Here is a 72089-nt window from a genome sequence, read left to right as displayed (position 1 = left end):
GCTAAAGGGACACAAGACTCAGCCGGAGAAGCTCTTACTAGCCAAGGTTGGTGCAGGTTGAACAACAAAATCAAGTGTTAGATTATGACCCAAAGAATAAAGTAAGTACACATTGGTCCTTACTGATGTAAGTGATTATAGAATACATACATAAATGAGGGAGAAGAGACAAATCTCCCATGCAGAAGAAGTCCACTTAAGTTTTGTAAATATCCCTCCCTTGAACAGGGAGCATGTCACTCACGATTCCTTCCTTTCTGGGCTGCACGCAGTTACTTCCTCCTGATTAGAACTGTATGAACAGTGGGAGAAAACTAATGAGCTTACGGTGGAGAAACCTGACAGACACCACCTCAGACAGGTAGTCAAGGTCAACATCAACAGTGGTAAGTATGGTATGCCCTTGATAGGATGTGATAAAAATGGCACCCATTTCACACAGAACTCCAGTTTAATCACAGCGAAACACCAGAGAGATTCTGGTAGAGACACATGCTGCAAAATATCTGACAAGTTCTACTGAAAACTGTCCAGGCCATCAAAAACAAGAAGAGTCTGATAAACCATCACAGCCAAGAGGAGCCTCAAGAGACATGATAATAATGCAATGATTCCCTAGATGGGACCTTGGAACAGAAAAAGGGACAGTACTCAATATTAAGGAAATCTGAATAAAGGGTAAACTCATTCATAACAATGTATCAGTATTGGTTCATTGATTTTAACAAATATATCAAAGTAATGCAAGATGTTAAAAATAGGAGAAACTTGTTGAGAAGTATATGGTACTAATCCTGTATGATGTTTTGAACTAACTTTTCTATAAATTTAAAACTGTTCTAATATATAAAGTCTGTTTAAATGATATTTGTTCAGGATTCTTGGGTCGCCCTGACTCTCCCTATTATCTGAGGCTTCTGTGTTGCCATAAACCTCGCACAGGAGCACTCAGTACTTTTCAGTTCCTTCTCTGTCATATGCTGCCTGACCCCCTTCAGTGGAGAGAACTGCCTTCTCTGATCATCGATTTTCTTTACATTTTGTAACTTTCCTTCTAATACACTTTGAAATATTTTGCCTTCAAGGATTGTAAAATTATTTTTATCATATTAATAGCCATGGCTCTGCATTCCAGATAGAAGAGGCCAGGACAAAAATCATTAATAGCTTCCAAAATAAGGGAAATGCCCCCAGTGATTCTGACCAGACTTGACTTCATGTTTTCTTGCTTGCAAATGTGAAGCTTGTGGACAGTGCTCGTTCTTTAACCAGAGAAGTACACATGGGCTGTGCTTGACAAGCTGAAAGGCAGCCACATGTGAGGCAGAGGGGCCAGGAGGCTGGAGCTCTGGTCCAGGCTTGGCCACCAGCAGGGAGGAGGACATTCAGTGAACAGCTTTAATCTCTGGGCCCATGATTTCCACCTTTGTCTTCTGAGAGGGTAGGTTTAGATGAACCCTATGCTTTTCACTCTTTTCTACAATTCTGTGAATTTTATGGATTGACAAATAATAGTAGTGATGTTTTTAAAAGTTCAAGAAAAGAGAAAGGAGAGAGATTAACAGAAGAGATTCTAATCACTGGTTTTGACTGTTTGTGTTTTGTACCCACTCCCAACTATTGTCATGGAAAAACAAAACAGAACAAAATTCTATATTTATAACCTTTCAGTGATTTAACACAGAATTTATAAAAGAGGTCAAGTCACTGAAGAATACTACAACGCCCTGCATGATCTCCTCCGGCATCGCTCTGGTCCACCGATGCCCTCCCGTGTCAGCCTCCTGTTAATCCTGCTACACACGGGCCTTCCTCTGCTACGTGCTCCTTCCTGGCTCAGAGTTTTTTTATTACTATTTTTATTTTCAAGAGAGAGATAGCGCAAGTTTGGGAGAGGGGAAGAGGGAGGGAGAGAGATTCTAAGCAGGTTTGATGTTCAGTGCAGAGCCCAGTGCAGGGCTCAGTCCCACGACCCAAGGATCATGAACGGAGCCGAAGTCAAGAGTCAGATGCTTTACTGATTGAGTCACCCAGGAGGACTTCTCTGTTTTAGATTTTACACACGTTATTGGACAACTATTTTCCAACTCTCTGTTCTTCTAATTCCTGCTCATAATTCAGGATTGTTAATAAATTTTCTTCTCTGAAATGAGAAGTCTAAACTAGGCCTCACTGTTGCGCTGATTCACTGCACCTTTCACGCGTCCTCCAGTGCACTTATCACATTTTTAATTAGTGCATATGAAGCAGTTTTACAATGCTTCCAAAATCTTGGGCACTCCCCCTATTGAGAAGCGGGTCTTCCATTCCTTTCCCTTGAATTCAAATCAGCGCGAAGGATTCACTTGTAAGCAATAAAACAGATCTGACATGAAGCAGGGTTAAATTTGAAGCCAGAAAAGCCTGTTGACAGTAATGCAGATTCCATTGGACTCTACGTGGCTGCTCGCCCCATATCAGGCTCTGTGCTGACATCTAGCTCAGAGCCTGGAGCCTGCTTCAGATTCTATGTCTCCCTCTCTCTCTGACCCTCCCCTGCTCACACTGTCTCTCTCTCTCTCAGAAATAAATAAAACATTAAAAAAGAGAAAGAGAGAATATCCTGCTTACAGAGGCCTCCTATAGGAACTCTAGTCAACAGCTGAGATTAGTTCCCAGCTGCCAGCCATGTGGATGTATCATCTTGGAAGTCCAGCCCTGAAGAAACATGGATGACTGCAGCCCAGGCCAACATCTGAGCATAACTGCCTATGAGAAACCAAGAAAGAATTGCTCATTCACACTCTCCCTAAAACCATGGCCCACAAGATAAAACGGTTATGCTAAGGTTGGGGGTAGTGTGTTATGCATCAAGAGAGTAATGAAAATAACGGGCACATAGTGACTCCGTGTTTGCTATTTTGTCCTGTACGCTGCAGTTTCCATATGTGGAGAGACACTGTGCCTTCTTATTCATCGCCGTGTCCCCAGTGCATAGGGTGGCGCACTTCATATGTTAATGTTAAAAGAATGATGCTGACATGTAATAGCTTTACAAAACATTTAAAATGTTTATTATTATAATATTTTATATAATATACTCTGCTACTCTGTTCATAGCAGAATCATTCATAATAGCAAGAAGCAGACATAGACTACAAGCCCATCAACTTCTGAATGGATGAACAATCGTGGTATATCCATACAATGGAAAAATATTTGGAAGGGGAGAAAAGGAATTAAATACTGATGTATATTTTAATGTGGATGAATTCCAAAACATCCTACTAAATGAAAGGACCCAGAGACAAAGACTACATATTATTTGCTTCCGTGTATACAAAGTATCCACACAAGGCAAATCTATGAGGACAGAAGGTACACTTATGGTTGCCTACAGCTTGGGTTGTCTTTGTCGTGTCATAAACACATTTTAAAATTTGCAGCGATGCTTGTACAACTCTTTGTCTTTACAAAAAAAAAAATCATTGAATTTCAATCAAAATGAATGAATTTTCTGGTGTATAAATCATCCCTTAGAGCAAAGAAAATGTAGCATATTACAGCACCAGACCAGTGTCTTGTTTTTGAACACAACATCACAAAGGTTAGGTGCTCCTAGTTTCGATGAAGAGGAGTGGTTAGAATTATCTGAGAATTTTCAGGAACATATTTCTGAATGTGATTTACCACAAGAACAAATTCAAAAACTCATGGGCTTTTTTTGGTAAATATACATAATGTTGTAAAAGAGCAAAGTAAGTATAAAAGAAAGAACTAAACAAAGGGAGAAAGACAAAATTGAATGAGTTAACAGAAAAATGGAAGCAATTTGTAGCCAATGGGGAGGAAAGGAAACTTAGAAAAATCAATATTTCAAATGGTGCACCACCTACAGGAATAGCATGAGTTTACTGTTCTATCAACTCTCTTTCAACATATTTTCAACAATCCTATGGTGAAAAACACATTAAGAAAGTGTGATTCACCAACATAGGAAAAAAGACACCTGAGCACATCTTGAAACAAGAGAAAACAAGAAGATTGATCAGGGAATGAGGCCTTGTCTATGTTATAAATCAGACTGATATCTCTCTCCAATAACCACTGAAAATTAAAATAAATACATTAGTGAATAGAACTGACGAAGTTACTTCCCTGTTGTAAAACATGACGTCCCTCTCAGACACATGTTGTGGAACTGAACAGCAAGATAAATGTAGAAGGTAGTAATAAAATAGCCATAACTAGACATTTAATTTTAAAATTCTAAAAAATTTAATTTTGAATATAACCTAACTCATAACCTAACTTATAAGAATATAAACCTAATTTATAACAAATAAATTTTATTTATTTTTAATAGTTTATTATCAAGTTGGTTTACATATAACACCCAGTGCTCATCCCAACAAGTTTAAACACCTACCATAAAGACTGCTACGTTCACACTAAAAATTATGACTTAAACAGAGATTTTTTTTAAAAAAGAAAAAAAAAGAACAGATTTCCTGAGCTGTTTTCGTTGTGTAATACTACAAGACTGGTCACAGTAAAAAAAAAAAAAAAAAAAAAAAAAAATGAAATGAAATAATGAAACACCTCTTTGGGAGAGAACATCATTGAGCAGTGACCTTTCCTGAATAGTGATCTTTCCATGTGTGGTGAGAGCTTTAAAAACTGAACCTCATTTGGATGAAAATAGGACACTTCTTTATTAAACTTTATATTGGTCTGGAAGTGATGCCCCTTGATTTCTCTGGATCACCACTAAATGGTATATAATATTTCAGGGACACAAGGATATACTCATGGGTGTTGATTTTTTGAGTACACTAAATGGACTAATATTTGAATTTCCAGAAATTGCTGAATAATTCTTCCTTCAATATTGATGGGTACTTATCGTCTCTGTCATGTGGTTTATTTGAAGACAACCACTCACTTCCTGCTTCTAAACTACCTTGTAGTGAGATGTAGAGCTAAACAGAATAACAGAAGGACAAACAGACATTTTTGTAATTAAATGCAATTTATCATATGGCATGAAACCGGGGGGCCCAGACCAAAGTTTTCAGAGTCCACTCCACTTACAAATGGATTAAAATACATAGGAATTGAACCCAGTAATCAGACATTTTTTATTGACCTACTTTTATAATTAATTTATGTTTCATAAGTCGAGTTTGGTAGTCTGAGTACTAGATAAGTATAATGGTGATCTATGTCTGTGTCAGGCCCGGGGCTGGATTTGGGAGTCTCTCCCTACTTTCCGGGATGATGGGGAGGACACTGAGGAGCCTGGGAATGGAGGCCTTGCAAGGGAGGAGTCCGCATCCCTGCAGAGTCAGTCACAGGGCTGCTCAACCAGAACACCTGCACTGCGCTGTGACATGAATGACTAACAGGCTGTCACTCTGCAAAGCCGTTGGTAAATCAAGATGTATTTATAGCAGCAATGATAACTAATAGGCAAAGGAGATTTTTAGATTAGGGCATAGCCGTGAAACACCACACAATGTTGGACATTGGTTAAGGAATGGGCTTGCAGCAATGAGGTAGCAGGCAGAGAAGGTAGAGAGCCACATCATAAAGTGAAAAATATTCAGTAGAATGTCATCTGCAGTCACCTGCAAGGCAGTACATGGACCTCTGGGGCAGGTGGTCCGGGACAGTGTAGGAAAAAGTAAGCGTGTTTGTGCGTTTTTGACTCTGGTGACTGCCTTCCACAAGGTATACGATAAAGAAATGAGCTCAGGCAGAAACTGAATTTCAAAGCAAGGTTAGAGAGAACATAGACTGGAGAGCAAGATCTTTTAACAAATAGAAAATTGTTTTCACATTCCCCTACTCATGCTAACATTCTCCCTCTACTCCATAGCTATTTACGTGCTTCTATTTACACAACATTCTTCAATTTGCAATTGAAATTGCAATCCCAAAATGCAATATTAACATTACATGTGTATTAAAAATGAGTTAATAGACGCCAGGATCTGGCACATAGTAACTCCTTAACTAGAGAGCAAGCATATTGTTTGTATTATTTTTTGAAGTGTTGCCAAGCACACAGAAGCCTGTCCAGTGTATAATAGACACTCAGGTAATTTTTGTGGAAAAGATAGTCTTTCCAATAAGTTATGTGGTGGAAAACGAGACAGCCACGTGCAGAAGAATGAAACTCAACTATTTTTCTTATAGGACACACAAAAATAAATTCAGAATGGATTAAAGACCTAAATATGAGGCCTGAAACCATAAACATAGACAGTAATCTCTTGAACATCAGTCCTATCCCCATATTTGTGGCCATGTCTCATCAGGCAAGGGAAATAAAAGCGAAAAACAAACTATTGGGACTGCATCAAAATAAGCTTCTGCACAGTGAAGGAAACAATGAACAAAATAAAAAGACAACCTACTGAATGGGAAAAGATATTGCAAATGGCATATCCGATTAAAGATTAGATAAGTATCCAATATAGAGAACTTACACAACTCAATGTCCTAAAACAAATAATCCAGTTAAAAAATAGGCAGAAGACAGACAGATGGCCAACAGCATGCTGAAAAGACATTCAGCTTCCCTCATCATCAGGGAAATGCAAATCAAAACCGCAGTGAGATACCACCTCACACCTGTCAGAGTGGCTAAAATCAACAAAACAAGAAACGAAAAGTGTTAGCGAGGATGTGGAGAAAAGGGAACTCTCGTGCACTGTTGGTGGGAATGCAAACTGGTACAGCCACTGTGGAAAAATGTGTGGAGGTTCCTTAATAAATTAAAAAATACAACTGCTCTATAATTCAGGAATTCCACTATTTACCCAAAGAATATAAAAATACTAATTCAGGAAGATACATGCACCTCTATATTTCAGTGTTATAATAGCAAAGATAGAGAAGCAACCCAGTTGTCCATCAACAGATGAATGGCAAGGAAGAGGAGATAGATACACAATGGAATATCACTCGGCTGTAAAATAGAATGAAATCTTGCCATGTGTGGCAACATGGAGGGACCTAGAGGGTATTATGCTAAGTGGAGTAAGTCAGACAGAGGAAGATGGATACCAAATGATTTCACTTAACTGTGGAATATAAAAAACAAAATAAAAAACACAAGGGGACTCACAAATACAGAGGACAAACTAGTGGTTGCCAGAGGGGAGGGAGTGGGGGATGGGTAAAATAGATAAAGGAGATAAAGAGGCATAAACTTTCAATTATAAAATAAGTCACAGAGGTAGAGAGGTCAGCATAGGGCATGTAGTCAGTAATACTGTAATAACGTTGTGTAGTGACAGATGGTGACCGTGCTTTCGGTGAGCACTGAGTAATGAACAGAACTGTTTGATCAGTACCTTGTACACCTGAAACTAATAAACACTGTAAGTCAATTATACTTCAGTAGTTTAAAAACTAAAAGATAAATGTTGAATATGATTACGTGCTTAACGTATTACATTTAAACCAGGATAATTAAGGACAAATCAAAGCTTAAGTTTATATCCTAATAGTGTCGTGTACTGTACACTTCTGTAAGAAGAAAGAGAGGTCATCCGTACAGGTAAGTCATGGAAAAGTGAAGAAATGATGTATATTTACACAGGTTCACATATGTACAGTTTCATATGTGTGAAAAATGACTGCTGTGTAGTCACGTACTGACCTTTAGCCGGAGATCATCAGGGACATATATGTAGGAAATAAGAGAAAGTTTATCAGGTCCTTGCATCAGGGAAGACAGCCCACGGTGAGAAATAGGGACTCCTCAGGACACGGTGTTAGGAGGAGGTTGTCATATGATGTGGGCAGCCGCTGGGTGATTTAGGAGAGGGTTAGGTGGCCATGTTTTGCTCTGCCTTGAGTGCTGTGGGACAGCAACGGTTGTTCTGTAATCCAGCATCTCAACAATGTTTTGTGTAGATGGTGGGGAAATGGAGCAGGTTGAAAGCTGTAACTGGTAAAGAAGCATCAGTCAGTCACACTGTAATGAAAAGGCGAATGCTGGGGGGCGCCTGGGTGGCTTAGTCGGTTAAGCGTCCAACTTTCGCTTAGGTCATGTTCTCACAGTTCGTGGGTTCGAGCCCCGCGTCGGGCTCTGTGCTGACTGCCAGCTCGGAGCCTGGAGCCTGTTTCAGAGTCTGTGACTCCCTCTCTCTCTGACCCTCCCCTGCTCATGCTGTCTCTCTCTCTCTCTCTCCTAGAAATAAATAAAACATTTAAAAAAAAAAAAAAGAAATTAAAATAAAAAAAAAAAGAAAAGGCGAATGCTGGGTCATTTTGGGGTCTGGACAGACCTACTTGTTGTCTGTGCTCACATATGATTAATAGACATGGTCTTGCTCTCGTCCATGAGAACATCCATGTCCATTGTGATTTAGAGGGACTGTGGCTGATGGTTGTGATCTTTGAACTTGTTTATGTGCAACAGGACAACCACGGCTTACCTCTTAGGGTCTGGCTCGCTGTGAGGGAGCCCTGATTCCCTTTTTGGTCATGTGATTGTAGTGAGGCATAATGATTGGGTAGGAAAATGGCAAACATAAAACATACACACAAATGTATTTTTATATATGATTTAAATATAATACTTTAAAAATACCAACAAAAATCATAAAACCGTTGTAATTGTCCAAGAAGGTGGGAAAACATACATTTGTTGCCCTCAGGAGTGGAGCTAGGTATTCTAATACCAGAAAGTTTGGATCTCAATATATTCTAGCTCACCTTTTACTCCAAAACAATTCTGTATGGTCAGCATGACTTTTTTTTTTTTCTTTTCTCTTTTTTTTCTCAGAATAAGTTAACAAAGCCAGTGGAAATTCCCTGAAGACAAATATATTTCTCTTCTTATTTTTAAGAACAAAATAGCCGAAGTTTGATATTGATAAGCATACTTGCCTTCCCTTTCCTTACAATTTAAAATAATGCTTCTAACTTAAAAAAAAAAAGGTAAATACTGACTCCTATGTGTGAAGATAGATATATTTAAAATTAGCAAGCCAAAATTTCATTAAAATCTAACACATATTAAGCAGATTTTTCAAATCAGTGGTGCGTTTCAGCTTGGGTTAGCATCACAGTGAAAGATAATACCTTAGTGACTTTGTGAGGAATTAGATCCTCTTGCTGGGCATATACTGATACACACTACACGATGAGTTCTAAAGGATAATACAGATCGTCTCAGGGAGGCCAAGAATGAAATTCAAAATTAGATCATGATACATGATCTACGATTTCACTGCATATCCTAAATCCACAAAAGTAATATAGCCTCTCTGAAATCATATATAAATACAGTAGAAAAGGATGCCTTGCCGTGTCTATTTTGATAGCAGATTTGCTAGATTATCAGATCTAGGTTTTGTAATCTCTTCTTCCAGAGGAATCTGAATGCCTTAGGAGCAATTTCTATAGAAAATCAGGATCAGTGTGGGTGATCCTTATGATGACAGTGAATTCTGGGATGTGAGCAGTTGAATGTGTGGCTACAGAGTGCTATAATTCTTCATCTCCTTTCCTCTGAATAACAAACAAAAATGAAAAAAAGATAAAGTTATTTCTTTGTCTGAAAAAAGATATTCATTCTTTTCCAAGCACGTATTCCTTTGGTAAAATATGAAATTTTCCATAGTTTTGTTTTGTTTTGTTTTATTTTAATTAGAATTGTTAGGGACCATTTGACCATGTACACAGAGTGCCTTTTTTATTTATTTATATTTGACATTTGGTATTTACCCCTGGATTTCTGAGAAGAACAGATAGTAGTAGAAACTATAGATGAGAAACTTCCTAGTGCATTGAAATTTGGGACTTTTGTGCCTACTCATTCAAGTTTGAATAGGCTTGCAGATGGTATCACTAGGTAACAATTATAATTCAAGGCAAGTAATATATTTATTTTTAAAATATTGACTTACAGGTGTCATAAGTCAAATTTATATTTAGCTTGTCAGGAGTAATTTAAGGTAAGTTATATCTAAGACTTTAGTTCACAACAGTTTTACTTTTGGAAAAGCAAAATCTTAATTATTAAGATCTGCATGGATTACAAATTGTACTTAATGTTCTCCACTGGTGAAAGTGAGGTCTTATTAAATAAGACGTTGTAGCAAATTGTAGCTCATAAGAGTTTTTTAAGGACTGTGGAACTAAGAGCCCATATAATTTGACTGAAGATTAAGTTTGCTTTAAGAGATTATCCTCCATTCTTTCTGAGTAAATTGCAAATAGGCAGATATCTTAGGTGAAGTAGCAGGAGAGGTAAGCCGGCTAACAGAAATTGTGACACCAAATTTCTTAAGAGCCTGAGAAGCCAGAGGCAGAGATGGAGTTATACTGGAAAGGATTTTGATTTTAATGAAATTTCCCTTAGCTCGTTGTAGATTCTGTTTGAGATGGATTGAAAGAAGATGTCTAATTTTCATAGCTGGTGTGTGTGTGTCCTCAAAATTAGATTTTCTTTTTAAATGTCACATACATTAATTTATACCCAGTTTAAGAATACATGAATATAAATGTGCACTAAACTAACATTACGGTATTACAGTCATTTCCCAGCATCCTAGTGATACCTGCACCGAAGGAAATAGGCTCGTGATAGCTAGGTCACCATGTATATTCAGAAATGTGAGAAAACAAGTACATAATATATGGCAGTTTTGATTTTTGAAACCAGTGATGTTTGACTCAGTAGAAAATAAGCTTTCAATTAGAAATCATTAGTACTTCTCTATCTTTCTGGAATTTATGGATTTATAACTGTTTAGGGAGAATGGAAATGGAAGTCTTGAGCCTAAGTAAGTCCCCTTGCATATAGTGTTCTACACTGACTTCACTCATTGGAATTCAAAGATGGAAGCAGGAATAATTCCATAGGATTATTGCTTAGACATTCACTTTGGAATTCCATGGCAAGTTAAGATTTGATAAAGATACAGGAAACTTAGACATTCTAAAGTTTGTTTATACTTTTTATTCTTTGTCAAATAATTATGGTATGTTATCTCATCTACAGAGCAGAACTTCTAATCTTTAATATATGCTAATCTAGAGGTGCTGGGTGGCTCAGTCAGTTGAGCATCTGACTTTACCTCAAGTCATGATGTCATGGTTTGTGGTCGAGCCCTGCATTTGGCTTTGTTTTGTTAGCAAAGAGCCTGCTTTTGATCCTCTGTCCCCTTCTCCCTCCGCCCCCCCGTCTCATTCTCTCTCTTATTCTCTCTCTAAATAAATAAACTAAATTAAAAAGCTACTTTAGTTCCCTGACAATTATGTTCCATTTTATTATTTACAAAACTTTTGATAAAAAGAGACTTACAGCAGTTGAATTCAAGGTCTTTAAAAAGAAGTCCAGGCAGGTTCATTGAGCAGTTATTTATGGGAAGACTTCATCTACAAGCAACAAATGTTAACATCAACATCAGATCTGAATTCATAAAACGGAAATATTTTTCCTTTGAATATGGATCATTAATACCTCTAAAAGTTGAATTTATTTGTAGGCAATGAGAATGGTAAGAATGGCCACCTAGAATAACTCAAACAGATTTTGCCTATTGTCAGATTTCCTTAGCACACTAGTCTTAAGAATATTTTACTAGTGATCACATGGAAGGACTAAAAGTTAAAGTGAGTTTATAGTGCCACTAAAAGTTATTCTACGTATAATTGTATATCCCAAGTTAGGATTTTGGCATCTACCATCATATTCACTTGATTTGATGGAAGTTCATGCTGAAATGACAAGCTTACTAAGTTCTAATACTACATCTTTATAAGAGAAGGTCCTACATTCCTAAAGTTTAAAGCTGAGAAAATTATCAAAAACTCTAAATGAGGATAGTCTTATGAAGCCTTATGTATATAATCCTAATTACTTATGAATCCATCAACAAAATTAAAACATCTATACTATTTTTTGCAGACTATATGTAAAATAAAATTTTGTTTTGTTATATCTCCACATTGAGTTAAACCATATACCCTGAAGTTATGGTCTATCTGTGCTTTGTAGAGTCAGGGTAGGTTTCCATTTTAAAGTATTTAGTACAAAATAAGTTTCTGCATATAGATGTCTCAAATGGACTATTTTCAAGGGCAGTTGCCTTAGTAAATTTAATGAATAATTTTGGACCACAGGAGGAGGATTCCATGTAGGATCCAGTGTTCCCAACTTTTACTTTGGTTCTTTCTTCCTATTCTCTCACCATCTGTTTACCATCTTTTCCACTGTGGCTGTTGCCCAGAAGCCCCAAAGCCTCCCATCCTTGTAGTGAAGATAAGCTCTTGAGACAAATTGATAACCAGTCTAAAGGCCTCGGATATCCTCTCTAGAACATAGTGTTCCTTAATTAAAATTTTTCTCTCTCACTGACTTCTAGTAGAAGGTGTTACTGCTGTAATTTTACTAATATAACATTTATTTGACTATCTGATGTATTATATGTATACAATAGTATATTTTTATTACTTGCATCAGCCCTCTATGATCATGGTCTACTTTTAATTTAAAAACTACAGGCTTAAACATTTTATCAGAATACGTACACGTGTAATGTATATTATATATAATTATGTATTACATGTATCATATTGCATATAATTATATATTATACAACATATAATACATAGAGTGCATTGTATACATTATTTCGTACTTGGCTTTTCCTTCCCATCTTTCCTTCAAAGTTTATCAGAATTGAAAACAATCAAGTATGTATTCATTCACATATTTATTTAAACACTTAATTTTTCATATGCATATCCTGTGAGTCTCTGTGTGAGAGAGACAGGTATCTTGGTCATTGTAGATATGAGAAAAATTGAAGTTTTAACATGTGGGAAGTCTTCATTCCATTCTCTTTAATGAGTATATAACAGAGTTCTGTCCCATCCTTGGGAATTATGACATAATATTCTATAACAGATGCTAGAGTGCTTTTCCACATTTTCCATCAGTTTTCTGGGCAGAGGCTTAATGCACACGTGTAGTTGAGGACCCTCTGGATGTGTAACCACTGAGAGATCCGGTCGATTGCCCTGACTGATCAAACATGACAGTGAGGCCTTGGATCAGCAAGTAGCAGTCAGCTGTCTGAAGGACACTGTGGAACGAGTAGCACCAGCCATCGGACACTACAAGGAACGTCCAGTTGACCTCAGTCTACATTACAATCAGGAGCACACAAATCTTTCTTTTGACCAGTGTATCTGCCTCAATGCCCTTTCTTTAATCTATATGTGTCTTTATATTTAAAGTGGGTTTTTTATATACATGAATCTGGAGCTGAGGGTGACATCCTAAGTTGCCCTTTGCTTGACTCATTGTCTTGCCTTGTCTTTCCTGTAATGCTGAGGACACCGCCTCATGCCTTTTGTGTTGTGCTCAGTCTTGTTGGCACCATTCAGCCAAATCTGGGGCCAGAGGCAGAAGCCCCTCCTATATTTCCTCTCTTACTTTATGCCATCCGCCCGTCTTCTGGGGCTTCAGTTACATGAACATGAGGCTACTTGACATTGTCCCACAGGACACTGGGCCTCTGTTTCTTTTTGCTCAAATTGTTTTCCTCTATGGCTCAGTGTGGATAGTTTAATAGATTTCATCTACTATAGCCAGTCTGTTCTTAGACCCACACATTGAACTCTTCTGTTCATGAAATCTGGGGCTCAGCTGTTTGTTTCCTATTCTTTATTATGATTCCCTATCTCCCTTTTCATTATATTTATGTTGGCTTTAAATTTTGTTCATACATAGTAAATAAGAGTTATTTTAAAGCATGCTTTTGCTAATTTCAATGTATTTGTTGATACTATTGATGATTTTTCTCCTGGTTATCGGTCAGACTTGCCTTTGTCTACACATACTAAGTTTTCTGTTTTATTTTGTTTTGATTTCCCCACTAAGGTTGGGCAGGGCTCCTGTCTCTCAGCTCTTTGTCTAGTTCTCCAGTTCTCTGTTCCATCAGCAACACTGTGGAAAGCATTCCCTGCTTGCTTGTGTGGTCCTGATTTGTTCTTGGACAGTGGTATCTGGATGATGATTAAGGGGACCTCAAGCTGATTTCTGCAGTGTGTTCTATGAACATCTCCTGTTTCCTGGTACCCTGCCTGAAATCTCAGCTATGTCAGTAACGCAGAACTCCAGTTTTTTTGGTTGTTGCTGTTGTGGTTTTTTTAATTTATTTATTTTCAGAGAGAGAGTGTGTGCATGTGAGTAGGGAGAGGGGCAGAGAGGATAGGAAAGAGAATCCCAAGCAGGCTCCACAGTGTGAGTACAAAGCCCATCACAGGGCTCAAACTCATGAACTGTGAGATCATTACCTGCACTGAAACCAACGGTCGGACGCTTAACTGAATGAGCCCCAAGGTGCTGAAGAACTCCAGCTTTTTATTCTTGAACTCTGCAAGATCAGTGTGCTGTTTGGGCCCATTTCCTTGAGATGAAGTCAACAAGAACCTGCAATCAGGAAGTTTGGATTATCCTGGGGCTCTGGGCTCCCCTTGGGACTGCCCCTTATATGAATGACCCTTGTCCTACAAGCCTGTTGTCCAGCATCTTTCTTGTGGCTTGAAGGATTATCAGTTACTCCACTAAGGACGGGAACAGAAAACTCTGATTGTTTAGAAAAAAATGAAGACAGTACTCAGTCAGTCTCTACACTGTAAATGAAAGAGGGAGAATAATGTTTGTTTACTCACGTCAACATCAAACTCTTAGATTTGTTTTGCATAGTGTATGGTTAGCTTTTACATCAATGGAAATGATAGTTTTGGACAAAATGATATATAGCAATGCCACAAATACTACTCAGAAGTTTTCCAATGAATGTATTTTTTTGGAAAATACAGTGTTATACTAAGTATTTTTTCTGATTACTCAAAAGAATAGAAGAAAAAAAATCTTTATAGACTTTGCAGTTCTTGATATTTCTTCCTGAAATTGTGCTGTGCTGTGCTGTGCAGCAGTGCATTCATATGAATTTATTATTTATCTGAGAACCAAAGGCTAATATCTCACATTTACATCAACCTGAAAGCAGTCTCCATGCTTTCTGCGTTGGAAGTGACTATCTTCCTATGAAAAGGGTAATGTGGATGTTTGGACCCCTTTTTCATTGGGAAAAACAAAAGCAAATTAGTATTACTTATTTGAGGTATTGGTTTAAAAATGGCCACATAGATTTTAAACTAGCTCTTTCTGTGCCACAATTTTGTCTTCCACACGCAGCTTCGATGTGATACATGGTGATGGGCATAAATTATGTATTACTCTCCTCTCTTTTCCCCCCACCTTTAACATCTAAAGCCTCAAGTTTAATACTAAATTATTTATATTCTAGCCTTCATTATCACTAACAATCTTGGATTTATCATTTGGAAAAATTTTTTTTCAGAAGAGTTACCTACCTTCCCCCTTTTTTCAAGGAAAGAATTGAAAATTTTGTTAGATCTTTTGCTGGGTCTTCATGCTATCATGCCTATTCATTGAGTTTCATAATTATTCTGTCATAGTAATCCTTCATCATAGGGTTACAGCAGCAGCTTCAAAACCTAAATTAAGTGTTTATTATTTTGACATCTCAGCTGTTGTTAAAATGGGAGATTGCTGTTTTGAGTTTACAGAGGCCATTGGTGTGGAAAGAGGAATGCATATTTTACTGAATCTATTGTGCAAACTAGAAGGGAGGCTATTTTAAACTGCCAACATTAATTGTACACTTTTTGGATGAACAGTAAATGTGTGTTGGTCAAATAACAATTGTGATGTAACAGAGTGATGAGCAGTTGTCAAGAAAGGGACCTTTCTGATGGTATAATTACTCCCAGACAGTGTCAGTTTCCTCGGAATCGTAAAGAAGCTTGTTTTCAAGTATCCGTCAAATATTCATTGTTTGCCTGTTTTGTCACATTTCCTAGACATGCTTTCTCCTTTATTTCTATAATAAAACGTCCTATCAAGTGTATTTTGAACTACAAACCAAAATGAGTATGTTTTTAGCATTGCAATATGTTGTCAGAAATTGCTGGAAGTTGGTGGGGAGTAAATGCTTGGCGCAGTGTGTAGCCAGAGAATACTGCGTTTGATTATAGGAGGTTTGGAGGACCAGGAAAAGCAAAGGATTGAAACAGTTGAGAGATTAAAAAAAAAATGTTAATACAGAAAAATATGTTAGGAATAAAGCCCTAAAGATAGAATATATAAAGAATATTATCATCTTAAAATATCGATGTTTTGTTTGCATAATGATTTTCCTTATTCACCAACCTTGTATTGAACAATCAAAGCTTACAAAAGGTATATGGCAGTAGCTAGGAAGGAAGATGGGAAGTTGCTCAGTTCATGTCCTTCTGAAGAGGACAGAATTAGAGAGGATAATGTTAATGCATCCAACATAATGTAGTAAATGCAAAAGAGATATGGAGAACCCAAGGGGGTTTCAGGAGAAGAGAGATTGCTTTAAGGAAGAACAATTTCAGGAGAAAAGAAATCACTTGAGCTGGATCTTTAAGGACGTTAGGGGTTTCTTCATGGCTTGGTGAAATGGGGATCACCATTTGGGAGTGAAGCGAACTGTGTCAACAGACACAGAAACTAGTAACTATGGAATAGGCTTTTTAAACACTGAAAATAGTCTAGAATGGCTGTCATTCACTGTTTGAAGATGATAATGCCCTCTAAGGTTAGAGGGGAAACCGTGTTCCGTAGTGTGGAAGGTGAGAGTGCTAGCATCCAGAAATGGTGCACAGAGCTTCACCATTCAGCATCACTAGTCTGGGAGCTGCCTTGCCTGGTGCTCTCACTGCAGGCCTCTGGTTCGACAGTGGAGGCATTCCATCCAGGGACATCCGGTGCATGGACCGCACTCTGACATTCCAGAATGCAAATGAGAGTCTGAAACATGGTGATCCTGTCTTGATTAAAACGGAGTGTGAAAGAGGTAAAATTGCAAAAAAAAAAAAAAAAAAAAAGACAGATACCACAGATACCCAGTTGAAAATAACAGATGAAAGGAAGGGCTGGGATGACCTTGGATATTTCTTCTACCGTGCAATGAGGTTAGCATCCGGAAACAAAGTGGAGAGCTGAGGGTGGCTGGCGAGGGCAGAAGAGAAGTTGGGCTTGGAAAATTTCCATGGGAGTCTCTGGCAGCGTGGTGGCTGAGGCTGGCCATGCGACACTCTGCACAGTGCTTCTGAATTTGAGGCAGGACTGAGGGGGATGGCCATGAACCTTTGGAGTAAAATTGTGTAGGGACCTTGGTTTTGGCTGCTGTGCTGGGGGCCACGGACTTGCCCAGGGCCACTTCACTAGAGACGCTGAAACCCAAGGCCGCTGCAGTGCACTTCAGGGATAGGACTAGATCCGAGATCGCCCGAGTGTGTGCCGAGGGCTGCAGGGAGACACAAGTGTGTCCCCTACCAAACCACAAAGTCACATATCGCTAATAAGAAGAGCTCATACACTTTTAGGGAGTAAAAAAATAGATAAGATGTAATAGTGAAGTGGGTGTTGAGGAATCTGCAAGAATAGGTCTTGGAAATTGAATATAGGTCTGTAACATGGTTCAGTCAGCATTCTTTAAAGGAGAGATTCTCTCTACCAGACATGATGATTCACTTCTCTTTAAAAGCATTTTTCCCAGTGGATCCAGTGTCCTTTCAGGGCCCCGGGAAAGTCTAGAAGGCCGTACTGTGTGTCAGTTAAGACCTGACACGTCTTACTCTTGTTTTGAAGAGAGAAAATGTGGTGTAATGGATTATCTTGTGTTTCAAGGATTAGAATTAGAACCACTTTGGTTAAAATCTCATTTTCTAACACATTCGCTCCAGGCAATTCTTTGTGCTGATCAAATTTTAGCTGCAAAACTCAGACTCCAAGTTATACTGAGTCTTGTCCTCAGTGGTTAAAATCTAGGCTAATGCTTCAACTTTGCCCAATTCCGTTGTAAAATGTAAACTAGTTTTCTGCGTATTAAATCTTCCTACTCTGAGCTAACGAGCATGAATTTATTCCCGGAGTGGAGCCCCGTCTGAAATATTTACACACCTGTGTTCTCCACCATGGACAATGGGAAGCACATGATAGCTGTGTGACGTTCTCTCTGAAACACCAATTGGGAGGGGGAGGAATGTTGTTTGTTTTTCCCTCCTTCCTCCTTTCCTCAGTCATTAGGACTGTATCAGGAACATAATGAAAATGTTAAGGAATACATGCTTTATAATGTGCTATGTACCTTGCACTCCTGCCTGTAACAGGTGTGACCTGGAAATCATCTAAATGATAAGTCTACACCCGTCTTGCACAGGCTGCACCAGCCATATGTGAAAATACACCTCACATGCAGTGTAGTCAACTGAAGAGAGAAATAAGAAAGTCAAGCAGAACCAAATGTCACTCATATTCATGGAAAAAATAACATAAGCAAAAATAAAAGCAGTTTTGTGCACTGTGACTCTAACAAAAAAGAAAATTAGCCATTGAATACTTTCATTGTTTAACTAAATATAGATGTTACATTAACAAGAATACTTTGGCCCAAATGATGTCCTTCTTTGTGGTAAAGTATGATGTTGTGAAAGAAATTTATCTTTTAAAAAACGTGTTTAATCAATATTCAGTTTTAGTTGTAATCTAAAGAGGTATTAATGCCAAAAATTATTTTTTTCTCTACATCTCTACATGTTCATAGGACAATTTTAACTAACTTAAGTGTTTAATTATGAGAAACTGACTTCTGGAAATATTTAGTGAATTCATTAGAAAAATACACATTTTCATATGATATATAAAACTAAGAAAATAATTGTAATGCTATGGATAACTTATAATCAATCCTGCTTTCCTATGAATTATTCAACTGTGATGTGAATGATAATAATATTTAACATAAAATTGATTAAAACAGTGTGTGTATCAGCTACATATTATAGGAGCAACACATTGTCTAGAACTTAGGGTTTTTTTTTCCTTTTCCAAATATTTCCATTAGATAAAAGGCAGATTGTCATAGCAACAGAATGATAAATTTAGCCTGAATAATTTTTTTTAATACATCAAGATTCAGGATAAAACTTTACTAGCATCCATGTTCTTTAAACGTTATCCAAAACCATAAAAATCCTAGATGAGAACAGAGGTGGTAATTTTTATGACATCAGCCACAGGAACATTTTTCTAGATAAGTCTACTGAGGTAAGGTAAACAAAAGCAAAAATAAACTCTTGGTACTACATCAAATTAAAAAGCTCCTGGACAACAAAGGAAACAACCAATAAAATTAAAAGAGAACTTACTGAGTGGGAGAAGATATTTGCAAGTGACATATTTGATAAAGAATTAATATCCAAAGTATATAAAGAAATTATAAAAATACCACAAAAAATAATAAAAATTAGAAATGGGCAGAAGATATTTTTCCAAAGACACACAGACAGCTAACAGACACATGAAAAGATGCTCAGTATCACTCATCATCAGGAAAATGCAAGTCAAAACCAGAAGGAGATATCAGCTCACACCTGCCAGAAAGGCTAAAATCAAAAGCACAAGAAACAAGCGTTGGCAAGGATGAGGAGAAAAAGGAACACTCATACACCGTTGGTGGAAATATAAGTGATGCAGCCACTGTGGAAAACAGTATGGAAGTTCCTCAAAAAGTTAAAAATAGATTTACCATATGATCTAGTAATTCCACAACTGGGCATTTACCCAAAGAATATGAAAATGCTAATTTGAAGACATATGCACCCCTTTATTTATCGCAGCTTTATTTACACTAGCCAAAATATGGAAACATCGCAAGCGTCCATCGACTGGTGAATGTATAAAGAACATGTGGTCAATATATACATGGGCTGTCACTCAGCCATTAAAAAGAATGAGCTCTTTCCATTTGCATCAACATAGATGGAGCTAAAGAATATTATGCTAAGCAAAATAAGTCAGTCACAGAGAGACAAATGCCACACAGTTTTACTCATCTGTTGAATTTAAGAAATAAATGAGCAAAGGGGGAAAAAGAGAGAAAGAGACACCAAGAAATAGACTCTTAACTATAGAGAACACACTGATGGTCACCAGAGGGGAGGTGGGGTAAAATAGGGGATAGGGATAAGGAGAGCACTTGTCCTGAGCCCTCAGAATTGTTTGGAAGTGGTGAATCACTGTATCATTCACTTGAAATATTACACTGTACGTTAACTATACTAGAATTAAGACTAAAAAGAGCTTAGCATTTTCCCCATCCCTGAATCTTTGATACGTTGTCTAGTTTTAGTCTATGTCTAAATAAGGCACTTAAAATGTATTTACTTCTCTGACGTTCAGCTATATACTTTTACATGTTTAAGTCAGTTGTAACATATACTTTTAAATTTTATTTATTTATTTTGAGAGTGAGAGAGAAATAGAGTAGAGAAAAATCATGAGCAGTGGAGGGGTAGAGAGAGAATCTCAAGCAGGCTCCCTGCTGTCAGTGCAGAGCCCCATGTGGGGCTCAGTCTCATGAACCTTGAGATCATGACCTGAGCCAATATTAAGAGTCAGATGCTTGACCCACTGAGCCACCAGGTGCCCCTTAAGTCAAATATATATTTGGATTCATAAAAATATATAAATAAGATCTATGTTTGAAAAAATTAAACATTCACAGCAGCATAAACTTTTTTCTACATTTTGTTTTACAAAGGCATTACTAAAATATTGGATATAATATATGTATGGTGTGTAAATCCAAAGTTTTTCAGACAGTACTTACAGAAGAATAACTTATTGATGCATTCAACCTAAAAAGTTGGTAGTCAGCCAATTATAACATTTGCACAATGAGATAATGGAGAAATGAAAATCTATACTACAAACAACTTTCTCGTTAAGTATTTACTAGGAAGTCACTAAATTTGGGAAGTAGCATTTTAATATATCAGAATAAAACAAGCTACCTGGAAAACAGTGATGTAAAATGTATACCCCTTCAGAGACACAATGTTTTCACTGAAATGAGGAAGTGTTACATATTGGACACTGATATTATTAAAGAAATTCTTCACTATTTCTCAGTTAAGCTTAATTTTCTTTAATGTGATTACAGTAATAATAAGACTAAGAAGTTGGTATGAATACACTGGCTCAGTTAATGTTCACCAATACTAAGTGGGGTCAGCAATTTGTCCAACACCGTGTAACTGGAACCTGTTATAACAGGATTCTGACCTGGATCTTTCTGACCGCTGACCAGCGCTCTTAACCTCTCCTCATACTGCTTTTGTTGTGACAGAGGAGTTCACAATTATTTTGAAAATATTACACTTAATCTCCAGCTATGCTGAAGGGAATATTTTTTTTACTTGAATAAAAAAAATAGAATAAAATTAAAGCTATCCCTGAAATAACTAAAGTTTTCTTCTATGATTGATTATACAGAAAGTATGGAAATTTTATCTTGAAACCAAATTAGTGTCTTTGTGCCTTTAGGAGATTCACACTAATTATAGAGGGTCCCCTCAGAACCCCTCGAGTAAGTCAGAGATGTATGGAGTAAAATTAGAGAATCTAGAAAAATATGACATAATGGGGCGCCTGGGTGGCTCAGTCGGTTAAGCTTCTGACTTTGGCTCAGGTCATGATCTCACAGTTCATGGTTTGAGCCCTGCGTCGGGCTCTGTGCTGACAGCTCAGAGCCTGGAGCCTGCTTCAGATTCTGTGTCTCGCTCTCTCTCTGACCCTCCCCTGCTCACGCTTTCTCTTTCTCTCAGAAATAAATTTTTAAAAAATGTTTAAAAAATTAAAAAAAAATATGACATAAAACTACAATTTACCTATATTTTACCATGCAGCAGACCATTTTTAAAAATGTAAATATACCTCCTTCTTCTTAAAAAATTTTTAATGAGCATGTGAATGCATGTTTTCATGAGTTGGGTTAATATTGACAAAATAAACAGTCATTAAAAAATTAATGTTACATCACAACAGTTTCTCCATCCCATCATATATTCATTGAAAACATGGTTTTCATTAATCTAAGGTAAATTTACTATTTTATTGAGAACATCTTGGAGAGTAACAGTTTTCCTATAAGAAAACCTCATGGTACTGTTTGTTAATTACTCTTTGCTTCTGTTTTTAGTTTAGTCTGTAAATTATTTTTCTGCTATTTATTTTTTTTCGGGAATATACCAGAAGAGGAAATGTTTGCATTGATCCCCAAAATAAATCACCAGCACAGGGGAAAAAAAGTGAACTATGCAGAACATCAAAAGTTACTCCCAAATGTTAGAATATTCATAATAATATTAGCTGCTCTTCAGATTTCCCTGGAGGTATGGACTCATTACTACTGCAGAGAGCTACAGTACTTTGCATACCCCCCTTAAGCTTGAAGAAAAGTTGACAGAGTAATCACAAACCAGATGCCAGTGGCTGTCAGACACTCTTCAGTGACAAAGTTTACTTCAAATTTCCATGACAGATGAAAACTTCTCCATACTTAGAGGGAAAAAAGAATGTAAGATACCCTTTTATCCTTCATGTACTGATAGACCTCATTAGAGATTTGGGAAGAAAGTATGAGAATGTGTGAATCAACTTCCTTTTCTCTTGTGTTTAAGAGACTGTGTCGTCAAAATCCTATGTTAGGTGACTGGGCCCTGTCCTAGGTCTACAGTTGTTCCCTTTTAGAGTGAGTAAGTAGTAAGTTCAACTTAGAAGTAAGTCTTAGAAAGTCTCCTTAGTCATACACCTAAGTTATAGTCACCAATTTTATTAATTAAAAGTAAAACAAAATATCAAATCATAACTCAAGAAGAGAAAGGAGAATGTTTTAATCTCTTCAAATTTCAACCTACATAAACAGTAGAATGCATGTTCATATATTATAGAAACAACATTATCGAAAGTTTCTAAGCTAATTCTGTTTTCTAATTCAATAATGAATGAAGTTAGGCTGGAAAATATTTGGTAAGGATGCCTTATATTGCAGTGCTTCACAGTTAAAGCAAAGAATAGTGGGAATGGCTGACTGTTTTGCCTTATAAGAAGAATTTGAATTAGGTGTGGTGCCCTGTACTGCAGGAAAATACGCCAGTGCTGTGTTCTGAAAACTTTCTAAGAGAAAGAGATGATGGCGGCCATGGCTTCAGGAGTGGGATTTGGCAGTAGCAGGTATTTGTCACTTAACAAGTGTAACGTTATATGTTATGTTTAAGTTCTCCCTGGTCAGACCCACACCTGGTACCTGCCACAAGAGTGGGAAGTCAGAAATTCAAGCAAAACACCTGCAGTAGAATGAAACATATAAATATTGAAAGGAAAATTTAAAAAAACAACCTAGAATTCTATATCCAGTAAAATTAATCTTCAAAAGTGAAGAGGTAATAAACTTTCTCAGACAAACAAAAATGACAGGAATTTGTTGCCTTCAGAGCTAACTTGAAAGTCAGGGTGCCTGAGTGGCTTAGTCAGTTAAGTATCCAACTTTGGTTCAGGTCATGACCTCACAATTTGTAGGTTCCAGCCCCGTGTCTGACTCTGTGCTGATAGCTTAGAGCCTGGAGCCTGCTTCAGGTTCTATGTCTCACTCTCTCTCTGCCCCTCCTCTACTTGTGCTCTGTCTCTCTTTGTCTCTTTCTCTTTCTCTGTGTCTCTCTGTCTCTCTCTATCTTTCTCTCTCTCTCTCAAATAAATAAACTTTAAAAGTAAAAAAAAAAAAAAACAAACCTAACTTGAAAGAGTATTAAAATAACTTTTCTCAGAGAGAAGGAAAATAATACAGAGTAGAAGGTGGATCTACCTAAAGGAAGAGCATTTGTCTAGGAATAAATGAAAGCAGTAAAGTCCTTTATTTTTTCTTATTCTTAATTTAACAGAATATGTGTAACATAATATGTTCAGTTAATAGCAACAATGTATTGGGTGAATATAACTTATGGATAAAATAAATGAATGATATAAATGAGGATGGGAGGGAGGAATTGGAATACATTCTTATAAGTTACTTGAAATACCCATGAAATGGTAGAGTGCTATTAAAAGTGGAACAAGTTCAGTGGTGAATCTGTATTACAAACATAGGGGCAAACCCGAAAAAAATTAGCAGAAATATAAGTAAGTGTTAAAAGAAGAAAATGAGATTATATTAAATGTGCAATTAAAATGAGAAATGGCATAAAAAGTGAATAGGAAAAAAAGCAGCAAATAATGAGGATAACAAACAGGAAACAGTTATAAATATGTGTCAATATCATTCTATATAAATAATCAAATGAAATATAAATGGACTAAATACACCAACTTGAAGTCAGAGACTGTCACAGTGAATTAAAAAAAAAAGATAATTGCTAGTTGTCTATAAGAAGCCCACTGTAAATATAAAGATACAAATAGATTAAAAGCAGAAGGGTATTCTAGCACCAATAAGATGAAATCAGGAGTAGCTATATTAACATCTGACACAGCCAACTTCAGAGTGCGGGAAGTTATCAGGAATAAATACAGTTATTACATGATAAAGTGACTAATACATCATGAACACCTAACAGTTATTCATGTGTATGTTTCTAAAAAGTATGAAATTGAATAAAGGAAACCTCATTAAAAATGGAGCTGAGGATCAGGGGGGATACTACAGACCCCTTGTCCTCAGTTATATTGGCAGCAGGAAGAAGAAGGAAGACTTGGTCCTTGCCCAGCAACAAGCTCAGCCAATAAGAAAACTCAGCCAGTGAGTACCCTCCACCACTGTGAGCTCTTGCTTTCCTCCAGTGCACTTCCATCCAGGGTGGCTCCCTTTCCTCCCAACGTTCTTTTCTTCTCTAGAAAGTAAGGATCCCCTGTGTCGATTTGCTGACTATCTGTGGCTTCACTATAGCTTGCGTGTCCTGAATTCCAGGTCCTCTGCTCCTCATGAATAAATCCATTTACTGATAAAATAACAGGCTGTTTTACTTTTCAGGTTGATACCACAGAGTATCAAAGTACATGAAACAAAAATTGACAGAACTGCAAAGGTAATAAACAAGTACATTATTATATTTCGAAACCTTAACACTCCTGTATCAGAAATGAACAGATCCATAAATTAAATGAGAAATGTACTACAATATTTTTTATGTTTATTTATTTATTCTGAGTGAGAGAACACTAGCAGGGGAGGAGCAGAGAGACAGGGAGAGAGAGAATCTACTAACAGCATGGAGCCTGACACAGGGCTTGATCTTAAGAACTGTGAGATCATGACTGGAGCTGAAATCAAGAGTCATATGCTTAACCTACTGAGCCACCCATGTGCCCCTACAATCTGTTTTAGAAAACAGAAGCACAGGGGACACTGTCTCATTGATTTATAAGGACAAGTATGCGAGGCTGGTTCAACATTCAAAAACAAATTAAAGTAGTCCATCACATCCACAAGATAAAAAGGAACATCTAATCATATCAGTAAATGCAGGATAAACATTTGAAAAAATCCAAGACCTATTTATCATAAAAGTTCTCCACAAAGTTGGGGGAAAAAATAATGTCCTTAACATGATAGGAACATTTATAAAAACCCACAGCAAACATTATTAACTATGAGAAACTAGATGCTTTTTCCTATAATCAAGAACAAAGCAAGGGTAGTCCCTCTCACCACTCTTATTCAGTATGGTACTGGAAGTCCTAGATAATACAATATGACAAGAAAAGGAAATAAAAATTATATAGATCAGGAAATATGGAATAAAGTTGTCTTTGTTTTCATATGAGAGGATCATCTGTGAAGAAAATTGCAACGAATCAAGAAAAAAATTCTTGGAATTAATAATAATTATAATAAGTTTGTAGGACATCAGTTTAACATATAAAACTCAATTTCCTCCTATATACCAGCCGTGAACAAATGGAATTTGAAATCAAAAGCACAATATCATTTACATTAACCCCTCCCACAAATGAACCAATAAGGTATAAATCTTACAAAATATGTGCAAGATCTATATGAGGAAAAACATAATACTCTGATGGACAAAACCAAAGAAGGATTAGATAAATGGAGACATATTTTATGCTCACATTCATGTTCATGGAGACTTAATATTATTAAAAAGTCACTTCTCAACTTGATCTATAAATCCAGTGTAATCCCAATCCAAATCCCAGCAAGTTACTTTATGGATAGTTACATATTGATTCTAAGTTTTATATGTAATGGTACAAGACCAAAAATAGCAAACACTGTATTGAAAAACATTGTTGGAGTTCTGACACTACTTACCTTTAAGACATCATTAAGGCATGCAATAGAGACAGCGTGATATTGGAGAAGGAGTAGACAAATAGATTATTGGAACAGGACAGCCAGAAACAGACCACACACAAATATAGTAAATTTATCTTTGACAAAGGAGCAAAGACAACTCAATGGAGAAAGAGTAGTCTTTTCAAAAAATGATTCTGGAACAGCAAGACATGTGCATACAAAAAACATGAATTCAGACACAGATCTTACATCTTGCACAGAGCTTAACTCATAATGAATTATAGACCTAAATGTAAAATGCAAAACTATAAAACTCCAAGAAGATAACATAGGAGAAAATCTAGGTGACCTTAGTTTGGCAATGAGTTTTAGATACAATACCAGGGCGTGATCCACGAAAGAAAACTTGGTATGTTGGGCTTCATTAAAATTAAAACTCCTGCTCTGTTAGGATAATGAAAAACTAGCCACATACCAGGGCAGTATATTTGCAAAACACATGTCTAATAAAGGGCTTTTATCAAATCTATACAAATGACACTTAAAATTCAACAATAGGAAGACAAAAAATTCCAATTAAAAAGAAAGTAAAATATCTGAACATATACCTCTCCAAAGAAGACATACAGAGGGCAAGGAGACATATGAAAAGATGCCCAACATCATATGTCATTAGGAAATTGCAAATCACAGTGAGATACCACTACACACTTAATAGAATGGCTAAAATCCAAAACACTGACAATACCAAATGCTCCTGAATATGTGGGGCAAGGAAGCTCATTCACTGCTGGCTGGAATGCAAAATGAGGCAGCTGCTTAGGAAGACGATTTTACATTTTCTTACATAAGTAAACATATTCTTAGATTATGACCCAGCAATTGTATTTTGCAAATAATTGGGAAACTTATGTGTATATAAATACCTGCAGGCCAATGTTTACAGGAGTTTTATTCATAATTGTCAAAAATTGGACTGAACCACGATGCCCTTCAATAGGGGCATAGATAATCAAAATGTGGTAGATCTATATAATAGAATATTATTCAATGATAAAAAGAAATGAGCTCATTAAAGGACATGGGAAGAGTTGTAAATAGATATTGTTGAGTCCAGGAAGCCTGTTGGGAAAGCCTACATACTGTCTCATTCCAAATACATATATTATGGAACAAGCCATAAAAAATAAAAAGTCAGTGGTTTCCAGAGAGTCCCAATTGGAGCGATTGGGGACATGAGCTGGGAACAGAATGAATAGCTGGAGAAGAAGTGATATTCAGAGCTGAGAAACTACTCTGTATGGTATTGTAATCTTGGGCATAGGACATACGAATTTGTCATAACCCTTGGAACTGTACAGGACAAAGAGTGAACCCCAATGTAGTGTGGACTGTAGTTGAGAATAATATGTCGATATCGGTTCATCAACTGTAATAAATAAGTCACCCCAAGGCAGGATGTTAGTAAGAGAGGAAACTATTGGGGGGGCGGTGGATAGGGAAGACTATCTGGTAATTCAAGTTCCTGCTCACTTGTTCTCTAAAGAGAAAACTGCTCTGGAAAATAGTCTATGAATTTTGAAAATCATGGCAATGATGAAAACAACATGTATTGCTTCCGAGGTGAAGAGATAGGAATATATTCAGGAGAGGCATCTTTAGGCCTTCAAAATCATTATTAGGTACTGTTCCTTAGGTAGATTGTGAGTAACTGGGCAATTTGTCACTCAGTGTTTCATACCTACAAAACCTGTCTCGTTTATAAAGTTTAAAAGTTAACTTAGAATAGTGCTGGAGTTAATTGGTTTTATAGGCTCCTTAAGGTTGTTTAGCGGTATCTCTTGAGTTGATCTTCAGTCTTACACTTCAGGAAACTCTCTAATGTGACAAGAGGAAACCTTTTAATTCGGTATATTTGTTAATTCAAAAATACTGCACTGATAGAATTGAATGTATATAATACAATTTTATGTTTAGGGGTGGTTTTGTTTAATACCTGAGACAGTTTATCTTTTCTACATTGACCCCATTACATATGATTTTTTAAAATTTACATTGGCATCTTTTGTGTGCTATTGAGCAATAAAATATATATCATATTAATTTATTGTTCAAAATCCATATTGTAGTCAGAAACATAATAATATCCATCAAGAAACCAATGATCACCAAAACACCATATTAAAAATAATATGTAGCATAAGGTCTCCTGAGTTTTGTGTGAAAATGACCATGATAACTTTCAAGATTTTGCCTTAATTGATTACATATTTATTTCGGTGACGCCACCTTTGTGAAAACAAGCTTTAGGGTTTTTTTTTGTAACTTTGCCTTCACGTTTTAGAACACATTTAGTTGAGCCTACTTAATCTTGTCAAATATGTATCTTGTCAAATGTGTATGGTGTGAATGAATACAGTGGGTAGATGACTAAGTTGGATAATCATTTTTTTAAGAAATGAAGGTTGATTATAAAATTATGTAATGCGTGTGTGTGTGTATGTGTGTGTGTGTTGTGTATTCTCATATATTAGTTCTAAAGTTAGAATACAAAGAAGGATTCTAAGTGTTAGGGTGAATAAAAGCATCATCAAAACAACATGTGACACCTCAGTTATTGCAGAGGAAGGAACGGGTCGTTAATATGCAGGGGATTCCATAAATTGGTTAAATAAATAAAATATTATTAAATCTGTATTTTAACCTCTATTTTTCTTTGTAGAGACGTTTTTCATCATGGAATTCAATAAAATATGTCAACTGAATTTTCAGTGCCTTAAGGTCTGAAGACATCACCACTTTTTACTCAGAATATATTACAAATCTTGGCAACTTTAGACCTGCTAGGAGTAGAAGTTTAAGACAATAGTGTAAAAGGCTTGTCTTTTTTTATCCTTATTTCCTCCAATATAATCAACATACAATATTTTTTCTGAGCATTCTGTCAGAATCAGGCATTATGCCATTTATAATTATCATAAACATAATTATTATTTTGAATTGAATAATTTAAATTCATTTGTTGAACAAACATCTATTAAGTACCTACTATGTACAATATACTAAGAGCCTTACGTATATTATATGTCAATATAATATTCATAGTCAACCATTATATAGTTGTGTTCCTTTTTTTAAGATTATTTATTTGATTATTTATTTATTTGAGATAGAGACAGTGTGAGTGGAGGAAGGTCAGAGAAAGGGAGAGAGAGAATCCCAAGCAGGCTCCATGCTGTCAGAGCAGAGCCCGATGTAAGGCTTGATCCCAAGAACCGTGTCATCATGACCTGAGCCAAAACCAAGAGCTGGACGCTTAACTGACCGAGCCGCCCAAGCTCCCTTGTAGTTGTGTTCTTTTTAATGGCAACTTTCAGATGAATAACCAAGTATCAGAGAATTAAAATAATTGTCTTAATGTCACCAAATTGTCACAAAATAACTACACATTAGACAAACGTTTCTCTTGTATCTATTTTCATTATTATAAAGCCATACAAGATCATTTTTATGTATGATTTAACTTGAATATTTGAATGTACTATAGTGTTTTCTGAGTGGTAAGAATCTACTCATGATGAATAGATTATTGTCTCTCTGAAAAAAAAAAACCCTCGTTAGGAGGAATTTCATTTTTTCTTTCCTTTTATTTTGAAATGAAACACATTTAGCTAATTAATCATTTTTATATCTTCACATGAGTTTATACATTTAATCTTTTTGCTTTCGAAAGTCTTTTTCCTTCGGTAAATATTTAATGTTATGATTTTACTAAAAAGAACAGGGATCTAATAGAAAATGATTAGTATGTAGATAGCTGCATAGGGCCAATTGAGAACTTTCTACTTAAAGATTCCTCTGAACTAACTGAGCCCACTAAGGTGACACATCACCCCTCTTGGAAGATAGTCTCTTTCTTATTTGGAGATCATGAAGCTACCTGACAAAACAAAGATTTTCTGCCTCAAGATTCACCCTCAAGCCCCTTGTGGGCAACTAGATCAGTAATGAAATTCAAACCTAACATTGCCTGACTGAACAGAAGCTGGGATTTCCAAGGGAGGAGGAGTAATAAGAACAAAATGTTTCAGGATCTGGTTAATAGGTATTATCAGGAGCTGTGACTGGATCTTGAGGGTGTTTGATAGAGCAGGTAGAACACAAAATTGAAAAGAGGAGGTTGTGATATGGGAGAGCCCTCCGATGATACAAATTTTAACACCCTGACAGTAATCCCAATAAATGATGCTACTATGCTGTTAGGGTTTCTCTTTTAAGCTTGGAGAAAGTGATGACTCACTTTAATGAAATAGAAATGTCCACATGTGAAAGTTAAGGAAGGAATTACAGGCTGAGAGACTTGGGGATTAGAAAGTAAATACACAACATCAAGTTGTAAATTCCACTGGCCAACAGCATTCTCTGAAGAGCCTGGGGGATACTCCCTCCATGTGCCAGAGTGATAGGAATGTGCTGTTGATGGAGGCAACCCTTCTTTGAGTTGTGCTCCCCATTGTAGGTGGGGCTTATAGCCCATTGTAGGGAGGGCTTATAGTGGGTGATGCTGTAAGGACTTGATTACCTGACAGGTCATGTGATAGCACTTAACTATCAAAAGCCAGGCAGGCACAATAGATGCAGTTGAAAAGCAACATCAGACTGGCAGTTGAAGGGGCCCATTTTCAGAGGGTCATGGAGACTACTGATAGATTGCATTGTTTTTAGAGGGACAATATGTGGACAGTCAACAAAACTATTTGTTAACCTCTGTACTGAAGCAGATTATCAGTGGATTTTCAGGAGACCAAGCGAAATCGCCACCCATGAAGTCACTGTCTATGGTCAGCTACCAAACCTGAGTTACTTTGTAGATCACGAAACCACACTAAAGAGAGCCCATATTCCTATTTGGAAGGGCATGAAAATTCATGGCAAGGATAATTAGTAGAGATTTTCTGTTCTTCCCACAAATGTGTTGCAATAATTTACTTAGGTAACTTAATTGTTTTAAGTTAGGCATAGAACAGGAACTCCAGGCCTATGAGGACCCAATAAATCAGATCCCCATGTTTCCTAACACACACCGTTGTGCACACTGTTCTCCCTTTTTCACTGACTAGACTGGTGCTCAGGACGTTCTTTGCCAGATGTGTTATATAACCACCCCCACCACTCTTCATCTCCATTCTTGTTTCCTTAGCACATGTTTTTGTATTTGCTTGTTAGCCTGCAGTCTAGCGGTCTCCACACTGAAATGTCCATTATTTGAGGGCAAAGAAGCTGTCAGTGGTCTTTACTGTGGAATCTCAGGTGCCTTGCACGACTTCTAACACACAGGAAGTACCCATTAAGAATTTGGGGTGAATTAATTAACCTAAAGGGAGACCCCAGCATAATTTTTCTGCATGCATATATTTTATATGCAACTCCAAGAATATACGCCAGGCAACAGTTATTTGGTATGGTGATTATTTCTTCTTTTGAGAACAACAGCCCCTCCCAAAAACTTTGTGCTACTCCAAACAGTTTTGCCCACAACAAAACTTCTTCATTTTTCCATTATCCAACAAAGCCCTGGTCATGTAGAGGAGCCAAACTCAAGCTGGGAAAACTAGAAACTTTACCAAGGCTTGAAAACTTTGAAATCAGTAAAAGCTTAAGGTATATAGTAGAAACTTGGAAGGTGATGTTTGCCAAGTTTATATCACATAGGGAGAAAATGTGAAAAAAAATATACTAACACAAATAGAGAGAAACAAATTAGATAAACCAGTGTTTGAGATCCTAATGCATTTTTGGACCAGTTTCCTCCCTGACTTTGTGTTGACTTATTCAATTTTTTGGATGTATATAGTCAATAAACTTCACCCCCAACCTACGCCTTCTGTTATTTACATTAGGATCCCTGATATGTTTAACTGACAGGGTCCTAAATAATGAAAGATACATTTAGATTTTTCATGGACAATGCAGCAAACATAGGCCACTAATTATATGGCTGTTGGAGGATTTAAATGGAACCATACCTCCAGCTCACCCTGTGGGAGTAGATGGACACAAAGGCAGGTTCTTCACCTGGGGAGCCAATGGCCAAATCTTGTATAATGTTTGAATGTCAGAACCAGAGGATACATCTTCCAGGTTGAATGTAATTTGTCCTTCATAATCAGAATTTCAATACCATTCAAATTTTCTGTGTTTCCTCATTATGTTGTCTCTGTTGAATTTTATTGATGGTTTAATTTAGCATTCAAATTTCTTTTCAAATGGGATTTCAACATTCTGTTAATTAAAATAAAAGCCTTTTAAAAGTAGCATGCAAATGGAGACTCAAGATAAATACCTTTGAGTCCATGACTCATGTTACTAGATGACAACATATATTTTTGATATCTCTAGTATAGTCCTCATTAAGATTACCGTCAGCATGCTGCAGTGTATTATATCATATGGCAGCACGATGTACAGTAATTTCTATTTCTAATTCTATGCTTTTCTTTAGAGCCCGTCATTTCTGTTTTCCTGTAATTGTTAAGTAGGGTGAGAATACAGCATGGAAGCTAGTGCTCTACTAAGTCATGTCACAGTGCACACTTTAGGTGTAATAATAATTCATTTTATATGGTCTTAGTGTATATTATGAGGCTATTTCCCAGAATGACAATTTTGTTGGTATATAAAATAAAATTATGCTTTAGTTTAAACTGCGATGCAATGAGAAATAAAGGAGGGAGTCTGATTTGATTATTAACCATATCATTTGCATATGTGTCTAAAGGGAAGCTAGTTATAAACTTGCTTATTTATAATGTGGCATATCACGTCTGATAACTTAGACATAAAATATGAAGATATGATATTCTTTTGGTTTCTCATCTTGTTAAAAAGTTAGAAAATAAAATATTTAGGAATATAATATTAAATGAAGGTATCTTACAGTATTTAATAGTCTACTTTTTTACCTTTGTCTTAACTGATGAAAAGGGGTAGAATTCTACTCTGTCAGAAGTATTTGAGAATTGCATTTTCTCAGATCCGATGCATCCAGGATTCAGAATTAATTCTTACAAGGGTAAGTCACATGTAACTAATATTGTTCCTGTTCTGACAGACTTCACTTTGATTCAGACAGGAGTCAGTGTGAAGGCGTACCAGGGAGATTGGTACTTGGCTCACTTTTGTCATGTATGTCTTCCGGAGCTCAGTGCTCTCTTTCACAAAACGAGTTTAGCTCAAACAGTCTGTACTCCTCCTTTAGCTGCTGACATTTCCTAACACCAATATATATACTCTCAGAAGAATTAAAGGAATTGAGTCTGCTAAAATGTTTTGGATTTGGATAGCATTAATAATACACAACATACAAAGGCTTTTTTCAAATTTAGAATAATAGGAGTTTAAGAAAATACCTTCATATCTCCCTCATCCAGTCCCTTCATCCCAGTCCTCAGGAAATTTAGTGGAAGCTAAAAAAGTTGCCTGCACAACTGGATATAAAATATTAGAACATTGTTTTAATTTTTTCCTCATCAAATAATGTCTGTCTTCATTCTTTCCATATTATCCATACAATTTAATGGACTGATGATGAAAATAATGAAGATTTAAAATATGTATGTTTATTACTAATATCTAATTCCCTTTCTCCCCCCCGCCCCCCATTTAAATGTGTGTGTTCGTCTCTAATGCCTTAACTGCCAGGAGGCAGGGGAGAGCCAACAAACACAAGCTGCCTTCATGTCTTGAGGGCTTTTCCCAGCAAAACGTCTAAGGTCCAAAAAGTCTTACAAGGTGTGCAGAGAAGGTAAATGAAGGGGTTATAAGAACATAACATCCTGAAGGGCGAAAAGTGATCATGAGACCAAAAAAAATATGATCCCTGGATGGGTGAGAGGGGAAATAAATAAGGAGAATTGTAGAAGTCCTCAATCCAGAGGTGACACGAGCCTGGTGCACAGGACCACTGTGAGGGGCTGATGAGTATGTGCTGTAGAAATTCTGTGTGGCACAGCTGGGCATGGGGGACCATAGGTGACCTCAAGGACAACTCCTGTGACACAAATGTGACAGAGCAGTAATAGGTTATTTACCTGAATAGCTTTACAACTAAAGAAAACTGAATTTCTAATTAAAGATCGATCCAAAAGAAATTTCTGGGACCTAATAATTTCATTGGCGGGTTTTATGAAATACCTAAAAGAAAACTAACACGAATTCGATACAATTTCTTCCAGAAAACACAAGACGAAGATACATTTCCCAATCATTGTTTGAAGCTTGTATTACTCTGGTATCAAAACTAGACAAAAACAAAACAAAACAAATGGAAAATTACAGACCTGTAATTCTCATGATTATAGACACACAAAAAAACTTAAGATAATATTAGGAAACATACTTTTATAACATGAACATAGCTATCCCATGGACCATGCCCATGTAGAGTTTATTCCAGTGATGAAAGGTTAAATCAATTATATTGGTCTAAAGTTGGTCAATGTAATCTACCATATAAAAATACCATATGATCATACCAATTGAGCACATACCAGAAGAAAAACTATATGATCATACCGACTGAGCACAAACAAAATTGTGAAAATGCTTTTAGAAATTTAATTATTTTTACTGAGGTATAATTCACATAACATTATAGAAATTATGACAACTTTTTATTATTCATGATTTAAACTCTCAGAAAAAATAGGAATAGTGAGGAACTTTCTCAGCTTAGTAAGGATGATCTTTAAAAAACCTTCCAGGAGTGCCTGGGTGGCTCTGTCAGTTAAGTGTCCGACTTTGGCTCAGGTCATGACCTCATTGTTGATGAGTTTGAGCTCTGTGTTGGGCTCTGTGCTGACAGCCCAGACCCTGGAGCCTGCTTCGTATGTGTCTACCTCTCTCTTTTCTCCTCCCCAGCTCACACTGTCTCTCTCTCTCTCTCTCTCAAAAATAAACATTAAAAAATAAAGTAAAAAATACCCTACAGTCAACATTATACTTAATGATGATAGGTGTAATGCTTGCTCCTAACATTTGGAGTATGGTAAGGATGTACACTTAGGATGTCAATACCCTTATCCAACCTAGCACTAGATATTGGAGGTGGTAGAGAAAGGTAGGAAATAAAAGGTATACACATAAAACATAAAGAAATAAAACTTTCTATTAGGAGATAACATGATTATCTCCACAGAAAGTCCCAAGGAGTTTTTGAAAAATTCCTAGAACTAATAAGTGAGCTCAGCAAGGTCAAAAATACAAAATAAACATATAAATGTCTATTGTATTTCTGTTTCCTGGCAACTAATATATGGGCACAAAACTTAAAAATATGATTACATTGAGGCATGGGGGGGGGCATCAGTCAATTAAGCATCTTACGTGATTTTGGCTCAGGTCATGATCTTGTTGTTCATGGGGTTGAGCCCCACATCAGGCTCTGTGCTGATGAGTCTGCTTGTGATTCTCTCTTTCCCTCTCTCCCTTTCCCTCCCCTGCTGCCTCTCTCTTCTCTTGCTCTCTCTCAAAATAAATAAACTTAAAAAATAGATTCCATTTATAATCATTCAAATAAACAAAATACTTAAGTTGAAATTTAATAAAACATATGTGAGGCCAGTTTGCTAGAAGCTACAAAACTCTCATGAAGGAAATCAGATTTTAAAATTTAAGAATTTGGAGAGACAAAAGGGTTTATAGATGACAATGCTCAAATAGTATGTCAATTCTCCCTTAATCATACATGTTTAATGCAATTCCTATCTAATTCCCAGTGAGATATGTTGCAGATACAGAAGGAGAAAGGAAGGAACTAGAATTAAAACTTACAAAGGTAAAGCGTCTTCTGAGGCAAGAGACTAGAATAGCCAGAGACATCCTGAAATAGACAAAATAAGGGTGATCAGTCTGCTTGCTGTCAAGACTTCTCACATAGTTGCTATCACCAAGGCAGTACCAGAGGGACAGACATTAAGTCTAAGTAAATGTGGAACTGCTGTACAATTCAGTGCTCTTGATCTTTTATCTCTGAGACATGAAAATGAATGTTTATGCAAAGACTTATGCATAAATGTTTATAACAGCTTTATTCATAATGGCCCCAAACTGAAAACAGTCCAGTGGAAAAAAGCTACTTAAAATGCAATTTAATAGGGAACAAGAGTCTTGAAATGAAAAAATTACAGAAATGCCAAACAGGTTAGTAGTCGTCAGGAGTGGGGAGGAGGGAGGAGTGAGAAGGGGGAGGAAAGACAATGTGTGACATCCCTGTGGAGATGGAATTTTCCCGAAAGTGTCCTGTTATCCTGGCATTATTGGGGGAAGCTGGGTAAAGGGTACAAGGGATCTCAGCAGTATTTCTCACAACTGCATGGGAATATACAATTATCTCAAAATAGAAAGTTTAATTAATAATTAACATGAGTCAACTTGTTTAGTCAGCCTGAAAGTTTCAATTACTTTTAATACACAAAACTAAGCAAAGCAAAAATATGTCAATAAATCTAACATGAGGAAAAAAAACTTACCTATTATTTTAAAAATATGAATCAGAAAAGAGAAAAAAACAAAACTACTCTTCTACTCAGATGAGTATTCATTTCGGTGAATCCCTATATTAGGGTGTATTTGTATAATAGCATAATAAATACATTTTTATTTATTTAACATTTTTATTGTTTATTTATTTTTGAGACAGAGAGACACAGGGACAGAGGATCTGAAGCAGGTTCCAGGATCTGAGCTGTCAGCACAAAGCCTGATGTGGGGCTCAAACTCACAAACTGTGAGATCATGACCTAAGCTAAAGTCTGATGCTTCACTGACTGATCCACTCAGGTGACCCATAAATAAAATTTTAAATCCCACAGCCAATGAACTTACCTCAGGCTGCACTCTGTGAATGATACATAGAGAGAGTGGCCATTCAGTCATTTTCCAAGATACATTTGTGTGTGTGTGTGTGTGTGTGTGTGTGTGTGTGTGTGAATGTGTGTTAAAAAATTCAAGAATATCTCACCAAATGTTGAGGGGATGCAGAACAAGCCATACTGGGTACCTTCCCTCAGCGACCTCATGAGGCATCTAAAAATATTGAGAGTATATTTTGATTTATATTTACCTTTTAAAGCATTCTCATTTCCTGATGGCCCGCCATTCAATACTAACCCTGATCACAAAGTTGCTCATGAACAGCTGTGAATGCCAAGTGTACAAAAGCCACCTTTGACCACATAACTTCTTAATATGTCAATGGACATAAACATTCTTCTACTCCCTGCACCTCTGCCATTGTATATGTTGAACCAGATCTGTTTGTTCTTCCCTGATTAAGAGTTTATTTTTCTGGGCTAAAAATATAAACAGATTGAAGGGCCCTGTTCTTCTGTTCTTTGAAAAAAACAAAAAACAAAAAAAGCAAAAGCAAAAAAATACCCACTGCAAAGACAATCTTAGCTGTCCTGGTGGGACAAAATGTTCATGAAGGGAAAGAAAGAAGTGGAGCTAAGATTCTTCCAGAAGGCAGGGTAAGACTGAGAGAAGGACATATCCCCCAGCTGCTCGCTCCAGGGAGGCCTAGGTAGCCTCTCCCAGCAAACTGCTGCATTAGTCAAGCAAAAGCAAATACCTCAGAGAATTCATAATTTGGGATCTGTTTTACATTTAGTGTAATTAATGTTGGATTTTTATTTTGAAATCTGATGGTGCTGCTCCAGTAAACTGTATGCACATACTTCATACACACACATGCGCCCGTGCACACACATTAAGAATTGCAATCATAAACACAGAATTGCAGTATTCTTGACAAATTAATAGATTAAATTTATGAAAGAAGCATAAAACTGTCGAGTCCTTTAGCATTTTGAAAAATACCTTTTTATTACATTTGTTAATCTCTTCCAAAAGGTATAGCAAATGAACTAAAGGCGAGGAAAAGCCAATTTGGGTTGAAATTTGTCTCTATTAATACAAATAAATTCTTTACACAGAAACTGAAAGTAGTAATATAATGGGAACACATTCTTCATATAAAACCTCTACATATGTATGGTGAACAGATACACTTACATATGCCTGGGATGGGCACAAGGTGCAACTTTTCCGTGTAGATCTTCTCTTGAGTGGGCATCTTGGCGACAGACAGCAGAGCAGAACGTTAGTATCAGAGCACAATCTCCCTCCATTTGGGCTTCTCTTCCAGATTTGCCTTTTGGACAAAACTGATGCAAAACACTTTGTAGAATTTATACAGACTTACCACATCTTCAGGGTAAACTGTGTCAGCTTGATCAAATCCAGAAATTGAGGCTGGACTTGGCATCTATCATTAATACATGAATCAATTAACAGGCTTAGACAGCTGTTCATATTCAGGCTAAAAATGTATTTTATCTGAAGTGACACATTTTGGATCTTATATTCCTCTAACCAATATCACAGAAAATCTGACTTGTAATAATCAGCTTTTTGTAGAAAAATAACATTAAAACAGAAACGGGCACAATTTATAATTTATCTCTGAATAAATTTTTCAAACACTGAGTGTGCATCCCATAGAGGAGACAGATAACAGCCACACGTAAGGCGCTGTCCTCATCTTCCCTGCCCGTCCCCAACTGCCTCCCATCAAAGATCACCCGTCGTAACACTTTTTGACCAATTGTCTTTTTTAAGTTCTACAAATGGAGTCATGCTGTCTGAATTCTTCGGCTCCCCATTATGTTTGTGAAATTTCTTCCTACTTTGTGTCTAATTATGACTTCAGTATTTTCCATGGCTGGATAGTGTTCTATGGTATGAATATAATACAATTTATTTATGCATATTTAGGTAGTTTCCCATTATAAGACACACGGATGTGATTGTTACAAATATTCTAGCTAGCTTTGTTGTTGCTCTTGAACCTATGTGTGCGCATCTGTCGACTCTACATGCTTTGAGGTAGAAGGAAAGTCTGGTCTGCAGAGTGTCTCCAGGCAGCTACAGTTGATAGGACTCAATGGTTTTTTAAAGCAGCCATGTCAATTCCCATTCACAACATTAGTGTCTGAGCGTTGTGACTGCTCCATAGAGCTGTCGACCTTGAATCCTCGTTTATTCCTTTTGTTTCATTTTAAGCATATTTGTTGGTATATAAAAATGCCATATTTTTTGGCTTTCATTTGTTCCCGTGTTTTCTTTTTAAATAAGAATGCACGTAAAACTCACATTTAATCAGTCATTCAATAATATACTTTGAAAACTTGTATTTGTATATTCTTATAGCAGAAAATCATAAAATTATGTTTAATGTCATACAGAGACTGCATCCTATCAAAACATCTCATCTCGTCTTTGTACCTTCTTACAGTTCAATAAGTAAGAGAAGGTAAAATAATTGACATTAACAGTTTTCAGAAAGTTCTTAGGGACTGATTCACAGCAATCTTTGAGAATACAGGGACTCATCGAACTACGTAAGTGACTTTTCATCAAGGAATGTCGGTTTTGCTGACCTCAGGTTTCACTGGTATGTTTGTTTTAATTTATCTGTGGAACATGAGCAGGGCTTACCTGGATGCAAGTGTTTGGTGTGTGAGAAGAGTCTTTCCCGGCTCCTGAGAACCAGTAACCTCACCTGGCAGGGTTCACCTGAATTATACATTTCTGAGCTGACTCTTACCCTCCCAGAATTTTCCTCTCATTGATCCCTTGGCATATTGATGTTTTAGAGGCAAAAGAAAAAAAGAGTTTCAAAGTTTTGCCAAAAAAAATTACTGAGTTTTATCCTGAAGTTCACAATGTTGACTATTTCCATTTTGATCACAAATTCTGCCCGTGACTTGTGACTTTATATAATGTATTGCAATCATTACTTTTTCCCTATTTGTTTTTAATTAGCTTACTGTAAACATCACAGAAATCTGACAAATAAAGCATCTTAATAAGGTACTTATACAGTGCGGTCCCCGTGGCCACGTGTACGCATATGTGGAAGTTTTAGACATTTGAAGCATTTATTTTTATATTATGAGGAGAATTGTGTATTTTCCCACAGGTCTTAATGCAGAAGTTTCCAAATGCACTAACTTAGAACATTCGATTTGGACCCTGTAAAGGCTTTAGACTTGGAAAAATCTCAAACTCTGAACAGCAGTAAACAATAGTGTGGTACTCCAGTGTGGCTGGCTGATTACCTGAGATATACACGAGAATGAAAAGTGCAGATTACCAGGGATGTATGTGATTTCAGTTACTATATGTACTGGTTTTTTTCTCTTGAAGCTCAAGATTCATAGCATATAAGGAAAGAGTAATTGTCATTCACTTTTTGCTTCTAAACTGCCATCACCACATAGTGATGGTTATATTTTATAACATTGTTTAACTTATTTGCTATATTTTTCTTCACTTCTCTAACAAGAGTCTTAGGGAATTTTCACAAAGTGATTATTTCTTTAGCTATTTCTTTAACAACCTCCAAAACAAACACAATGTTAGGTGAACAGTAGATGTTTGAGAAATGTTATTTGTCTATACAAGTTCATATCTCTTCAGGGCTATCAAGTTATATTGCAAAACACTCATGATTCAACTCTTCTTCTGACTGAATGATCCATTCCCTGATTGCCCATGAGAATTCTTATTTGAAAGAATAAAGCTTAGCATCAAATAAATGTTAGTTGTTTAAACGAATACATGAAAATAGAACACCATTCCTATCTCTGAATATGCTGTTTGTGACTTCAAGCCAGTGCTAAGGAAATTTATAATGCGTGGTTATAAATGTGTAGTTGGAAAATTTTTCTCTTCTTCCCTTCTAGGTTCTGTGGCTGACCTAATAACTGAAATGACATAAAACAGATTAACAGGAGAAAAACAAATCTAATTACTCACAAACGAAAGCCCCACACAGATGTGAGGCTCAAAGGCAGTCAAGCAATTGAGGTGTATGGGCTGTCCTGAGCAAAGGAAAATGGGTGTGGCTCAAAGGGAGGAAGACAAGACATGGAAAGAAGAAAAGATACCTATTAGGTAAAATATTTATTTATTTTTGTTATTGTTTGTTTAGGTAAAATATTTAAATATCTACCTACCTACCTATCAATAAATACAAATATGAATATAAATGCATGCATACATATATATGCCATACCATGCCATGCCGTGCCATGCCAAAAGTCTCTCTAATATAAAAAGCTACCTCTGGTTTAGCGTTCTTCCTACTACAGGCCCCCTTGTCTACATTTTTTTAGGCATTTAGGAGAGAGGAAAACAAAAAGCTCTTCCTGAGTCTGCTGGACCGTGATTGTCTTCGGCTCAGAATAATCCACAGGCCAAAGTGGCATATTTGGGGAGGCTTCTTCTGAGCCCTTTCAAATGTATATTGAAACAATTACATAAACTTTCAATGAGGGTTTTTTCTTTATTTTTTACATATTTATTTATTTTTGATAGAGAGAAAATGAACGGGGAAGGGGCAGAGAGAGAGAGAGCGAGCGAGAGAGAGAGAGAATCTGAAGCAGACTCCAGGCTCTGAACTGTCAGCACAGAGCCCGACATTTTCTAAGAATCAGGTTCATCAGGTTCATGAATCTCTTTAGATTCTCTCAAATATTAAGGACCTAAGAAAGCCCCAGAAAACTAATAAATCAAAGCAAGGGATATTTCATAAAGTCTCTGGAGATCTGTGGTACAAAACAGGGCAGCTGATTTATAAGAAGCAAAGCAGAGGTCCATACTGTGAATGCTACCATAGAGTTAAAGTTATCTACATGTCTGGATGCCCGGAGTGCCCTGTGGCAGATGTTCAAGCCCACCTGGTATTGCAAGAGAAACCCTAACTCCCAGCTACTGCATTTACCCCATCATCCGGATTCTCCCTCCACAGACCCTACTTTGTAGCAGTGACTGTAGCACCTACACTGCATGGATGCAGGGGGAGCCCGGGGCGGGCGGGCGGGCATGCTGCCGCCCCTCCCCCCCGCGCCCCAGGATGGCAGGTGCACACTCGCTGTGAAGAGCATCATCTTAGGTGAGGCCAGAGGATGAGGGGAAGATAGACCAGCAAAGACAACCAGGAAAGTGGGTTGTTTCAGCGGAGAGAACGGCGAGAGCAAGTGATGGAGAGGTGTTAGAGCCCCCAGACTCAGAGGCTCTGGGTGACCTGGGGACCCCGTGAGCACAGGGAGAGGCTGCAAATGACATGCGGAGAGAACAGATTGAAGGTCTGCCTGTTTATCCGCGGCATCCATCTGCTCCCATCAGGTTCCTAATAAAACCAGAGGAAAAGCAGGAAATCCTGAGCTTCTAACAGAAAAAAATCACTCCTCTGATTTCTCTTACTTAGGAACAGTTCATTCACTTGAAAGAGCACACAAACTGCTTTTGACAGATTTCAATGTTCAGGTATCCATCGGTTTATTGTAACATTAAAAGGAATTGACCTTTTGTTAATCACATCATCATAATATGCCTTTTTTGTCAAAATTATATTTTATAAGCTTATCAATGAGCCAATGGTTTGTCCACATTTAAATTGTACATAAAACAAAAAAGTAGTTGCCCCTGAAAATATGGTCCTGGGACAATTAAACCTGAAATAAGTGGGAAATGTTCTTACACTGGAAAGTTCTAATAATTCAGACTGAAGTACTCCCGAGAGATTCAAGATTTGAAATGGCTTTTTAGGAATATGGTAAGTGAGGCTTCAGGTCTTAAATATATGACTTTATTTACAATCGCAAAACAGTAATTGCTGTTTATTATATTTGTTTTAAAATTTGTTCCTGACGTAGGAAAATAAATCACGGGTAACCTCAGTTTTACCACTGACGAATCTAATTACTACATACTATTTACATTCTCACTGCTTCATTAATTGCATGCAAAGCCTATATTTTAACAATTCTGAAAGCTTAACTTGCACTTAAATTACAGCACTTCTATTTATCTTACTCATTTTGAGTTGCAGGTTGTTAAATATTGAATATGCTATAATATTGTAGGATAACTCACTGCACTAAGAAAATTGTGTTCCTTGTTTTCTCCTCTTCAAAGACTTTGCCTGCACAACTGGCTTAGAAGTGACTTCTCTTTGTTGTAACCAGCCTGAGGTGGATGAGGACAGGGGTACAGAAGATACCGATAAATACGTCAAGATCAAATCAATGAGTGAGCAAATAAATTAGTATTGTTTGAGGAGTGTAGCTGTCCAAAATGTTGAACCCTGACACACAAAATTATAAAAAACAAGAAGCACTGAAATAAGCTGCCAGACCTGGAGGTGAGATGCCATTTAAGTACTGAGGAATTACGTCAGGAATAGACTCACCACTTGGAAGACACAGGTGCTGGTGCCTGTCACACTCTGAGAGGCCGGCTCACGCTTCCGGAGCAAGAGGAAAGGAGTGACATCCACCAGACGGCCCAGTGGTCCCGTGCTGTGTCCCCCTGTCAACCATGATAAGGTGGCCTCTTTCCAGAACAGCAGTGCTGCCCAGGAGCCCTGGGAGCCACGAGGTTGTGACCCCTCAGTGCCGCCCAAGGCCAACAAGAGCCATTTTTAGAAGCCAGGCTCTTGCTCAGCTGGCTGAGCTCCCCACTGTGAGGACCGGGTTACCCCCCATTTGGCCTTGGTTCTGTCACCAGCACCACGTGCCAAGGGACCCGGAGGAGTCACGCCCACCTGCGCATGGGGTGACAGGCGGGTGTGCAGACACTGAGTGTGGACCCTCCAGTGGCCGAAGCGCTGCTCCAGCCCGTGTCATGCAGTCCGGGAGCCTGCAGGGGAGCCCACCAACTCGGCCACGCTGTGTGCTTGGAAAGCGCTCTGTCACTGGGTTCGGCCTGCACCAGCCACGGTGCACGCACTATGGCGGGCACAGGGACCCTGCGGGAGACGCTCGCATGTCCACCTCTGGAGATCAGGAAAGGATGCTACTGCAGCCCCAGGGTCCTCACCAACATCCAACACCGTTGAGGGCCCAGCAAGAGATTTGCCCATCAATGCCCCGGGGGTCCTGAAGGGCCTCGCCCCAGCTCCAGCCCCTTTCAGACACCGTCCAGGGCAACGCTGCCCACCCGGGAACCCATCCAGTGCCCAAACAGCAGCCCTCCAGGGACGCCCTGGGCGCCGCACATATCCACTCACCCAGAGGATCCCACGTGCACCCTGACGCAGACAGTAGTCCCAGGGCCACCCCAGTAACACGGCACTGGAGACGGTCTCATTCATCCTGGGACCAGAGCACACCCACGTACCCCTGAGTGCCGCTCAGCGAAGTCCCCACTGTAAACCCACAACAGCCCCATGACGGTCTCCAGCCCAGCACAAGGTTCTCGAGGTAGTCCCGTGGGCCCAGAGGACAAGGTGTTCAGCGCGATGCCAGTACGCTCTCTGATGCCGTGAAGATATATCCATGTCGTTATATACCTGTCCGCACCCAGGAATGGGTAACCCCGGAGTGAGCTGTAATGCACACCGTGGGCTGTGTGACTGAGAGGTGTCAGTATGGCTTCACCAGTTGTAACAAATACACCTCTGTAGGCAGTGGCAGAGTTGTTAAGGGGGCAGGCTGTGTATGTGTCCTCACGATGGACACATGGGCTGGCTCTGCACCCTCTTCTCAGTTGGGCTCTCAGCATGACATTGCTCTGAAAAAGCCATGATAATAATAAATAATAATAATAATAATAATAATAATAATGTAAAAACCCTACAGCAGTAATATTCAGCTTACTCTTGCCTATATTTCTTATCTACTCCATTTCTCATCTCCATATTTTATAAATTCACAAAAACTTGTTACTGTTTCATTAAGTACTCCATATATTTTAAGGAAATGGAAAGCAAATCTATAATTAAGTGCTCTCTTTATTCACATACACATTTACCAGTAGTCTCCATTTTTCCTGGCTTTGTGGGTATCCATTGGTGTCATTTATAATCACAACTTCAATATCTCTCCTACTTCAGATGTGCTGGGTACATCTTGCAACTTGTCTGTCTGAAGTGTCTTAATTTTTATTCATTCTTAAAGGATTTTTTTTTAATATGAAATTCTATTGGATTTTCTTACCAGCACTTTAAATATATAATTCCATTGTCTTCTGTCTTCTATATTTTCTGGTGAGAAGTCAGCTGTAATTGTATTGTTATTCCTATGAGCACAATGTATCATTTTTCAATTTTCTCTAAGCCCTTTTCTTTTTTATTTCTATTCTTTAATATAAATCCAAGTTAGTTAACATATAGTGTAATAATGGTTCCAGAAGTAGAATTTAGTGATACGTGTCTCATATATAACACCCAGTGCTCATCCCAACAAGCACCCTATTTAATCCCTCCCCAGCAACAGTCAGTTTGTTCATGTATTTATGAGCCTCTTATCTTTTGTCTTCCTCTCTGTTTGTATATTACCTTTGTTTCCCTTCCCTTATGTCATCTGTTTTATAGCTTAAATTCTACATAATAGTGAAATCATATGATACTTGTCTTTCTCTGGCTGACTTATTTCACTTAGAATACTTTCCAGTTCCATCCACGTTGTTGCAAATGGCACGATTTCATTTTCTATCTCTCTAGGCTCTTTTAATTGTTGTTCATGTTAGTCTTTTTGTGTGTTTTTGCTTTTGTTTGTTTGTTTAAACTTTTTTTTTTTTAGTATAGGGCATCTGGGTGGCTCAATTGGTTAAGCAACCAACTCTTGATTTTGGCTCAGGTCATGATTTCACAATTCATTAGTTAGAGCCCCGCATCAGATTCCAGGCTGATGGTGGGTAGCCTGCTTGGGATTCTGTCTATCCCTCTCTCTCTCTGTCCCTCCCTCGCTTGTGCTCTCTGTCTCTGTCTCTGTCTCTCTCTCTGTCTCTCTCAAAATAAATATATAAACTTAAAAAAATGAGTATAGTATAGTTGACTCATTGACTCTGCCCCTCCCTCGCTTGTGCACGCTCTCTCTCTCTCTCTCTCTGTCTCTCTCTCTCAAAATAAATAAATAAGCTTAAAAAATGAGTATAGTTGACACACACTGTTACATCAGTTTCAGGGGCACAATGTAGGGACTGGACAAGTTTATACACGATGCTCTGCTGTCACACATCACTATTGCAGTGCCATCGACTGTGTTCCTTGTGTTGAGGCTTTTAGACCTGTGACTGACCCATTCAGTAACTGGAAGCCTGTGTCTCCCTCTCACTTTCATCCATTTTACCCCCCCCCCGCCCCTCGCCACTCTCCTCACCTCGGACAACCATCAGTTTGTTCTCTGTATTTATAGGTCTCATTCTGCTTTCTGTGTGTTTATTCATTTGTTCTGTGTTTAGATTCCACACATGAACAAAATCATAGGGTATTTGTCTTTTTTATTCTTATTTCACTTAGCATAATGCCCTCTAGGTCCATCCAAGTTAGTGTAAATGGCATAGTCTCATCCTTTTTTCATGACTGTGTCATATTCCTCTGTGTGTGTGTGTGTGTGTGTGTGTGTGTGTGTGTGTGTATGTGTATGTGCGCATGCGTGCACACACACCCCACATCATTTTTTCCATTAATCTATTGATGGACAATTGGGTGGCTTCTATATCTTGGCTATTGTAAATAATGCAAAAGTGCTACAATAAACATAGGGGTATATATATATTTTTTAAATTTGTGTTTTTATTGTCTTGTTTAAACACCCAGTAGTGGAATCACTGTAGCAGATGGGAGTTCGGTTTTTAAGTTTTTGAGGAAACTCTTTACTGTTTTCCACAGCAGCCACACCAGTTTCCATTCTCACCGACACTGCACAAGGGTTCCTTTTATTGTTGCTTTCCTCTGTCTTTCTCTGCAGCGTGCCTGCTGAGGTATCTCAGTGTGGTTTTCTTTGCATGTATGGTACTTGGGGATTACTGAGTTCGATCAATCTTGGAAAATTCGTATGCATTATCTTTTATAATGTGTCTCCTCCATATTCACTACCTTTATTTTTAAAAAATATAGTTGGACTTTTGTTTTTCATTTTGATATTACCCCATAGGTCTCAAACATAATTTCCTTTTTTTATGTTTTGTTCATTATTATGGACTAGTCTTAAAGGTAACTTAATTTCTTTCTTTTTTTCTTTTTTTTTTTTTCTTTTCTTAGAGAGAGCATGAGTGGAAAAGATGAGCAGAGGGAGAGAGAGAGAGAATCATAAGCGGGCTCCATGCTGAGCTTAGTGCCATGACCCTGGGATCATGATCTGAGCTGAAATTAAGAGTCAGATGCTCAACCAATGGAGCTACCCAGGCACTCCCAAGGTACCCTAATTTATGCAGCTAAGTCTAGTCCATAGCTAAACTCATTGAACGATATGTTCATCTTTGAAATTTTATATTTTAGCTGTAGAATGTCCAGTTAGGTTTTTTTTTTTTTTTAAGTTTCCAACATTCTAGAAAATTCCTAATATGTCCGCACATTTTGACCCTCTTTCTAGTAATTCCTTCTACATTTTTATAATAGCTATTGTAAAGCCTTGTGTAGAATCCGATAACTGGGTATTTTGTGAATCTGCTTCTATTGGCTACTTTTTTTCTCTCTTGATTATATATCTTTTAATTTTTTCCTAATATGTTATATTTTGTAAATATGTCCTGGGTATGTATAAGACAGTGGGAAGCATACTAAATACTATTTACAGACTGAATGGCATGTGGAATGACTCTTCTCAGGCCACTGGGATCAGGGTTAGGGCTGAGCCCTTTGAACACACTGTTCAGATGGGTCTAGGCTTTGTTGCATCCTTTATTCATCACCATCTTCAAGTATTTCAAGGATTGATAGTACTCTGTCTTTGGTACTGTTTTGTATCTGATCATCAGGGAGATGTCAGAGTTCTGTCTCAACTTTTTAGTCCAGACTTCAGGCAGCTGGGAGGGTATCTCTTTTTTCTCCAGTGAAGCCCCCTTTCTTTCTGTCCCCAGGGGAAAAACATTCTCTCCAATTTGATGACTGGGTCCCAGACATCAGTGAACTGCTTCTAAAGCTGGTGAAGTTCCCTAGCCAGTATGCTCCTATTGGTTCAGTGAGATCATTGAGTTCTTGTTTGGTATTTCTCTCACTGTCCGATCCTAAACCCAACCTTTAGGATACGATTATACTGAGAAGCTCAATACCCTTGCTATGGTCTGAATGCTAGTGTCCCTCCAAAATTCATATGATAAAAATCCATTACCCAAAGTGATTATATTTGGAGGTGGGGACTTTGGTGTGAGTCCAGGTCCTAAGGGCTTAGCCCTCATTGATGAGGCTCTTGTCACTGTAAAAGAGACCCCAGACAGATCCCGTCCCCTTCCTCCATCTGAGATATAATGAAAAGTCTGTGACCTCCCTCAAGCACACTGGCACATTGATCTACTTCCAGCCTCCGCAACTGTGAGGAATACATTTCTGTCGTTTATAAGACGTGCAGTCTGTGGCATTTTGCCATAGGGGCTCAAAAGGACAAAGACAACACTCCATCTTGTGGGCATCTCTTTGTCAAGCCTTTTGTTCTCCCCCCAGCCTTCATCACACTGCTTTTGTACACTGATAAGTTGCTTTTGAAGAGGAATTAGTAAGTGCATTTAGGTCAGAGATGTTGTCTTCTCTGGATTTTCATCATCCAGGCTCATTCCTGTGTCACATTGTAACTTTGCTCTGATGGAAGGCATTTCTTCTCACCCTCCCCTCCTGTGTGTTTGCCTTTCCTAATCTTGTGCCACCTCATGAGGAACTCACTTCTCTCAAGAAGTTCCCATCGTTTTTTGAAATGCAGTTTTTTTTTTACATCCATTGCATCATCATACTTCTGATGGGGTCCCCAGGACTATAAATTTGCAGCCTATCTAGCTCTTCCCCCTTTGCTGGTGGGGTGCAGTGGTCACTTAAGATTTTTCTATGTCCTGACTGGATTATAATTTATTTGTTTATTTTAACCTTTTATTTTCCCTATATGTAAGGTGTAATTCTTATACAAAACATAAGGAGTCCTCCCGCTTTTAAGTTCTGTGATTGTTTTTCTTTTTAATGATTTATGTACTTTATATACGAACTTCACCACAAACTCTTAATTTTGAGTTCTTAGTTCTCCTTGATCTCTCCCTGACTTTGAAAGTTTGTGTTCCTTGCTGTGTTTTGTGCTTAAATATGTATTGTTTTTAGAGCAAGGCAGTTTTATAACTAATTAACTAAATAAATGACTGAATGGCCCATTTGATTTTATATAAAGTGATTTTGTGTGTGTGAGGTGACCACAAAGGGTATATTGAGGTGACTTGTGTCCTCTGTATAATGTGTGCACATTCGTTAGCATAGGAGAAGGGGAATCTGTGTCAAGGCTCCCCTCCATCCTTCGCTTTTCTCTCCATAGAACTTATTTGATCCTTACAGATAATGGTCTTCTCACCAGGGAGATGGTCACTGACAGAATAGTGTGGATGTTAACAATGAGGGTTCTGACGCAGCAACGCCGGGTCAGTGTAGTGTTTTCCTGTTGCTGCTGTGACCAATTACCACCAACATAGTGGCTTAACACATTTTTTAAAAATTTTGCATTCTGTAGACCAGAAATCTTAGATGAATCTCATTCATGAGCTAAAATGAAGTTTGGCGGGGGGGCATTAATTTCTGGACCATTTCAGGGAGACTCTGTTTCCTTGCCTTTTCCAGCTTCTGGAGGCTACACAGTTCCCTGGTGCAGGCCCTCACCCCCCATCTTCAAAGCCCACAGGAAAAGATTGGGTTCTTCGCACAGAGCGTGGGACTCTGACTTCCTGTTCTGTTTATTCCTTTTGCAGGATCACCCAGTGGTCCAGGATGATCTCCCTATTTTAAAGTCAGCTAGTTGGCAATCTCAGTTCCCTGAAACTGACAATTCCCTTTGCCATGCAGCCTCCCGTGTACGTGGTTCCAGACCCTGGGATGTTGCATCTTTGCAGGGTGACCATTGCACCTGCCATAGTCACATCCTGACGTCAGACTTGGATCAGCGTCCTGGTCCTGGCTGCAGCTCTTAGAGTGCATCCCCAGGTTTATACCTTTAAAAGTTTCAGTTTCCTTACTTGTAATTTGGGATAACGACCCTAGGTTTGCTCATTTGTTGTCAGGAAGTAATGGGATAATATAAGTGAAGTGTTTAGTGTAGAACTCAACCAACAAGAAATAGTCAGTGAATGTTAGTTACATGGTGAGTGATAAAAAACACAACTAGAGGATGAAGATGCAAGAAAAATATTCCTAACTTTCTGCTGTTGAGATGGGCAAGTTCAGGAAACCTGAGAAGCTGGTGTTGGTCCTGGGCAGGCACCACTCAGGTGCAAAAAGCATCATGAAGAACATCGATGATGGCACCTCAGACCTTCCCTACATCCATGCCCTGGTGGCTGGAATTAATGACTATTGCTGCAAAGTGACAGCTGTCATGGGCCAGAAGAAAATCGCCAAGAGGTCAAAGGTCAGGTCTTTTGTGACAGTTTATAACTACAGTCGCTTCATGCCCACAAGGTACTCTGTGGACATCCCCTTGGACAGAACTGTCCTCAACAAGGATGTCTTCAGAGACACTGCTCTTAAAGGCACTGCCCAAGGAGAGGCCAAGGTCAAGTTCAAGGACAGGTACAAGACCAGCAAGGACAGAGGGATCTAGAAGCTGCAGTTTTAGACTGTTTTGTTTTGATCATTAAGAATACAAAAAAAAAAAAAAAAAGAAAGAAAAGAAAAAAAGGGAGGAGAGTAGAGGAGAGGAAAAGAGAGGAAAAGAGAAGGGAAGGAAGAGAATAAGAGAAGAAAAGAAAGGAAAAAAAAGAAAAAAAGAAAAGTATCCTTAAGAGTATACATGGTTTTAACTATTTCTCCTGAATTTTTATAATTTGCTAATTAGCTACAGATAGGGTAATGGTACTTGGGAAATGCCTGAACGTGATTTGGAGAAGTATGTCATGAGCATGGTGTTTGCAGTTTACTCCTGCAGACAAAATGGATAAACATAAAAACGCTAGCGTATTTAACAATATTTCTATCACTGCGGAGCTTAATGGCACGGATGGGCCCCACGGAATGCTAATCACTGTCCAGACAGACCCAGTGGACATTTCAAGGATGCCAACACCACGTGGCATCTGTCACCGAAGCAGATGCTATTTGCATCTGTTTTCTGTGACAGTCACTGAAGGCAGCAGAAAAAAAAAATTAACACAAGCTGCTCAAATATTCAAGAACATATTTGGCTTGTCAAAGCACTTTTTAAAAATTATTGTAAGAGATGAGATTTATAGGAAATGTAAATTTTAAGCAAGCAAGAAATATATTTTTTCTAAATTTACCTGTGAATACATATATTGTGTCTGATTTCTAATCACTTGGTCTCATTGAATTCTAAAAGATAATATTTTTAAGCAAAAGGAAAAGAGAAAGGAAATGATAGTTCTTTCATTTTAAAGCTTACACTAGAGTTATTGACTAAATTTATCATTTGTTGTGTACTTGAAAGTCAGTTCTGTAAAATATGTTTACATAGAGTAATATTGTACTTTCCATTTTTAAAATTCATTTTTTCTCTAGTGGCCTTGGAAACTTAGCTCCAACCCCATAGGAATTTAAAAAAAAAATTTAGCTTATTTATTTATTTTGAGAGAGAGAGAGAGCGAGAGAGAGAGCGCGCACAAGTGGGGGAGAGGCAGAGAGAGAGAGAAGGAGATAGAGAGAATCCCAAGCAGGCTTCTCACCATCAGCACAGAGCCCGATGTGGGGACAGAACCCATGAACCATGACATCATGACTTGAGCCGAGATCAAAAATCGGACACTTAACTGACTGTACCACCCAGGAACTGCCCCTCTCCTCATTTTTAAATTGTAGGAATTTTTAAGTAGACAGTTTGCTTCTCAAGCATCTGAGAAAATCCTAAGTTTGATTTTCCCGGAGAGCCTCCCTAAGTGACTTTTACCAGGCCTGGGCACAAGGTAGACTCCAACAGTAATATTTCTTTTTAAATTTCATCCAGTCCAGATATTCTACATGTAAAAATGACCATAGGACACCTTTATTGTTGGGGCATTATGACAATAACAGGAAAATGGCTGCACATATGCAGCAAGAAGTTTTTAATTGACTTAAACATAATGTTATATGATAGTTATAAAGAGGATAGAGCAGATTTTGTTGTGAGGCATTTGATGATAAATAAGAAATATTTTCCTTTTAACTTAATGGAGCTTGCTGCTACTGAACCAGATCTCCTAAGTATGCAGTGTGTGTCAGAAGGTAACTTTCTTGTAACATTGTCTGCACATTATACACACTGAAAACAGTCTCTACATCCCGTATGTGATTCAATATCCTTTTAATCATCTCTGAGATGGCTATTGCTGTCAATATGATTTGCAATAATGATTCATCTTGATTATATTTAGCTCTGGTAATGGCATCTACATCAGTTTGCATAACATTTTGGTTTCTCTAAGAATATTCTGGGCTTCTCTGGAGATAGTTAAATCCATGATGGCTGTCCAAACAGAAAATAGGTTACATCTTTAGACAGGGAAAAAAGAAAGATAACATGTAAGTAAATTCCAATGGAAGATTTTTAAAAATTTCTGCAATAACCTGTGGTTGCTCACAGATCTATCTTCCTGTTTCACTTCTCACCAGAAGAGTCAGACTATGCCATTCACAGTCTAAAGATGTCCCTGAAAAACATGACATTAATTCGGAGATTAAACACATAGATTAACATGTAGGCAAAGCTCTCTGTTTTTTTCTTTTCTTTTTTTATTTGGAATGCAAAGACTCAAACAAAATATAATCCAAACTTATTTTAAAACATATAAACCTCTAGCTGCAGTTTAATACTTTAGTCAAAACTCAGCTGGATGTCCTAACTAGAAAACAGTAAATTAAATACATTGTTCCACATTTAATATGAACTGATAAATTTACTCTTCTGCTTTTTTCCTCCACCTAGAATTACATACATATATGTGACACAACTGAATTATAAAAGATAAAAAAGTATATGAAAATATGCTTACCCCATTAATTAGAGCCCTCAAGTCTTACATAATCATTCATATATTCAGATTATCTAGTTTTGGAACAAAATACAAAATTAGTGATTAAAATAATTTAGAGAGAGCACAAGATTGTCTAGTCAAGAATATCTTAGTTCTATTTTGATTTGAAAGTGTTATTTCACTTTATATATATGAATTATATATGAATGCAGCACAAATAAGAATGCAAAAGAATGCTCTATTGGAAGTATAATTAGGCATATAATGCAACACACATAAATAGTAATTATATTTTTTATTTTTTATCAAATTTACCATTCTTTTTTTTAAGTTTGGATTGAAGTTTTCATTACAGTAAAAATAAATACAAATATTTCACTTTATATGCAGAATATTTTATGGTAACTTTAAAAAGGTTAGATGTCTCATTATACAACTATATTACTTTCTCCTATTATGTGAAGTTCATTAAGCTTTCAAAAATTGTTTAAAAAGTATGAGATCATTACCATCAGTAATAAATAAAATAAGCCACAACCAAATGATGTTTTGAAATACAGAGCAAGTTAATCAAGAGGGTAATTTTCAGATTAATATGAGTAGGGAAAATCTCATGACTTACCAGAAAAATTCATATATTAAGGAGGTTTCAAAGGTTACATGTGAATTTCCCAAAATATGAAAGCTATCATTGAGACAAGATACAGTTTAATATAAAGATACACTCATGTCAAACTTAAAAATTACTATACTCAAAAGACACAATCAACAGAGTGAAAAGGAACCTATGGAATGGAAGAAAAGTTTTGCAAACCATGTATCTGCTAAGGGGCTAATCTAAAATATATGGAGGACTCCTACAACCTATCACCAACAAAAAACAATTAACTCAATTTAAAAATGGGCAAAAGACTTAGACATTTATCCAAAGATCATATACTAATGGCCAATAGATATATGAATAGATGACCAATATAATAAATCATCAGGGAAATGGAAATCAAAACCACAATGAGATGTCACCTCAGACCCGATAGAATGGTGATTATCAATTAAATAGAAAATAATAAGTGTTGGTGATGATATGAAGAAATTGGAACCCTCGTGCTCTGTTGGTGTAAACATAAAATTGTGCAAGTGCTGTGGAAAACAGGATGCAGATTCTGAAAAAAATTGAAAATAGAATTAGCATATTTATTGGTCTGTTCAGGCTGCCATAACAAAATACCACAGACTGGGTGGCTTAAACAACAGAAGTCTATCACACAAATCTGGAGGTTGAGAAACCCAACCCAATGGCTTTTCTTCTGTGTTTGTGCAAAGAGACAGAAACTGGGGAGGGCAAGCTGTTCAATGGGTATAGACTTGTGGTTTTGCAAGACGAAAAAGTTCTGGAGATCTGCACAATAATGTACATAAACTTTGTACTAATCAACTATACACTTAAAAATGGTTATGATGGTAAATTTTATGTAATGTGTTCTAAGCCATAATTAAAAGTTAATAAATAATAATTATATAAAATGTTAACTTAAAATATCTGTAAATAAACAAATATTCAGTTATGTAATATTTCCGCAGATACTTTTCTCCAACTTCCTTGCCATTTCTCCAATAATCTTTTTGAGATTTATTTTTAGCATTTTTGATCTGGAACACTAAGTTATAGTTTAATATGTGAGAATATGAATACATAGAAAATGTATTTTTAAATGAATGATATTTTAAAATAGTATTCCTATTTTAATGTTTGAGCTTTTCCTAGATGTAAAGAAACTTTCAAATTTATAAATTTTTCTTTTTAAATTTTAACAACAAAAGAGGATTGTAATAAATGGAAATTCAATATTGTTTACTAATATGGCAATTTGGTCTAATTAAGAAATATTACTATGTAACTCTTCTATGTATCACACCAAGGTATTTTCACTGTTTTAGGAGATAGAATAAAATGTATTCATTATCTTGTAGCAGGGAAAACAATTGTTAGTCTATCCAGTAGTACAGAACTGTTTCTTTTGACATTTCTAAGCAGGAGGAGAAAAAGTCAGTGAGGGTATGCTTCCCTTAGTGAAGGCATCTATGTTATGATGACAAGCACATTCAGAGAAAGTTGATCTTTGGGGACACATTCAACAGGAACTCTGTTTATTGGCGCTTTTGGAAAATTGCGTTGACAAATTAGTGCCTGCCCGGCTGAGACCCTCTCTAAGGTCTCCCTGGTTATCCAGAGCGGGGGCGCCGGTGAATCCGGGTCAGATTCAAGTGAACAAGCAGGAGCCAGGAAGCTCATTGAGATACAGAGTCGGTCTCCATCAAAGGAGATGCCGGCCTCCTGCGCGGTCACCTGACGCTCCTCCTCCGCGCCATCCGCTGGGGACCAAAGGACCTCCCGCGCGGTGGGCGGGGCGTCCCGGGTGCAGTTCCCGACTCGCCCAGCTCGCGGGGGGCGCCCTCGGCCCGGGTGTGGCAGCCCACCCGCTGCGCTCGCTAGGCACGTGCCCCCAGGGCATACCCCGCCCTTCTTCCGCCGCTCCGGACGTCTTCCCGCTGAGCTCTCCCCGCGGCCCCCTGGGGGGACCCAGCTCGCTGGGTGCCCCGGGATGCGCCCCCACTCCCGAGGACCCTTGCTCTCCCAGTCGTGGGATGAGCGCCCCCTTGGAGAGGACCCCGCCGGTCTGGCGCCCGCTCTCGGTCTGCGGGAGGAGCCGCGCGCCCAGGCCACAGTCGCGGTGCCGCCGCATCTGGCAGCCCTGGTCTCTGCCCCGCACACCGTGCAGAGGCCGCCGTGGGCACCGGGTGCGCAGAGGCCGCGGGAGCCGGGCTCCTCTCGCTCGCAGCTGCGGACGCCGGGCTCCGCGGGGCCGGGGTTTGGTCCCGGAGACCGGACGTGCGGGCGGGCGCGGGAGCCGCTTGGCCAAGGGCGCCCTTCTCCGCCCGTTTCGCAGAAGGCGCCGCGTGTCCGGTCATGGGGGCTGCGACGATAGGGTCCCCAAAAGGCCCAGGTCCCGCCTCCCTCGCGGGAGCCCACCGGGCACCCCGAGCCTCCGCGCGGGAAGCGGGCTGCCCAAGCCCTGCCAGAGGCCTGGGCGCGTTGGCGTCCCCAGCTGGGTCCGTCTTCCCCCTCTTTGCGACTGTGAATCAAGGATGAGACCGGCTCCGCTTGCTTGTCCTGTGGCCACAAGTGGTGATTCCTCGAGCCTCCAGGCACTCGAAAAGCCACCCAAATCGTGGAGGGGGGACCGGGGGACCGTCGGCCTTCCCCGTTGGGGGACGAAGCTCTCCCCCGACCCCAAAAGCATTTGCGGGGAGCGCTAAGTTTGGAAGACACAGAACCTAACAGGAATGCAGAGTGCAGGTGTCAACAAAACAAATGACTATGCCGCTGACTTCTTAGTAATTTTCTCCGGAAGCCTGTTAATTGGCAGAAAAAAACGAGTTGCGCCTGGTGACCGACGCTTTCCTAAAGCCCTTTCCCGCCCTGCTGCCCTCCCCACTCCTGACGTTTCCACGACCTTTCCGGGTGCATTCACTACAGAGAGCACACACACATCCACTGTTGCTAGTTGCCAAACTTTCCATCCCTCTGCGGAGATGCACTTCAGTTCTGGGCGCTCCCGACGCGCAGCGGCCTCGGGGACAGAGGCTCTCGAGGCTGCGCCGCAGGTGCCGAGCCAGGCGCTCCCTGCCGCGAAGAGGCGGCGTCGGGCAGCCGCCGGGTGTGCGAGCGCCCCCGGGGACCGACCCCACCGCACGCACGCGGGCGCGCGCGTGCGCAGCACGCATACACACGCACACGCGCGCGCAGCACGCACACGCGCCCCGCGTGTTTTCCGGGCGCGGCCGCTAGAGGGAGGGCCGCCGGCCCGGCGAGCGAGATGGAGCAAACATGGAGCTGCTCTCTGGCGGGGTGTGCGTCTTCCACACACGGCTTCCAGGAAAAGCCGCCCCGGTGAGGCTGGCAGTGCGCGAGCGGCGTGGGGCACGGGCCTTCCCGGCCCCCGGACCCCCAGTGCTGTCCCCTCTTCGGTGCGCGGCACCCTGCAGGTGCCCAGGTGCCCAAGACGGAGCCAGGCAGCCGGTGCGCTCAACGGCTCATTCCTTTTCTTACTGAAGGACAGTTTAGGAAGGGGCCGCCGAGACCCAATTCCTGTTTTCTGAATCCTGTCTCCACCTCCATCTAATCTTATTCTATACTCTTTAAAGTATGCTTGATGTATTATTGTTGTGGCAAAAAAAAAAATGGAAAACTAAGTTGGGGACAGAATCAGTTATTTAACACGGGACGAAGAAATAGATTACCCCCGGCCTCCCGGGATATGTGTGAGCTTGCATGTAATTCCTCACCACCAGCTTGGAGACAGTTACCCAAACCTTAGAAACTGCCACTTAGAGTAACGCAGCGCTCTACCTCTGCTTCCCTGTGCAAAGGCTCTCAGTGGTTGTGTAAGCCCAGAAATCACCTCGGAGAGTGAGGAGCGTTGGGACGCACGGAACAGTTCCATCCATTCGGACTCTGAATTAGGGAGTCAGCACGTAGGGTTACGGGGAGATTTAAGACGGTCTCGATGGGAATTTAGAGGTTGAGAAGTCTACTCCCGTTCACCTAAAAGACGTCTCGGTGGATTTCGACGAACTTTGCGAAATGAATCAGGAGGATGACTCAGACCAGAGCAAGAGAGGAAAGTGGTTTCCCTGAAACCTGGGTTCTGAGCGCCTCGGTGACCCAGCGCTGGGCGCGCGCGCGCAGAGTGGCCAGGCGCTCTCGGCGCAGCCCCGGCTTCGCTCCATCCAGCCAGCGCACCCGCAGCACCAGCGCCAGCGGAACACGGGTTCTGACGCCGGGCTCGGGCACCGGACACTCTGCAGCGCTGCCGGCGACCGCCACCCCTCGGGCGCCCGCAGACCGCCCCCCGCGCGCAACAGCGCTCTCGCCAGAGCTCGCCGGGTGCTGACGTCCGCTTGGACCCTTCCGTGCGTCTTTCCCCGCGCGGGAGGGGACGGACTCTGTAGCAGTTACTTTGCCTGGAGGGAGTCGCGTCCCTGGCCCGGCCCCGCGGACGCTGTATAGATCTGCTCTGCTCGCCGTCCTCTTTGCGCCCAGCGCACACCAGCCTCTCCAGCGGGAGGCGCATTTGAGATTTGCACATGGGGAGGGTGCCCTGCGCTTTTCTGGTGGACTGCAAGACCAGCGCTCACGGGTTGCGCTCAGGGATCGCTCCGGGAGCAGGGAGCTTCCTCGCCCGGATTTTGGAGAGGGCGGGGGTGTTTTCTCAGAGCTACTGAAAGCGTCTTCCCCGCCCCGGCACCTGCAACTTGTTTTGGTTTCTTCTCAGTCCTGCGTGTGCCGTTCCAACATCAAAGTTTTCCGTTGCTTAACCGAAAAAATCTGTCGGTCCAGCCCCTCCGCCTCCGCCGCGCGGTGGCGGCCAGGCCTCTTCGCCGCGCGGTGAGGGGAGAGCCGGGCGCCCAGTGTGGCGGTGGCGGAGCAGGCGACGAGGAACTGCTGCCGGGCGCTCGGGAACCCTCTCCGGGCCAAAGAGCTAGCAGAGCGCACTAGAGGAGCCGGAACCTTCCGGGACGTTGCTGCCTGAAGACTGGATTTAATTACCCTTTTCTCCCGTGGAAACTCATCGAGAGAAGCGGTTGGCACGGGCGCTCTGCGGGACCCAAGCTCCCGGCGGCTCCGGATCCGGGCGTCCGCTGCTGCGGAGGGAGCGGAGGCGAGGAAGCCGGCGGTTGCTCCAGGAGCCCGGAGGTAGGCGAGGGGGTGGGATCCGGGTTCCAGAGCTCAGCTGGGTTCCGAAAGGGTGTCTGGCTTCATGCAGCTGAGCCTTCCCCCTCTCCCTCCTTTCCCACCGCGCCACCCCCCTTTTCGGATTTGGGCTCAGGGACCACCAGATTCACAGCACCCTCAAGGTGCATTGCCTTCCCTGGCTTCTCGCTTGACCGCCTCCCTGCTTCCATTTGGTGTTGGGGGTATGCGAGCTTCCCTGGGAAGTTGATGGGTTGCAGATGTTGAGAAGGTCCAACTTGATTTTATTCAGTTTCTTAAAGGATGTGTTTCCTGTGGGCAAGAATTATGGGAAACGAATGTCAGTGTCATAGACAACTGCAATCCAGCTCAGAAATCACCTTCATCCCCCCACCCTCCAAAAGTTTTCCCCATGCAAGTTTTCCTAATGTCCAGATGTAGTGCATGGAGACTTGGCTTGCATTATTATGTATAAATTGGGATGGGGTCTCTCCTATTTTCAAATTGCAAGATGTCAAGGACATTATAGTTTTCCTTCCTTCCTTCCTTCCTTCCTTCCTTCCTTCCTTCCTTCCTTCCATCCATCCATCCCTATGCTGCCCATGTAACAGAGCCCTGTAAGTGTAGAGAGAATAGAACACTTTTACAGTCTGCAGGAATGATGAAATACTTTGCTATTTCCAGCCTTGCCTGAAGTTCTTATTTAAATACCTGATCTTTTTTACTTAAAAGAGGTAATTTGGGGGTAAGACTGAAGTAGTATGTTGGGTGCAATTCAGCGTGGTAAGATTTCGTATGTAGTGTGTGTAATTGATCCCTATAGTTGCACGTTAACTAATGATAGAGATTGCATGAGATGATACAAACAGTGCTTGATGTTTTGGCAAACAATATTTTTGGACTGTGGGGAAATTTAAAAATCAATATTAAAATTTACATATCAAGAATATAGATACATAGATGGAACCAGAGAGGTAAGTTAACTTTAAGAGGGTTGTTTTGTTGAAAATCAGTGCCTAGGATTTCACGTCTACGTTCAGTAATCAGTGAAATAAATGACCCAATATTCCCAGCTTGCAGTACTTGTCTGTAGAAAGACTGCTGCTGCCTTTCCTTTCTGATCTTGTTTCTGGGAATAGAATGGTATGGGGTTTATTTACGTCCTCACATACAGGTGCTGTAGATTCAGGATGTCCCGTAAATCAGAAGGAGGCAAGGTCCAGTGTCCAGCTTCAGTCCACACTGCCATCCCCCACCTACAAGGTCCAGGGTCCAGCCTCAGTCTGCACCACCGTCTCTCATCTATAAGGTTTAGGGTCTACCCTCAGTCCACACCACCATCTCCCACCTACAAGATCCGGGGTCCAGCCTCAGTCCACACTTCCATCTCTCATCTACAAGGTCCGGGCTGCAGCCTCAGTCCACACCACTGTCTCCTACCTACACATTATCCCTGACATAAGCTGCAGCTGGTGGGGGGCACCTGCGTGGCTCAGTCGGTTGAGTGTCCGACTTCGGCTCAGGTCATGATCTCCCAGTTCGTGGGTTCAAGCCCCGCGTTGGGCTCTGTGCTGACGGCAGGCTCAGAGCCTGGAGCTTGTTTCCGATTCTGTGTCTCCGTCTCTCTCTGACCCTCCCCTGCTCACGCTGTCTCTCTCTCTCTCCTAGAAATAAATAAAACATTTAAAAAATAATATACATATATATTAGTATAACAATATTCTACTACTACTACTACTAATATATATTATATATATATATATAAAAGCTGCAGCTGGTGGGACCTTCTTCTCCTGCACACTTGTAGCTTCCTATCAGAACCGAACCCTCCTCTATGCACTGGGCTGTCACTCCTAGAACACTCCGTGTTCTTTCTCACAGGGCAGTGCTGAGCTGGGGTTGTGCTTAATAGGAACGTTCATACCCGGTGGTAACTACTGTGCAGGTGATGGGTACTCAGCAAGCCTCTGTGCTGGGCCAGGTGGGTAGGGGAGAGTACAGTGGGAGTGGGGAGATGGTAATACTGAGCTGGTGGCGGGGGCTGTACTTGAGTAGAAGGGGGCAGTGCAGAAGGGAAGGAGTAAAGCTGCATCTGAGGGGTGTGTGTGTATAGAGGATAGATTAGCAGCAGGAATCAGTCGTATTTTAGATCTGCATGAGCAGGTTTATCTCAAAGGTCAGACTCCTTGCTTGATAAATGCTTTAAAGAGAATTGGGAATCCCAAGAACATAAACAGCTCTCCACTGTAGTTACTGGCTTCCAAATAAACTCTTCACTCTTTAGGGTCTAAAATGGGTTTTCTCCAATTATAGTGCCTAAGAATGCATGAAAATGGAGATTTCTGACCCCAAACACGTGATAAAGTTGTGCAAGAGGATCCAGTTTAAGTGCATGTTTAACACCATGCGTGATTCGAGTTCTCCTAATTCAAGAATTATTTTGTGAAATATACAGGCTTAGTGTTGATGAACTTGCTTTTGGGGAGGGTATCATACCTAATGATAAACTGAAACTTTTTCCTAGTGTTTGTCATCTTCCTGAATTTTCCTTGTTTTCTGTTATCAATATCATTATTATTGTCATGTCTGCCCTTTGAGATGGCTTTTCAAATACCAAACTTGTGTCAGTGGCCATTTGAGAAGAAAAGCACTGAGGTGATAGAAATGCTTCAAGATTATTTAGATTTTATGGTTTTAAAACATTCAGTGTACTGATGGTTTGGCTAAGAAAACCTTATCTCTTGGTCACTGGAGGGAGGACACTTATTAAAATGTTAATCTATTTATTTCATATATTTACATATATATTTTTGCTATTGGTGCAAAGTGACACAGGTAGCTTACATGTAATGAGAAAGAGAGTAAACTTAAAAACTCCCTACAATCAGTTTTTTCTCCTCTCTCCATTTCCATTAATAAAACATCATGAAGGTGACATAAAAGTGAAGGAAAAGATTGATAAAATAATGAACCCAATGAAAAGATTGGCCATTTCTTTCGGATCTTTTTTTGCAAGTGACATTTCCATGAAATTTTTCCCAGCCAAAGCAAGTTGGTCACTGATTGTCAAGGTCTTCAATATGTGTGATATTCATTGGCATTTTGTTCTCAAGAGTTCTCGTTCCTGTGTTTTATTGTATTTTTCATACAGTGCTACCCATGCAGAACAGGTTTTCTTAGTGAGCATATAGAGTTCTCTATCACTAAAAAGTTTGCACCATAAAAGCATGACATCACATATTGATAAAGGAAGAGGATATTGTATTTGCTTATTTTCTTTAAAAAATCGTTTTTGTTCAATTGCATGTATATGTTGGTTGACTACTGCTTTGAACTCTGTGCATGTTGAAGGTTTAAAAACGCAGCTTGCGTGTTTTAATGAAATATGACCTCTCAAGTGGTTTATGGCACAAATTGACATGATTTACGTGTTAATTTTTCCGAATTGAGTTATATTTTCGTTTTTTGTTGAAACTCCAGCAACGTTTTTAGATGTTTGGTTGATGACACCGTAAGAAGTGGGAAACCCGGAAAGGAAATCACAAAACCAGTTTAATCCTAGGAATACAACCTGAGTATAAGAGACGTATATGTTTGCTTCCAGAATTCCTGCCACATGTTCAAGGCTTTTGTAATACAGTAACATCACTGATAGCAAAGTCAGTCTGTTTCTACATTAAAAAATTTGTAGGATTTGACTAAGAAGTTCTGGAAGCTTCTTTTTCTATTACATAACCCCTCACCCCATGGGGTGGAAGAATCTCCCACATGGTGGCACTATTGTGATGAATAATATTTTACCTAATTCTACCCTCGAACCATCTTTAGGTACCAATGGAAACATTGGACTTTTCTCTAGTGATAAATTTTTGGACACTATTTTCCTAGTAATATTCGATTTATTAGGTCTGAGTGCCTGTTTGTTGCCAAGGACAGACTTTTCAAAAAAGTTTTCCCAATCTCTGTCCAAGAAAACCTAGAAGCCATGACTCCTATGTTTTCTCCACCATCCTCTGTGTTCTTATATAAATCACTTCATCTCTGCCTATAAAAGAAGATATTATCTCTTAAAGTGATTTCATGTGTACTAGATATATATTTTTTCATCAACCATGCTGTTGTGTATATTCTCATCTCTGTTTTACGTTCCTCAAATGAGAATGGCTCATCTTCTACATATGCCACCTGTGTTTACCTAAATGCATCTCTGCTAATGTGAAAAAATTCATTAACACTCAGTCGATGATGTCATAGACTCCTTAACAGGCCATTTGAATTTAATGGAGGACCATTAAAAGAAGACAAATCCTAACACGTGTTTGCAGGGAGAGTTTTCAGGTCCTTAGATAAAAATTCCTACAAGTTACAGCTTTGCAAAAGGCAGTCACAGGGATGTGAGGCCAGCTCTACCAGCTGCTTGAGGTCTGCGGGTGTCCGTTATCTCGTGTCTGGAGCACCAGAGCCCAGTGAAGACTTGGGTGCAAACGAGAAACAAGACTTGAATACATGACTGAGATCTGGACCGGGGGGGTAGGATGTTACACTCATAAATCCAGGGAATTGAAGATGGAGCCCTGGGACCAGGGGCACATTAGAAAGGTAGACACCCATGCCTGTCTTTCTTGGTTTGCCATCAGCCAGGCGTGTGAGTGGGATCCCAGTGAAGACACAGCTGTGGTAGAGAGAACAAGTTCAAGGTGCAGGAGAAGTCCCAGTGCCTGGGTCATGTCAAACGGTCTTTGGGAGGAGAGGGAGGACATTTGCCTGTGTCTTGCGTTTCTTTTTTTGCCAAACGTTTGAGAAACCGTTTCAGAGGATGACAATGAAATGTTTGATTCCTGATGAAAAGAAAGTCTTAATTTTTTTTCTTTCATTCTTAAAACCATAACATTTTGTCTTCTAAGAATTACTTTTCCTGGGTTCCATATGGAACAAAATGGCTGTGGTTGGTCAGCGCCATTATTTAAGTAAAATGTCTTACAACTTAGGCAAGAATACCGAGCTGTTTCTGGACTGTATCCTCAGGCGGGATAGAAACACTGGCTTCTGTTTTAAAGATGAATAAAACATTAGAAATGATTTATGTGACCTTAGATGTTTTCTAACTTTCCTACAGTTTTTATTTGTGAATTACTCCTTAAATCCCCACCTCCTTCCAGTGCTGAATTCTTTCCATGAGTAGGAAGAGAAAGGAAGTACGCCTGTCAGTTTTGACTTAAGATTATTAACTAAGAATCATGTTTTTAAAAAAAGCTGTCAGTTATTTTCTCATATTGTTTTTCTTCTTACACGTTTCAGATACCAATAAACTGACCTTATATATGTAATATATTTTAGAAATACATGTAAAGGGGTGCCTGGGTGGCTCAGTTGGTTAAGCGTCTGACTTTGACTCAGGTCATGATCTCACCGTTTGTGGGATCGAGCCCTGCGTCAGGCTCTGTGCTAACAGCTCAGAGCCTGGAGCCTGCTTCGGGTTCTGTGTCCCCCTCTCTCTCTGTCCTTTCTCCACTCATGTGCGCACACTCTCTCTCTCTCTCTCAAAAATAAGTAGATGTTAAAAAAGTATAAAAAAATAAATAATGTATGGTATATATTAGAATATATATGTATTAGAGTTTTCCTGTTGAACTTTTCATTCTAATTGTCATATTTTTGCTTTTTCATGGTGAAGTCCTTTCCCTACCACCATAGACAGACTTTTCTGAAAATTAAAGAATTTATTATTAATTAATCTAATGGTTTGATTCAAAATTTCTTTTAAGAGTATTTTAAAAGGTTAATTAACAATTAAAAGGATACAAGTTAAAGATCCACAGTGTCCCTGTTCTTATTTGTCTTCTCTGCTGAAGCACAGAGGCCAAATCCATTCAATTATTATTTATACTGTGCCTTCTGATAGTTTTCAATATACTTAGAAGAGTAAAAATTCCTTGTGTTCACCAATATCATGATTTAATCACTTGATGGAACAATGGAACCTAATTACTGTATTTTAAAACAGTACTTTACTGTTTGAAACAGTACTACTGTTTTAAAAATAATTTTGTAAAGTTCACATAGTACATATTATTCAGAACAATTTTTAGGTAATGTAATATATATTACATTAGCATCTGCATAACATTTTGTGTTCCTTTACATAGGTTTGTAAATGTTAAACATAATTTAAAATTATCATAAGGGTCTTTAAAAAAATTTTAAGTTTATTTATTTTGAGAGAGACAGAGACAGCACAAGTGGAGGAAGGACAGAGAGAGAGACAAAGAGAAAATCCCAAACAGGTTCCGTGTTGTTAGCTCAGAGCCTGACGTGGGACTGGAACTCACTAAACCTTGAGATCATGACCTGAGCTGAAACCACAAGTTGAACTGTCAACAAACTGACCCACCCAGGCACCCCTAAAAGGGTCTTTAGATGTGAAAATGTTATAAAGGTGAGTTGATATCATTATTTGCATTATATTTTATACAGTTTAAAATGCTATAGGTGTTGAATTCTGAAAAATTAATACAATTGAAAAATAACATGAATTACTGTACTACAACTAACTTATATTAGCTGTGACTTTATAATAAACCTGAGACATCATACTACTTTTTTTCAGGTGTTATACTATTTCCCCTAAGAAATATTATGCTGGCTTTGTGAACACGTTATGTCAAACTTTTAGGGTACAGTATTTATATTCTTGTTGATCACTGTGTGACTGTGAGGGGATATAATTTGATTCTATCCTTTAGTATCCAGAGGTATAAACATAATAGCCTGTGCAGATATGTACAACACACACACACATGCATTTGCACACATATGCACACATGCTTGTGCAGTCATTTTTAAAGAATGCCCACAGTCACCAGACTCCCCAGTTACTCACAGTCTAAACTGTATCATATGTACTTAGCTCTAGGAATTGGTTTTCTGTTGGCATTTAGAACCCATCTGGCCACGACATCCCAATGACATTTGGCATGTATTAAGGAATTACAAATTCACTTGTAAACATTCTGTTTCCAAAAATAGCAGATTACATTTGGTAAAAATGCAGTGAGTCTGCGTTAATTGTGAATATATTCTTAGGTAGGAGCATATTAATTAGCAAAAATGGTGGTGGGAAGGATCGCAGTAACACTTCTACTCATCTTTCTAGTGGGGGGAGGGGGAGACTGTATGCTTAGGAATACTTCCTGTGAGAGGAGATTAATTGTTCTAGGCAAACATTTAACAAATAAATAAACAGTTGGCCAATGAGGACTTACCGTAATGAGCCTTAAAATGATTAAAGATATGGCACACAAGTATTTATAAAATAAATATATATAACTTCTACATTAAATACTATTCTTCTAGAAAGCTATATTTTCCTACATGGCTAGTAGTCAGAAACATTTTAGAAATTTAAAAAAATGTAATACTTTTATCTTCATAAGATAACTCTGCTTAAACTAAAAAAATAAAAATACAGATTAGCAAAAATAACAATGAATTATGTAGCGATTTATTTTATACCTGTTGTTATTTCAAGAACGTTGCATTTACTAACTCATTTAATCCTTACTTCATAAAGTAATCTTATTATTTTCCCAATTTATTGACAAGAAAATGCATGTTCAGGAAAGTGAAGACCTTTGGCCAACGACACTCAAGAAGACATGGAATTTGAATCACGCCCCCAGGTACTGTGTTCTTCATTCCTGTGCTCTGAGGGTTCTTGACGGTGTTTCCCACGTACCACCAGCTATGATTTTAATGCTTCTGATAGACATTGCCAAGTGCACATCTAGTGGAATATGACCGCTCATTGGCAGCAACCATTTTGCTTTGCGAATTTTCTATTTGGATACAGTTTTCACATTTATTATATTAAAAAACGAGAACCTACTGCCCTTACTTACAAGTCTCTGTTTTGTATTTTTTTAAGTTAACATTGTATAACTACTTTTTTTTTTTCTTCATGTTCTTCATGAAGGAAATTCTTATTTTTAGCATTTAAGGAACATGGGATGTTGGGTTCAATATATCAACACATGTGGGTGCCGTGTTTGTAAGGTAGAAATAACTTTTTCTGAAAAGAAAGTTTTACCTGTATGGTATTAACAAAATATGTTTATGATCGTTTATTGTTTTCCCATATTTAATTTTTAACTTAATTCCAGACTCTGTTGAGTTCTTGTTTTAGAAAGTGCAGTACAAGATCTTCTTCCTGATTTTACTGTCATCACATTAATCACGTTCTTTTTATGTGGATTCGCCCACATTGGGCCACTGGAGGGCAATCGACATTCAGTACACGATGGGTCCCACTGGGCTCATCTATCCTAGCCCTTTCTCCATCAGTTCAGAAAACAGTGGTTAATGGTAGAAGGTTGGTCGTTGCACTCCTGGGCTCTGATGTTTAGTTGCTTTTGAAACTGGACATTTTTTCTTAATGCTTTTTTTACACCAGTTCCTTCAGTGCTAGGACCTCATGAGTATTAAAAAAGTTTAATGAGATAGTTCAAGTAACATGTTGATGGTGATTCTTGACACACGGTTCAGCCTGCTACAAGGCAAACATTTAGAACAAGTGTTTTGGAGGAAAACAGAAAAATATATTAGATATGACTGCTTGGTAGTTTTATGTGTATCCAAACATAGAATAAAAATGCTTGTCATGATTCTTAAAGGGGAAATATGTATTTTTATATATGTAAATGAAAGAACAATTGCAGTTGTTAACTTGTTTTTGCTGTTTGGATACTCTTAGGAAGATTGTGGTTTCCATCATTAGTAGAATAGATTCCCAGACCAAAAACTACAGATAACACCTGACCTAACTCTTGTGAAAGATTCCTGGTAAAGTTTTCACTAAGAAAATTTTTATAGTGAATGACTAATTCACTATGAAATTAAAATTTCATATAATTTCATTTAATTTCACCATGAAATTAAAATTAAATTCAGTAATTTAAATGACACAACACAATGCAGCAGGTTAACAGCAGGTTTATGGGCCTTCAGCATCTCTTTGGCTTAGAGTGCCTACACTTAAAAAAATAAAAAGCAATTCAATTAAAGAACAGCAACCTGGCTTTCTCCTGGAATTGTATTTATTCTGTATTAATATACTTGTTGAAAATGATCTGAAATGAAAGCACAGTTACCAGAAATAATTGTATTTTTTTTTAATAGGGACTCTACATTCTATCCTGATTTCATTAGAGTTACATGCCTTTCTTTCTTCATTTGTTTTTTAGAACAAAACAGTGGCCTTCAGGCTTTTTTACTACTCAGTAGCATCGATTAAAAGTTAGACTAGAATTAACTTAAAAGTTTAGACAGAAAACAATGTCTTAGAATTGTGTTCAGTTTTAAAAGCTGATTAATCTTAGAGATTTGTGTCTCAGGTGAAGTCTTCAGCTTTAGGTCTGTGGCCAAAGTGTGCTCACTTCACTCCAAACAAGTATGTAATGTAATCAGTGCTTTCCCAGTTTAAAGGGTCATTATCAGATAATTAGGAGGATAAGAATTAAAAGAAAAAGCACCAGAGAAGTTCTTAGACGATTTCAGCCTAAAACAATACAGGGTCAATACCATTTCTCTGAATATATGTGCACTAACTGTTGGAAAGGGATTATAAGTGCAGTGGGTGCCTGCCAGAGCTATCTGATTATGCCAGTGAGATGTTTGATAATGCAAGTCTGCAGACACTCCTTGATCTACCGAATTTGCCTTTTCGTATTTCTCAACAGCAAAATTCTGGGCACGTTATTGGGCTTTTGCAAACACATTACCTATTATTGGAGTGATTATACGTTTTGATTGGAGAAGTATTAGTAATGTGAGTCTTCTTAGTGTAAGTCTCTGTACGGGGTCTCCTCTTGATCTAGAACTTACAACTAAAATCCATCTGCTTTCCGTCACATTCAGTGTATAATATGACACATGGACTGATAAGTAAAGATAATAAGCACCCATATTTGGAAAAAGGAAGCAAATGAGAGGTTCATCTCAGACAATGATCTTTCTGGGTGTATTTCACATCACTCCTGCTTGCAAAGTGGGGCTCATCCCCAAAATCATCTCTTCCTTGTCACCTCTCCCCAGCGCAGGCATCGGCTGTCGTATGGTACTAATGTTCTGTATTCTCACCCATATTTTCTAGCAGAAGAGCATTGCTAGGTAGGGCTCCACGTCCTGGGTTACCTCAGTCCACTGTGTCATCAGTGTTTCACTGCCAGGACTCCTGGGACACCTTCCCGGCCCCAAGAACCACTTTCTTGCTCCTTACTAGCTGACACCGAGGTGGGGGTTCCCTACGACACACTCTACTTCTCAGTAAAAACTTCCATATCACTCAAAATGCTCCTTTTCCTCCGCCCACTCCCAAATGCAGAATAATACATCCTTATAATGAAATCTTGAAAAATACAGAAGGAAAAAGATGTATGTCATCAATCCTAACGTTGAAGGATCTCCTTGCTAATTTCTAGTGGCCTGGGGTTCCTCGTCAACTTCATTTTTCCTTTAAATAAAATAGACTGCTTTTATCATTTATAAGTTTACCCTGACCATTTTTATGGCAATGTTTTCCTATCACACAGTGGTTTTACCAATATTATGCGGTTGCATCATCTAACGTTGCAATCTGGAATCAGGCCGAATTAGACCCAGTGATGTGTTTTATTGTTACTGTTCACAGCTTTTTAAAAGTTGATTTTACTGTCAATGCATGTAAGTTGAAGATTTTTGGAATTTCCTTCTTCTTTTAAAAGTATGGGCAATTCAAAGGGATAGGACACCTTTGCTGCAGGCAGGGAAGCCGTCCAGTGCGACACGCTGACTCCCCGTTGCATCTGTCACCAGCCACCTTTGTTTTCAGTAATCCTCCTTCATGGGGTGTTCATTCTGTAGTGCTGTAAATATTGCTTCTAGAATAATCTTCATATAGCTCTGTGTATATCTTCAATCATGTTCTTCTTATGTATTTCCAGGGGTAGAAAATGATTGGCTTAAAGGATATACTAAGAAAGGAAGCAATTTGCACTTTCACTCAACAACATATTTTCAAAATTTTTTTGTGTTTTACATTGCCTTTTTAATGGGGAGGTTGACTTTAAGTATATGATAATTATGGGGCGCCTGGGTGGCTCAGTTGGTTGAGTGTCTGACTTCAGCTCAGGTCATGATCCCATGGTTCATGGATTCAAGCCTGGCATTGGGCTCTGTGTTGGCAGCTCAGAGCCTGGAGCCTGCTTCTAATTTTTTGTCTCCCTCTCTCTCTGCCCCTCCCCCATACCCCCTGCTCACCCTCTATCTGTCTCTCACTCTCTTTTAAAAATAAATGGTAAAAAATTAAAAAATAAATATATGATAATTTTTATTTATATACCTCTATTTTTGAAATGATTTCATGCAGTTTTGAAGTTTTCCTAATAATTGATTGGTTATTGGTTACTGATGTTTTTCACAATTCGGCATCTTTAACTTTTCGTGGTATATTTGAATGTATTTATTTAGATTTTTATGTCTGATCTATTAATATTTCCATTACTTTTGCCCTTCATGATTTGCCTAAAGAGCTTTAATTTTTACTGTTTTAATTATTTGACTATTCACATTTATGCCTTTTATTTTTAAGTTTTCTTTTATGTTGTATTATAGCCTGAATTAATCATAATGTAAGATATTTATGGATATCTGATTTTTAAATAATTTTCCAAATAATTAACCAATTAGCTAATGACCATTTATGGAACAGTTCAAATTATATTAAGCTCCAAATGAATGTGAAGGCTTCCCATAAAAGGGAAATTATTTCATGTTCTTGTGAAAGGCACACTCTGCTTTTATTTGTACAACCCATCTTGTGTATTTTAATTAGATGTTATTAGTCAGGCATTATGTCATCCTTCTACCAAGAAAACGTTGGTTGTCATAGTCTCTTGATATGACTAATGTAGTGCTCCTTATTAAGTCAGACTTGACAAAAAGCTATAGAATTCCCTCGGGATGATTGTTAACAAATTAAGCACTGCAGCTCATTTAAACATGATGTTTTGAGGTTGATCATACAGGAACAGTGGCCAAACCACTTTTAACAAAACAGATATTAGCAAACTTTTAACATCAGCAGAAAATATTATTCCTTTAAAGGTCATTCAAATGCATATACTAGTAATGGCTACTTAAAGTTATGTTCAAATTTTATGTAGAAATCACCTTCAGAAGAGAGGGTACTGTGAGCTATTTTACCATAGGTCATTTCTGTTAGAGAAGATGGATGAGAACGGAACTAACAAAAATATCTCCAAGTCTTGCTTTATCAGTCATGCATTTCAAACAGTGGAACAAATTCCTTCTCATCAAGCATCCAGGTAGCTGGTGGGTGTTCACTCCCATAAGATAGACCTTTTTATGTTTCTCTGTGAAACCGAATGAGCTGCTATAAAATTAATGAGTATGTTTGAATTCATTACAATCCCTGCAAAGATTGGCTCCCTCTGTCTGCTGGTCTCTATTCTAAGATATCTTTAGGAAAACATACATCCCTATTTTAGGTAATACCTATCAGAGGTAAGTCTACTATACACTTCTTGACTGTTAAGTAATACATCTTTGGTATTTCAAATTAAAACTTCCATGATAAAAACATTTTAAGATTAATTTTCTTTTTTCTTTTTGTTTTATTTTCCTTTTGGAATAGAAATCTATAGCACACCTTGATTACATACCACTTATATCAGTGATGGACAGGAAATACATTGAATCACTGAAACCTGCATTAACATTTGTCTTTTGAATAATGCCTGTCTTTTCTATTCAGCTTGAAGCTACTTGAATAGGACTTTCTAGAGGATAGGGAAGAATAATATAATTTTAGGGACTTATAATAAGCAGTTTTACAGACTCTGCAAGATACACGGTTTGAAGATCACCTGTAGGTTCAGGAGAGCAGAAGGAGAACTAGAGATCATTGCCACAATTATCATAAATAATTATCCTCTATGCGTAATGCGCACTACACTTTGCTTTTTACCAAATACTTAGGGTAAACGGAGGAAAGGTATTGTTTGGTATGGAGCATGCCTGTTTGAAGGTTGAACTGTTGATTCACATATTATAAG

General features: G+C 38.7%; 1 protein-coding gene across 1 annotated transcript; it reads left to right on the top strand.

Moving 5' to 3' along the window:
- Positions 1–50470: 50470 nt before the first annotated feature.
- Positions 50471–50860, top strand: LOC120222924 (60S ribosomal protein L27-like). Its single transcript, XM_039220947.1, has one exon. The coding sequence runs from the start codon at positions 50471–50473 to the stop codon at positions 50858–50860; it is 390 nt and encodes a 129-aa protein (XP_039076878.1).
- The last annotated feature ends 21229 nt before the right edge of the window (positions 50861–72089 follow it).

Source organism: Hyaena hyaena, unplaced genomic scaffold (genome assembly GCF_003009895.1).
Source record: "Hyaena hyaena isolate Hyena2069 unplaced genomic scaffold, ASM300989v1 scaffold_926, whole genome shotgun sequence".
NCBI lineage: Eukaryota > Metazoa > Chordata > Mammalia > Carnivora > Hyaenidae > Hyaena > Hyaena hyaena.
Note: the sequence above shows the minus strand (reverse complement) of the source record. Positions and strands in the feature narration are given on the sequence as shown.

What these genes read in the sequence shown, in the direction of transcription:
- LOC120222924 (XM_039220947.1), top strand. Translation starts at nt 50,471, where the DNA reads ATGGGCAAGTTCAGGAAACCTGAGAAGCTGGTGTTGGTCCTGGGCAGG.